Genomic DNA, 71,111 nt, shown 5'->3' on the forward strand with positions numbered 1-71,111 from the left:
GCTGTGAAATCTCGTCTCCTGGGCACACCACCCTACAGCAGTCAGGAAGGACACCACCCACGTTCTCAAAGTGGGCACCTGATGCTAACGGGCTTGAGTCACAGTAGTGGCACTGCCTGGTGAACAGTCCTGGAATTAGCTCACGCCAGACCTGCCTACTTGGCAGACAGCAGCACCCCTTTCCTGGGGGTGCCTCTCTGGGGCTGCCCTCATCCAGGTTCCTCACCTCCCAGGTGACCCCGCTGACCTGAACCCATCACTCACATCAGTGACCACTCCCACCCTTCCTCTAGCCTCTTCCCTCGGGGGCAAACAGCAACCAGAACTGGCCACGCTCCTCACCAGCAATGAAGTGGGGAGGGCAGGTGAAGTGTGGACCTGCTGCCTATTTCTATCCCCAGCTGCCTCTCTGCAACCCCTTTTGGGTCCCAGCCTGAGCACTAATCTGACCAGAGTCCTGCTGGCTCCCCTGGTGCTTCCCTGGCCATGGCACCTAGTGTCTTTTAAGCAGCAAGCCCATCTTCAGTGGAGAGAAACACACCCACCCACCTCCCACAGCCCTTTATATAAGGCCTAGCTCAGCCCTGATTGGCTGCCATCCGCCTCCTCCTGATTGGCCCCTGATTCCAGCCTTCTCAAAGTGCTGGTTTAACCCCTCCTTCTCCAGGGCTGGGCAACCGTCCCATCCCAGGGGGTTACAAGGTTATTCTCAGGGAGGGGGCGTCCGGCCTTACTTCTCTGCTGACTTCAGAACTGGGCAGCCGGAGAGCGATGGCTGTTGGCTGGGCTCTCTGCTCTGAAGGTCGCGTCCAGCAGCGGCACAGAAGTTAGGCTGGCAGTACCAGGACAGCCCATCCCTATGTCTGTGCTGCTGCTGGCGGCGGCTCTGCCTTCGGCACTGGGCTCCCAGGTGTGCAGGCAGTGCGTCTGAAAGCAGCAGTGCAGAAGTCAGGACAGTTTGTTCTCCATTGCCACCCGAACTTCTGTGCTGCTGCTGGCGGGGTGCTGACTTCAGAGCTGGGTACCCAGCCAGCAGCCATTGCTTGCAAACCTCCCCCTCAGTGAGAAGCTTATACTCCTCCCAGCTCACACACACACACACACACACACACACACACACACACTCCTTTCCGGGCCAGGGCCCCTACCAGTACAACTCTGTGACATTTCAGATTTGAAGAGCTGAAATCATCAAATTTATTATTTCAAAAACCCCATGACCACCAAATTGGCTGTGACTTTGGCAGGGCCCTATACAGAATCACGGCCCAGGAGGGAAGTGAGGCTGTAGATGCAGGACATGCTTAGAGGAGGGTTCTTGTATCTGGCTCTGACTCAGACCTAGGAGAGAAAGGAAAAGAACTAGAGTTTTGTAACTGCCTACAGGGGCACTGGAACCTGGGAGCTCTGGAGCTTACTGCAGGAGCCTCTATAGCTGGTCATAAAAAGCAACGGGCAGTTATGGAAACTCATTCATTTGCTGGATAAGTGCTCTTGAGGCCACTGCATGGATGGGGAGCTGCCCCCATTATCCTGCCCATAGATGGGAAAACAGAGGACACACTGTATACAACTCTCCCCATTGCTTAGAAGTGAGTATCAGTGAGTGGCACAGAATCAGTAGCCTCCAGATGTGGGGGAGCTTCCCTCCATTGGACTCCCACCTCCCTTTGAAACAGACAAGAGGTAAGCCGCTGTGTGGGCCCCATCTCCGCTGAGGACGGTGCTAGGAACGGCGGTTTGCTTCTGTTCCAGGGACGCCAGCTGCTAGGACGAGGAGGAAGGCAATGTCACAAAGAAGGGCGTGCAGTCACCCGTCTTTAGGAAAAGCAAAAAATAGACCATCCTTGCAGAAAGTAGGACAGGCCTACCCAGAATAGGACAGCTGGTCACTGCAGCGGGAGCAGCTACCGAGCGTCTCCCAGACGGCTTCTCTCTACACTCAGTGACGGCTTGGGCTGGGGTGGCAGTGATGGGAAATGGGTGGAGAAAAGGCTGTGGGATGTTTTCGTAGTGAAACGCTGTTGCGCTTTTCAGGTTTGTTCCAGTGCTGACACCTCAGCTTGCACCAGCTTTACACCTGCTGCTGGAAGGAGTGATTTTCTCTGCCCTGCCCGCAGCAGCTCCTTTCAGCACAATCCCCTTCACATGCTTTTCTGTGTGGCCCATCCCCTCCAGGCCAACATACTTCACCTAATAAAAACCCTGCAGTAAACGTTGGCTAATGGTTAGATGGGATTCCTGGGTACTAAACCTAGCTCTGCTACTGAATCACTGGGAAACCTTGGGCAAGTCACCTAACTGCCCTGTGCCTCGGTGTCCTCATCAGTAAAAATGCATCTGATGGCACTTCAGTGCTGGGTGGGGAGGAGTGGTGTGAGCCTGAGATGAACTTTTGCAGAGGGTTTTAAGCCCCTTCTATTACCGTGGCCCAGATCCTGAGCTGGTGAAAATCAGCCCAGCTTCCCTATAGTCCATGGACCTGCTCTGAGTGATGCCCCCTGAAGAGTTGCTTGCTAAGTGCAAAAGGTGACATCCTCCCCATGTGATCAGAAGAGGAATTCAGACTGCACTGCGGCGAGGCAGCCACAGGTTACACCTTCTTTCTTTTTCAGTACACCAGCAAACTAGCCACAGGGCTTGATTTATTACAACAAGCTCCCCCAGGCCAGCAGCTGGGATTTGAACCTAGGATTGCCCTTTGCTGGAGGAGAAGCGCTTACTACTCTACTAGCTAAATACTCCATAGCTCATGCTTTGCTTCTCTGTGAATTAGGCAGGCAGGAGTCTCTCCAGAACTGCCACACTTAGCAAGAATTCATCTGGCTCCTCTCACTTTGCCCCATGGCCCTCAGTGCTCAGCTTGCGGGTTCCCTTTTGAAAGGCAAGTATAAAGCAGATCTCCGGTATGACCTCGGGGTTGCAAAGGCACCTTTATTTCCAACACCGTTGCAAGGGCTCGTCTGTTATCTGAAGGCACAGCAGCACACTGCTATCGGCAGGGGGGGACTCATTTAATTTTTTCGCCTCCGTGAAGCGGTCTCTATGCATTAAAAAGCAGGCAGCTTGCGGAATGGTATTATCTGCTGTGGAATGTACGGTACGTCCCCAACCCTGCCGCTCACTCCAAGCCCTGGAAAGAAAAGACACCATCCATGCTGCATGGGGAGGGTTAGGCAGTTGATGCAACAGGACTCCAGAAGTACTACCTTTGGCGAGGACTGCATGAATCTTGCACTACAATGTTACACTAAACCTACTTAATTATGTGAATCCCTAATGGACATTATTACGGTCTGGCATCAGCTGACTTTGTACAGACTGTCGAATACGGCGCAGTGTGACAGCAAGCAGGGCGAGACTCTGTCAGGAGGGAAGCTTGTATTGCTCCGCTCAGCCAGCTGTTTTCAGTGGATAGCACTTAATCTGAATGTCCGCCTACCTTGCATCCCAAGGATGTAGTTTATAGGGTGGGTAAATGTTCTGGATGTCTCACTGACTAAGCATTATGCTTGTGCCTATCTGAGCATGGGTCAAGGGTAAGGGACAGCTCGCTGGGATTCAGCTTAGTGAAAAGGAGGAAGATGCCTACAGCGTGGGGGACGCAATGGCAGATTATGAACCAGAGCCAGGGTTCTCTGTAAGCTGAGCACTTGGCGGCTGTCCAGGAGAGATTCAGGTGCCACACAGCTGATTAGCAGAGCGCCACCAGCTGGCAGCCTGTGTTTCTATTGGTGGTGCACACCCAGGCATGCTGTGGTGCATAACAAAATTTATTCCACCCCAGATGGGAAAAATTAGAGGGAGCTCTGGTCAGAGCTTCAGCTCACGTAAATCGGCTGAGCTTCAGGGATGTCATGAAACCTGGCGAGGAGCAGAATTTCCATCCCACAGGCAAAGCCAACATCGAAAACAAAATGTCATTCCAAACTGGAACAAAAAGCCAAAACTTCAAACTGTCCCAGGAAATGAAAATTCCCAAAAGCTTTTGTTTTGGGATCTCCAAGATGTGTGTTTTGATAACAGTGACACACTGGTTTTTTAGTAGCATTTGGGTTTTGACTTCAATGTGACATTAAAATATTCACTATTGCATTGTACAGCTTAATATTAGCTAATGGAAACATTTTACTGTATTTCTAATTCAAAAGTCAAATCAGTCTTTATCAAAAAGAAATGCTGCCACTTTTTCCACAGAAAAATTTGGTTGACACCGACACATTCCTGCCAAACGTCTCGACTAAGCTCCATTTTTTGTGGGAAAGTGGTCCTGTTGAAAAGTTTCCAACCACTGCTAGTTGACAGCCAGTGATAATCTGCCTCTATACATAACACTCCTGATTTAAGGGCTCACGCCTGCATTTATTATGCTGGCTCTCAACTAGAGAGAAGTTTCCATCAGTGTCTCTTGGTGAGGAGAGCTTGGTTATTCCCAGCAGATAGAAAGGTTCCTGCACCCTCCCCATGCCTATGTTACTAAGGGGGAAACTACGCTGAGTGCACCTTAAGATAGCTTGTAAAGTGCAGCCAGCACAGAACGCCTGTCTATAAAGCATGTTTTCTGTAGACAGTATGGTAGCTGTGACAGTCTGGACTTCTATGTGCTGTACCTTTACCTTTCCTAGTGTTGTTGCAGCTTATCCCAAATGAGACACACACACTCTGCTCTCTCCTGGAGACCTGACCTTGATTCCATCTTGCTGGAGATCTCATCCTCACTTCTGGAATTCTCGTTAGGCTTTTCCCTGCACAAGGAGTAACTTGACTTTTTTGGTCTGGGTAGAGACCCAGTCCTGGTAACAGTGGGAAGCTTGCGGCAGCCAAAGCTCTGCAGTGCAATCCAGTTTGAAAAGGTGCAGAAAGTTTGGATGAAGGGTCCTCTTTAATGTTGCACAAATGATAGACCAGAGCAGTGAACAGGAGCCTGGAGCAGGAAGCCTGGTACAAAACATGCAGGTCTTACAACTTCAGGAACATTCACTTCCACGGAGCTCTGCAGAAAACTTTCATCTTCCATCTCTCTTCTCTGCAGTAAGTCTTCACAGGACACGTAACACATGGGCTGCTGGACTGATCCACAGAAAGCCGTCTCCCACAGCAGCATGGCTGTCAGCTCCTGCGTCTCTCGCTTCCTTCCCCTTAATGGAGTGTCAGCTCGGAGACTCCTTGGGACTGCTTGAATGGCACACCACAGAAATGGGCCGTTCAAAACAACACCTGGATCCCCTGACGTTTGCAGCAGTTCCACTGATTTCATGGAGAAGGACAGCAGGTTTTAGCTCAGCGATTTGCCAGAAGAAAAACTTCTTCGGGGGGCGGGGGGGCTGTCCCCTGACCTTGGTGGGAAGAGACGCAGCTTCTCAGACCACTCCCTGTGGGCAGGTGGTGTCTGTGTGCATCTGGTGCAAGGAGCCCCTGAACCTCAGAGGCTGTGTGTGGACTTGGGGGACCATATGTGGCTGAAGGGAAGGAGCTAAGGGAGGCAGAGAACTACATAGCTGAGACTTTCCGGGACGCAGTACAACGGTCCCGTCCCCTCTGGGCTGTTCAGGAGGATGCAAGTCTCAGGGGAGGAGACCACCCAACTGGAGCAAAGGGAAATGATCCCACAGGTGGGCCCCTCCTTCCAGACGATGTTGTGGTATCTGCTCGCACTGGGGTACCGCTCCGCTGGAGGGAACGCCCCTGCGAAAACAGGGACGGGCTTTCTCCACCACCTCCCCTGCTGCTTCTGCAGAGGCAGGGAGGCCTTTTCCTTCTCAGCGCCCATCAGACTGTGCTCTGCCTCCTCCTGCAGCATCACAGGGGCTTCTGGTTTCCCAGCGAGGTTCTCGGGCCCCCTCTGGTGCCCAGTCCCTGAAGGTGCACCGGTACAGCAGCCGGACAACCAGGCTCAGCTGCACTGGGAGGCCTGCGGAGCAAGCCCACCTGCTTTGTGCTACAAGGCAGAGGGACCCGGGCCCGATCCACCTCCCACTGCCACGATGACCATGGATCAAGACGGCACTGAAGGGGTGTCAAGCCCAAGGCACAGTTGTCATAGTATTTTTTCAGCTGCTGAGCTTTGTAAGCCCTTTCTGCTTTGGGGGGCCTGACCCCTGAGTTTTGGGGCTCCGGGCTTGGCAACGTTGCACAGCTGAGAAGCAGGGGTGAAAGGGCCTGGAACAGGGTAGGAATCCCCATGACAAAGCCACCATCTGCCCCGAAGGGAGACCAATGCAAGAGGACTGGGAATGTTTCTCGCTCCATTCCTCTCTTCTCTATGGCTTGCTCTCGTTTCTCTCCATCCTCCCCTCCTGGGGCTGGAGGATGGCTTAGGTCAGGCCCAGCAGGGACACGAGACAGGTTTGGACATGCAGAGGTCGGTTGTTCTGGGTTCCTCTGGCACCCTGAGCTCCACTCCCTGCCTGGGTTGGTCCCTGCTCTGGGCTGGCACTTGCTTCAGCCAGAGGGAAGGTGGGCATCCCTCCTGCTGGTTCACGGGGGTCCCCGGTGTGGTGGAGCACAGAGACGGGCAGGTGGGAAAGGAGCAAAGCTTCCCAGGGAGTCCAACACTGCTGGAGAAGGACAAAGGGGCTGGAGGAGGCTCTGCCCGTCTCATGGTGCCGGCCTAAGGCACATAATTTCTCATCCCCGAATGGCAGCAGCAGGGGGTGAGCAGCTGACAAAACCCCTCCCTGCTAGGCTAGGGCCCTGTCAGCCCAGTGCCCCGGTCCCCAGCCAGCCAAGGGCTGCCACCCCTTCCCACCAAAGAGAAGCCCAGCACAGACCCAGCTCTGCAGCACTTGCAGCCCAAAGCCTGGTGCTTGGGAAACATTCCCTCCTCGCAGCCCCCTGCAAACAGTGGGGCTCTGAGGACCAAGGGGTGTGTCTGTGCACCTGATTAGCACAAGCCTGGGCTCCACCAAGACCCCCTTCGCCCTCCGTGGGGTGAGGTTCTCCAGGCCCAGTGCTGGTTCTCTGCACAGGATGAATTCTTTCCTGCCTCCTTAGCCAATTTACTACGCGCCAATCGCCTCAGTGGCCAGTGCAGACGTGGAACCCCCGTGATAGCTCAGTGCCTGAGCCCCACAGCCGGGGGCCTGACTGGCAGTCGAGCGTGCATGCCAATCCCCTGGCCCAGCCTCGCTCGGTCTCGTCCGATGTGGGCACCGAAGTGTACCACCCTCTGGCTCCCCTGGGTGCCCGTGGAGGCAGGGGAGGGGCAAGAAGCTTGTTGATTTGAGCACTCGGGCAGCTGGCGCACACGGGGTGGCAGAGTGGGCCTGATCCTGGGAGCTGGCCCACGCAGGCATCTTGGGGGCGCGCAGGGGGTGTCAGCAGGCAGGCCAGGACTCTCTCCTGTCACATTTCATTGGCGCGAGCGGAGCAGAATAGAACCAGACAACGCTGCCGCACGTTCCTCCGAGCAGCCAGGCACTTAGCATTCTGGCCCTGCTCGCGCCTCCTTCCAGAGAGGGAGAAGAGGGGCCATGTTGGGCCAGCCCACGCAGACGCCAGGTGGGGATGTGCTGTCCTCTCGCCCTGCAGGCAGCGGTTACCCTGTGTCCCAGCGTGATCGCTGATGGACCAGACAGATTCTCAGCATCTACCTTCTGGGCAGGGGCCGTTGCTAGGAGACAGAACCCTGGGGAGTCTGGCGTGCCAGCAAGCGGATCCCACCGTGTCAGCGGGAAGGGATGAAACGGCTGCACAGGCCCGGGGGGAAGGATGCCAGCTCCTGAAAGGGCCAGCATGGGAAATGGCCCAGAGCTTGGGCACTGGGGGGGAGGCAGAGGGGATGCTGGGAAACGGAGAGCAATTAGGTTAATCTAAAGAGATTTGTTGAAGGGTTACTCTGAAACTCACTGTTGTTACACTCTTCTTGCTCAGTGGCCTGGGATAAGGAGCCTTCCTCATCCCAGCAGGCTGGGCGGTAGAGGAAACAAGGGTGTGTTGATTGGCAGCCACTTTCAGATGACACAGGGATGGCTCTTTGGGGCTGTCATGGACTGAGGACTGGGAGGGAATGCATCTTGCTGCTATATCCTTTGCTGGAGGCTAGTGACACCGCAGCTCTTTGGCTCAGTTTCCCCATCTGTAAAATGGGGCTATTGGGTCCTGCCAGGTCGGCGTAATTCATCCCCCTTTGCCAAGCGCTTTGAGATACTTGTCTGGCAGGAGCTTAGAAAGTCAGCACATTACTAGGTTTCTTTCATGCTGGCTCTCTCTCCTGGGAACTCAGCAAAAGCAGAGCCACGCCTTGAGTTTCCAGACTGATGGGGCCGGTTTGCGTTTTTTTGGGACAGAAAGGGGAATGATCCAGTAAGGTTGAAAAAGAGTTATGGAGCCTCTTTCTTCCTTTCCCTCAGCTTGCTGGAGCTGTAGCTCTGGAGGACAATTGTGGAAAGCTAATAAAGAACACAGCTACTCCAGGGTAGAATTCTAGTGGCTGGGCGAGTAGACGGCAAATTAGAGCTGAACCATCACTGAAGAATGGGGAAGCAGGGAGAGGAGGGAAGGGATGCAAGGATGAGGGGCCATTTGTTTCTTGCAAACCAAGCCAGCTCATGCTTTAGATCAGGCATGTCCAACCCGTGGCCTGTGGGCCGCATGCGGCCCTGGACAGCTAGTAATGCGGCCCCACAAGATTGTAAACTTTTAACATTATTATGTGATTTATATACATTAACTATATTATATATTTTATATGCAACCCAAGACAATTCCTCTTCACTCAGTGCGGCCCAAGCAAGCCAAAAGGTTGGACACCCATGCTTTAGATGCAGGGGTTCCTATGGAATAGATGAAGTCTCTCGGGTATTACACATCATGTCAGCCATGGTTATGTAACAACTCATTGCATGGGGCATCAGCAGGATTTTGAATCTTCAGCCCACTGGCTCAGACCCTCTGAGCTAAAGTACTACTTCCCTTACCTGGCAGTGGTGGTAGGTTGTTATCCTCTGTTAGTCACCCACTGGGGGCAGATAGGACGTCGATTCCAGCAGTATGGTACAGTCGAACTGGCATTCTGGGGCCCCTCATCTGCAAAAAGATGTCAACAAATTAGCGGGATGCTGAAGAGCTGGAGGCCCAAGGTGGATAAGCAGCGCACTCCAAGACAGAGCAGGAGGAATAATGCATTTTCCCAAACGGGAAAGCCAAAGATCACTTTCCTTTCTGGGTGGCCTGAACCAGCAAGTTATGATTTTTCTTGGTAAAATGAAAAAATTTATTTGGGGCGAAATGAAATAGCTTGTTGGCCCCAAGCCATTTTGATTTGGGTTTGAGTGGTTTCTACCCCATCTTTCTTCACGAACCGCAGCCACACGTGATAACAAAACGAACTTTTGGAAGAAAGCCGAAGCAGAGCATTGGATATCTGGGGAAGAGCCCTGTCCCTGTTGCCCCATTCAGCCCAAAGGCTTCATGGGCTTTCCTGTGGCTCTGGGCAATTTCAAATTGCAATTTTCAGTGAATAAAGTAGTACCCAGATAAAATTCACCCAGTTCTACACAGAAAGAAAGAGTAAAAAGCCAAAGGAGCTTGGCTTGGTAACGGACAAGGGCTTCAAAGGGGGGCAGGGGTGAAATTTGGCGCCTGTGCCCATGTTTGGACACCTCAATAAGCTGCTTGATTCTAGGGAGTGCTCAGCACCCCCTGCGATCCCTGTGAATTCAGTGGGCACTAGGGAATATGGGCCCTCCGTCCCCATGCTCTTCTCTGGGGACTTTCCACTCTCTTACCCCGCTTCACAGAGGCCAGGACCCTGCCCGGGATCCATTAACTAACCTCCAAACAGCTTCTGCCATCAACACTCCATCACGTCCCCACTGGAAATCTTCATCCCCAGTGCCAGCCAGGGGCTGAGGTAGGACCTGAACAGCACCTGGGGCTCGATTTGCCTGATTCCCATGCCTGGGGGCACCCCAGGATAAGCGTCCTGCTGGAATGGAAACAGTCCTAGAGTGGAGCAGAGAGCAGACAAAGAATAGCCAAACTGCGGCTTGCAAACCACACGAGGATCTTTTCCAGGTAAAGTGCAGAGCACCGCACCCCCCTTCTCCACCTACCAGACTGATGGTGAGTGAGAGAAATCGTGGCGGGTGAGGGGTACCAGGTGCCTAACTTGAAAAAGATCTCATCAGACTGAGTGCTTGGGCAACAAAGCGGCAAATGAAATTTAATGTGGGTAAGTGTAAGGTAGTGCACATTGGAAAAAATAACCCCAGCTATACTTACAGTACAATGGGGGCTAATTTAGCTATAACTAATCAGGAGAGAGATCTTGGAGTTATCGTGGATAGTTCCGTGAAAACATCCACGCAGTGTGCAGAGGCAGGCAAATAGGATTTAGGTATTATTAAAAAAGGGGTAGAAAATAAGCCAAGGAGTATCTTACTTCCCTCATATAAATCTATGGTAGGCCCACAGCTTGAATACTGTGTGCGGATGTGGTCTCCTCACCTAAAAAAGATATCCTGGCACTGGAAAAGGTTCAGCAAAGGGCAACTAGAATGATTAGGGGCTTGGAACAGGTCCCGTATGAGGAGAGGCTAAAAAGATTGGGACTTCTCAATTTAGAAGAGGGGAGACAGAGGGGACGTGATAGAGGTATATAAAATTATGACAGGTGTGGAGAGGGTGAATAAGGAGAAGTTAGTTACTTGTGCCCATAATACAAGAACTAGAGGACACCAGAGCCGTGTCTACACGTGCAGGCTACTTCGAAGTAGCGGCACTAACTTCGAAATAGCGCCTGTCACGGCTACACGTGTTGGGCGCTATTTCGATGTTAACATCGACGTTAAGCGGTGAGACGTCGAAGCCGCTAACCCCATGAGGGGATAGGAATAGTGCCCTACTTCGACGTTCAACATCAAAGTAGGGACCGTGTAGTCGTTGCGCGTCCCGCAACATCGAAAGTGCGGGGTCCTCCATGGCGGCCATCAGCTGAGGGGTTGAGAGACGCTCTCTCTCCAGCCCCTGCGGGGCTCTATGGTCACCGTGGGCAGCAGCCCGTAGCCCAGGGCTTCTGGCTGCTGCTGCTGCAGCTGGGGATCCATGCTGCAAGCACAGGGTCTGCAACCAGTTGTCGGCTCTGTGGATCTTGTGCTGTTTAGTGCAAGTGTGTCTGGGAGGGGCCCTTTAAGGGAGCGGCTTGCTGTCGAGTCCGCCCTGTGACCCTGTCTGCAGCTGTGCCTGGCACCCTTATTTCGATGTGTGCTACTGTGGCGTGTAGACGTTCCCTCGCAGCGCCTATTTCGATGTGGTGCTGCGCGACGTCGCTGTTGAACGTCGACGTTGCCAGCCCTGGAGGACGTGTAGACGTTTCGATGTCACTACATCGAAATAAGCTATTTCAATGTAGCGTTCACATGTAGACATAGCCCAGATGAAATTAATGGGTAGCAGGTTTAAAACTAATACAAGAAAGTTCTTCTTCTCTCAGCACATAGTTAATCTGTGGAACTCCTTGCCAAGGAGACTGTGAAGGCTGGGACTGTAACAGAATTTAAAGAAGAGCTAGAAAAATTCATGGAGGTCAGGTCCATAAAAGACTATTAGCCAAGGGTAGGAATGGTGTCCCTGGCCTCTGATTGTCAGAGGCTGGAGATGGATGGCAGGAGACAAATCGCTTGATCATTGTCTTTGGAGCACCCCCTCTGGGGCACCTGCCATTGGCCACTGTTCGCGGACAGACTCCTGGGCGGGATGGACCTTTGGTCTGACCCAGTCTGGCTGGTCTTATGTTCTTATGTGCCACAAAGCCCCAACTATCAAGACTGTCCCTATAAAATCAGGCTGCCCGGTCACCATGGATGCCAGGCTAGTCTACCCCTCTGCTCACTGCCAGCGCTAACCCCCCTCGGTTTCCATTACAACACGACCTTGGTTTGAACTCACACACGAATCCCCCACGTCCCATTTCCTTGACATAGATGTGAATGGACATATAGGGTCCTTAGACGCACAACCACTCTGCGCGGCCCCCCCCCCATTCTCACAGTGAGAGAAAGACTCTCGTGCCCTCTAACTGATTAATGTTGCAAGGTGACTGCAGGGAAGGACAGACACAGGGCTTCTTTTCAGGGTGAACAGGCTCCAGTTCCCTTCTCCATCCTCAACCTCCAGTTCTACCCCTCTCCGCTCCACCTTCTCAGTTTCCAGCTTGAACACCACTGCCGTGGCAGCTCTCCCCGCTGCCCTCCCTTCCCAGAGATGAGCTGCTCAGGGAGAAGATAAATAAAAGGGGCTTTAGATAAGATGGAGACTTAGCTGGAGTCTTGCTGGCACCAAGGACGGGGCTGATCTTCAGGAGGGATTTAAAGAGGGATTTGCATTTCAATATTCCCCACCATTACCGTACGTCAGGTCTGAAATAATTCCCTAACCCCGTACAGTCCCTCTGGCTCTGTGGTGCCCCCTGCCCTTGGCTTCCATACACCGGCTATACAGCACAGCTGGCTGCAGCTGGGCCTTCAGGGACAGCAGCGCAGAGCGACAGAGGGAAGCTGTGTGGGTTCCACTGGGATGGAGTCCTGCCGTCACGGGGCTGCCAGCGAGGTGCATGTGGAAGGAGCTGACTCCTCTCCGACCTGGGCAAAATGTCATTGCTGAATGAACGGAGCTTTTCAGTTCTCTTGTCCCCTGCCGGCTGGCTGTGAGCGCCAGGCCAGCTGTGAATGCCGGGCCCTTCCACAAAGGTGGGTCCTTTCCCTGGTTTCCTACCCAAAGTCCCAAAGTGGGCAGGTGCTTGCAATCAAGGCTATGCCATTCCCGCTGGAGCTCTGCGTTATGGGACCCATCTGGTCCTATTGCCTTTGACTGGAATTTTCAAAGACAGCAGTGGGGCTTGGGTACCTGCCTCCACAGGAAATAAATGCTCATCTCCTCCAGGTTCCTTTGAAAAGCCAACCCTTAGGTGCAGGCATTCATTTTTGTAGTCCAGATCAGTGTCTCTTAACGTTTTTTTTTTTTTTATAAAATACCCCATTTTCAAAACCATTTTATCAGTACCAGAGAGGGAGCCGTGTTAGTCTGTATTTTCAAAAACAACAAGAAGTCCTCTGGCACCTGATAGACTAACAGATATTTTGGAGCATAAGCTTTCGTGGGCAAAGATGCAACTGACGACAAAGAAGGACTTCTTGTTGTTTTTCCAATTTATAAGTATCCCCAGATTTCTCTTACATACCCCTAAGGGTACACGTACCACCAGTTGAGAAACATGGTCCTAAGGTAACCTGAGGTCTTGAAACAAGTGCCGTTCAACCTTTCCAGATGACTGTACCGTACCCGTTTCAGGAGACAGATTTCTTTTGCATATCAGCAAGTTACACCTCCCTTAGAAACTACTTGCCTACAAAAACATGCAAAAATATCACAGAAGGCTACTCCTGGAAACTTGCTGACTTCCTACTATCTTATCAAATAAATGAATTGGAATAGAAATATTGTACTTACATTTTAGTGTAAGGCACATGAAGCAGTAGAAACAAGTCATTGTCTGAATGAACATTTAGATTGTACTGACTTTACTACTATTTTTTAATGTAGCCTGTTGTAAAACAAGGCAAATATCTAAATGAGTTGATGTACTGCCTGCAAGACCTCGGTGTATCCCTAAGGGTACTTGTACCACTGGTTAAGAAACACTGGTCCAAATAACAGAGAGGAGCCGTGTTAATCTGTAGCTTCGAGAACAACACAAGAAATCTTGTGGCACTTCATAGACTAACAGATATTTCAGAGCATAAGCTTTCATCCTCAAGTGGGTCTTTGCCCACGAAAGCTTATGCTCCAGAATATCTGTTGGTCCAAATAACTTGGATCCAAGAGTTTCAAAAGAGCTGCCTGAGGTCCTCATTGAACCATTAATAATGATTTTCAATATATCCTGGAACTCTGAGGAAGCTAATATTCTGGCAATTTTTAAAAAAAGGTAAATATGATGACCTGGGTGATTATAGGCCCATCAACCTGACAATGATCTCAGGCAAAATAATGGATCAGCTGATACAGGGCTGAATTAATAAAATATTAAAGGAGAGTAATATAATCAATGCAACTCAACATGGGTTTATGGAAAATACATCTTGTTTAACTAACTTGACTTTTATGAGGTGACAAGGTCTGACTGATAATTGCAGTAGTGTCCTGGACAGAGCCGGAACCACGAGCGTTGAAGCCATGATTCTGAAAGCCCAGTTTTGCTGGACAGGGCCTGTCACATGAATGGAGAGTCAAGAATCCCTAAGCAACTCCTCTACGGTGAACTCTCCTGGGGCAAAATGAATCAAGGTAGGCCTCACAAGAGGTATAAAGACTGCGTGAAGGCCAACATTGCTCATGCTGGTTTAAAACCAGATCAGCTACAGCAGCGTGCAAAAGACGGAACAGGCTGGTGTGTTCTTGTACGACACGCGTATGACAGCTCTGAAGAGCAGTGATGCGTATGCCTCATTGATGCTCGTGAGAGGACAAAAGCAACAGCAGCAGCTGCACCAACAGAGCCAGGACAATTCCCTTGCCTTCACTGTGAACGCCCATGCCGTTCAAAGTTTGGACTCCTCAGCCACATGCGAGGCCACGACTGATGAGCCTGTGCAAGCTCAAGACGTCATCGTCAGACAAGACGGACTATCTACAACAGTAGTTGTAATAGACTTCTGTGAGGTGTTTGACTTGGTACCACACGGCACATTAATTAAAACATAGACAGGTATAAAATTAACAGGGCACACATTAAATGGGTTAAAAACTGGCTAACTGATAGATCTCAGAATGGATCCACAAACAGTGACTCATCATTCAGCGGTTGCCTGTCTGGTGTGGTCACCCAGGCTCGATTCTTCCCTGTCACATTTAGTGTTTTTCTTAATGACCTAGAAAAATATAAACCCATCACTGATGAAGTTTGCAAATGACACAAAATTGAGGAATAATGAAGAGGACTGGCCACTGACTCAGTGCAGTCTGGATGGGTCTATAAACTGAGCACGAGCAAACCGTATGTAGTTTAATAGGATTAAATGTCATCTAGGAACAATGAGCACCAGCCAAACCAACAGGGTGGGCAACTCTAGCCTGGGGAGGCGTAAGTCTGAAAAAATGTAGGTGCGTGGGCAATGAGCCGAAAGTGATCTCCCAGTGTGACAATGTGGCCACTGTGAAGGTGAGTGGACTAGGAGACTTCTTGAGGTCTCTTCTACTTCCAGATTTCTGTGATTCTCTGAAAAGGGCTAATGCAGTCCTTGGATCCATAAAGAGAGGAATCTTACATGGCAGTGGAGTGCTTGTTTTACCTCTGTATTTAGAACCGATACGATGACTGCTGAAATCCTGCGTTCAGTACTGGTGTGTAGAATTCAGGCAGGGTGACGTGTTGGAGAGAGTCCAGAGAAGAGCCCCAGGAAAGAGTAACGGATGAGCAAACCTGCCAGGATTTTTGTGGTGAGGGCAGCAGGGATCGCTGAGAGAAGCTGCATGCATCAGGTCAGACTAGACTGGTAGTTTTAAATCTGCAGCCCAATCAGCACACAGCTGTAGGGCACATTGCATTCCTAGGGCCATACAAGCAGGGAGTCGTATATGTGGCCCAGAATGGCCAACAGGTTGAGACTAACTGGACTAGATTATCATCTAGGTCCCTCTAGCTGTAAAATCCACAAATCTGGAGCAGCCGTCCAAAGGGAGTGGCAGGGCCAAAACTCTCACTTGTTCCAAGACTGAATGTGAGGACTTAATGGAGGGCTTGGTGTGAATGCCTGCTGGGCCATCTGCCGCTAATAGAAGCAAGAGAACACCAAGAAGTCCTGGTGCACCTTAGAGACTAACAGATATTTTGGAGCATAAGCTTTCGTGGGCAAAGACACGCTTGGTCAGATGCATGAGTAGCGGGGTGGTTGCAGAGGGGTATTTAAAGAGTGGGGTCCCAGTAAGAGGGAGGCCAGAGCTGACAAGGTCTATTCAGCAAGGTGGAAATGGCCCAGTATCAACAGTACTTATCAAAAGAGTTAAAAACAAGTTAGATCAGCCAGGGGGATGTGAGCCTTTGTCAGGGTCTCATGGGGAGATATTAGCACCCAGAGCAGAGAAACTGCCTTTGTAAGCTGTGAGCCCCTCCCAGTCTCTGTTTAATCCATGGTTAATGGAGTCGAATTTGCTCGCAGCTTACAAAGGCAGTTTCTCTGCTCTGGCTGCTAATATCTCCCCATTAGACTCTGACAAAGGCTCACATCCCCCTGGCTGATCTGACTTGCTTTTCTTCTTTTGATAAGTGCTGTTGATACTGGGCCATTTCCACCCTGCTGAATAGACCTTCTCAGCTCTGGCCTCCCTCTTACTGGGACCCCCCTCTTTAAATACCCACCTGAATGCCCCCCCACTCATGCATCTGATGAAGCGGGTCTTTGCCCACGAAAGCTGATGCTCCAAAATATCTGTTAGTCTCTAAGGTGCCTCAGGACTTCTTGGTGTTCTCAAAGCTACAGACTAACACGGCTCCCTCTCTGATAACAGAAGCAAGTACCTCCAGTGGCGGGAGATAAGGTGAGGAGGGCTTTGAGCAGCGGTGCCGACAGCTGCTGCAGGCCTGGGGGCGAGGTGAGGGGGCAGCTCCCTGAACCCAGAAGGGGTGGGGCCAGGAGAAGAAGGAGCTGGGCTGAGGGCAGTCAGACCTGCCCCCCAACCACCCCGCTCTCTCCCTCAGAGCTACACACAGAGCAGCTGCACAGTTCTCCACAGTGTTTCCAAAGGGCCCCGATCTCCCAGCCCCTGAGAAATGCCGGGGCTGGGGGCAACTGCCTCTTCCGCTCCTGCCCCCTATCGGCAGGCCTGGCTCTGAGCTACTCCAGAGACTTCTTTCTCAAGTGCCTGGCTGGCTGGTCCCACCCTCCTGCCATCACTCCGCTGGAGATCAGGGAGGGGTTTTCCCGGCAGGTTCAGCTTTCTCTGCTGTGATGGGCACGGATCACAGCTGGGTTTGAACTAGAGTAAATGCTGGATCCTCTGTAACTTGAGGTCTATAAATCGAGATTGGAGGACTTCAGTAACCTGGCCAGGGGTCCATCACAGAAGCGGGTGGGTGAGGTTCTCCAGCCTGTGATGCGCAGAAGGTCAGATCACCACGGTCCCTTCTGGCCGTAACGTCTGAGTCCAGAGTCTGAGAGCGCCTGTGATTTTTCACTTGGCCAGCAGCTCAGCTCGACAAGCTGGAGCAAGGAAGGTCGTGCGCCAGAGACTCGGTTTTCCCGTCGCCGCTCTGCCGTTGCGTGTCGAAGTCTGACACCATGTGGAATGCAGCAGGACTGTCAGGGCTGCACCCCCCGCTCATCTGCACTCCTCCGGGATCTGTGCTGAGGTCTGTGTTCTCATAATAGCAGCCTGGTGTTTCCTCTGCAAAGCCGTTCACACCGAGCACTCGTTCGCTCTTTGTCTGGTTTTGTGCCAATATCCTTCTTTGGCATTTGTGTTTTGCAGAAAGGAATCTCTTGCCGCCTACGTGCTGGTTTGAACTGGGCTTTGGGATCCCTCTTCTTTGTGAAAAATTGGACTTGCTTCATCTGCACCTCCTATCTTTTGTGCGTGTAAATTTTGGCCAGGGGCCTGCACTTAACGGATCACTTGTCTGTATAAATTCAGAGCAGTGGTTCCTAACATTTTCACTAGTCAGGACTCACCCCCAGTCTCCCCCCCCCAGTCATTCAGGGACCCCCACCAAAGGAAAAAGGAAACCACAATTTAGATTTTTGGACAGCAATTCATAAACTTATTGGAAGAGATTTAATTTAAAAATAATAATTGATTGTAATTTGCAATTTATTTAAAACCTTTTTTCTATGATCATTTTTATTTATCTTTTCCCACAGACCGCCCCCGCAATACCCTCACGGACCCCTGGGCGGGGGCCACAGACCCCAAGTTGGCAATCACTGACCCAGACTCCCCTTTGTAATCAGTGAAGCTGCTCTGTGTTCATGTGTGTGCAAATGAAATCACAGCCTGCCTTGTGGTCTCCTGCGCTGGATGCATTGCTTTCAAGGGTAATTTTCAGCCCCCTTTCCATTAGACATGAAAGCCCTTGACTCTCTTTAGAGTGTGAGTTTCCCCTGCTCTCTATCCGCACAGTGACTGACCTGGCCAGCGCTACAGTCAGCGTCTGGGATGCAGTGCAGCAGCTTTGTGATTAAATCACAGGCTCGGTCCTTGGTTCTGCTGAGGAAGTGAAGAGGAAAGAGATTCCGCTTCCTTCACCCTGCGCCACTGAGAGCTGGACAGCTCCCAGCACAAGCCTACGGTCTTCGGCAAGTTACACCATCCATAATGGTCCCATTGGTCCTGGCCCTAATTATTGTGAACAGCCAGTACACAGCTGACTGTGATGGACCCTGCTACCTCAGGATCCCTCAGCACCCGGGGGGTGGAGGGGCACTCATCTGGCCCTTTGGGAGCACTTTCTTGCTGCTGAGGCACTGAGAAGCAGGCTGACCGGGAATCAAGGATGTAGCAGCCAAGCTGGTGTATCCCCCGGCAGTGCCGCTGGTTTGAAAAACGCTGAATTTTGAATGAAACAAATACTGATTGCAAGTTCCCCTGCAAGGGGGCACTGCTGGTCTCACATACAGGGCTGCCCCAGGGATGCACAGCTCCATAAGACTGAGTCAGTCCTGGGAACTTCACTGCTTGATACCTTCCTCTCTGCTCACACTGCCTGGCAGAACAGCTCCTTGTAGGCTGTGCTGTGTCATAGGCTGTATGCTGCTTTGACTCACAACCAAGATCAAGATTATGGATTCTCTCCCTGGGGCTGTGAAGTTCTGGGTAGGCAGCAGAGTGACTCCCTTGTAGTTCTGACAGGTGGACATGGAGTTGGAGTAGCTATTGCATTGTTGTGCGGGCAGGAAAGGGGTAGGGGCTGGGGATCTCATGGGTGTACCCACACTTGCCCTGTAGTAATTGTGCTTTGGAAGTAAGTGCTGGTGGAACGGGAATGTGGGGGCTTAATGCTACCCAGCCCAGAGCCCTTTGGGTTTCCAGTGTGGGGAGGATGGGGACCCCAGTGGGGAGAGGTTGTTTGAGGATAACTGGGCTTGGCGTTAGTGAGTGGCCTTGGCAGCCTGCCATGTGACCACCAGGTCTGGGAAGTCAAAACCCCAGCTGTCAGCCTGCTGGCAGCAATTAAATGCAATATCGATCGAGGAATTGTTGTCTGCAGGTTTTAAAGATAAGATCGATGGGGACCAGAAGGTTTCGGCTCCATTTGCTAATTATCCCGGAGCAGGGGGAAGGAATAATTCTTGAGTCAGGAATAGGTGGCTGGAGTTCTGGGGTCACTGTCTGCTTCTTGTGTCCCCTCCCACACCATGATTATCCTCTGGCGGCCTAGTCAGCTCATCTGCCTTGCTGCATGGAGAGAGGGCCTTGGCATCCCCATGCCAGGCACGTTCCGGCCCTTTAAATCACCAGGGCTGATGATGGCTGAGAAGGGCTGGCAGGGGCGGCCGGTTGGTGCCAGGCTGTCTGGAGGCTGGGGCTCAGAAATACACTTTGCTGCTCCAGCTCCAGCAGGGTAAGCCAGTGTCTCTGGGAAGCTGGTGCGGGGGAGGAAGACATTTGTTTTTAACAGCAAATCATCCCCCCGTTGGGTCCCTTTTCCAGCTCTTGCATTAGTTACAGCTTCCCATCAGCTGAGACGTGTTTCTCCTCTCCAGCTGAAGCTAGCCCAGGGATTTCAAGTAGCCTAATGCACCAAAGGTCCCTTAGTTTATTGGCTTTAATTGCCTTTGACAGCTTTCTGCTGAGCTGCAGCAGTGCAGGTAGCAAGGCTGGTAGCCCTGTGCAAGGCCTTTCTGCTTAACAGTGGAGACGGATGGTAAATGCCCCCACAGGAGCACAACAGGCCTGAGTGCATCACCAGTGGGGCGGGAGAGAATTCTCCTCTTGCTGCTGCAAGATACGCTACTGGGGGACATGCATGTCTCTGGTGGAGCTGTTATTTCATCTCTTATCCCATAGGACACGCAGAAACCCGTCCTTTAGGAACAAGCACAACTTGTTGCATAGGGCAGCGGTTTTCAGCCAGTGCGCCGTGAGAACTGGACAAGTGTTTCGTGCGACCTCATCCCTTTCCCCTCTTTGGGCAGCTCTTTGCAGAGCCACCTCCGGGGGAAACTGACGATCCTGCACCAGCTGGGGCTCAAGCCAGGGGGGAGGGAGCAAGGACTTCAGGGTGGTTCTCTGGCCTGTGTTTACACAGGACGTCTAACCACAGCAGTTCCGTCTGGCCTGGAGACTTCAGCGTCTGTGACAGAGCACCAAGGGGGTTGCACTTCGCACGTGGGTGGACTGTCACGCTGGGGATTAAAAGGCAAGTGGCTTCATGCCGGCATTAAGGACACCGAGTGAAGCCGGCCCTGCTCATCTCCATCACATAATGCTACATCTGGAAACGGCTCCAGCTCAGCATGAGCCACCCTCTCCCCTGCCTTAAACCGCGTGGAACTAGGGGGCCGTCCACGTGGTGCTTTCACGGCTGCACTGTGACCCAGCCAGCCATAAACCTGGCTGAGATCAGCCTGCGAGTGCAGAGAGAAGTGCAAAGCTCTTTAGCTGGCCAGAACAGCCTGCCACCAGGAGGCAGAGCCGTCCTACCGGGGGACAGAAAGGGGTGAGACAGAGGAAAAGAGATCAAAGGCCTTCAAAGGCAGGAGGGCTGTTTTGTCAGCTCCCAGCCCCTTTCCCCCCAGTGGGACTCCGCTGCCGCCAGCGGGCTTGCTCCTGACTGGCACCGGCATCAAAGGAGATCACAGTCAGTCCCAGCCTTTATTCGGGTGCCAGCCACGTCCTTCTCATTGCTCTGATCACCTGGCCTGCGTGTCACACACCTCTCTGCCCAGCATCTGGTCCGGACCATACGCTCTCCCTCTGCGTCTCCCTAACTCGCAGGAGCGAGTCCAGCTGGAAGCTACTCCAAGATCATTTGCAGCGTTGTGTTACAGACTCTTTGGCAGTGTCTGTCAGCCCGCAGCTGGACGCCCCTTGTGTGCGGGACACATGGGCCTATGACAACGAAGGTTGCAGGTTCACGACACAAGACGGCATCTCTCTTTCTGACGTGCGTTTCTGGTTGTTGGTTTGGCACCTTTAGAGTGTTCTGACCCTGTGTTTGCGTCGAGCGATGTTTAACGCACTCTGCCATGTTCAGTGCGTTAATGGCACAGTGGAAAGGAACCCATCTGTACCAGATGCCGGTTAACTATGTGAGTGGCTTTGAGGTGCTCATTTGCATAGAAGTACCCAGAATGCTTTTCCTGGCCAAAGATAGCGCATTCCACAGAGATGCTGATGGCAGAGCTCTGGAAATAAGCTGAGAGAGAGTAGTGGCTACACCAAGTCAAGCAAGAAGGTCTTACGGGTGTGGGGGAAAAGACCCCTAATCCATGACCCCTCACAACACAGAGCCCCACTTGTAATCACCCTCACGCTTTGGTAAGCTGGCACAGAACATCCCTCACATAACACAAGACCACAGAGAGTACCCACTGACTAGTACAGAGAAGGAAGAGGCCCACCCCACTGTCCTTCCCACAGCACTACTCTTGAGGTTTGTAGGACTCCTTTGGAGAGGTCAGGGAGCGCTGGGTGTGGAGGCCGTAGAAGGGAAGTGTTTCTTTCTAGCCCTGTGGCGGTGGGGAAGAGAGATATTGGCTCTGCTCTGTGCTTTGGAAGCCCTTGTTCCAGAGGAGTGGTGGCAGCTGAAGAAAGCCCTACCTCTGGTGGACCCCCAGGGAGCAAATGTAGAGGCACTTCCTGCTGACTGTGGCATGCTCAGGACCTTCAGAGGTGGCTGGACACAGACTCCTCCCAGACTGTGGTGCCCAAAAGCAAACCTCTGGCACAGTGGCTGAGGGAGACCCCAGTGAGGGCAGGCCTGGTTCCCTATGGCATTGTCTTGGTGGGACAGGGAACAGTCACCCACTACCCAAAGAGACCTTAATAAAAGTTATTAACACGTATTCTCCATCATCAAGTCACCCTGCTTCCCTGCCCGGACACCCAGCAGGCTCTGTTCTCCTGGTGACAGAGGATCTGCATGTACGGAGCTCTCCAGGAATAAGGGCAGCATTTTAAGAGCAAATACCCAGCGGCTGAGAGAAGTGGCTGTCTCAGGTATTCCTAGAGACCTTGGCTAAAAATATACAAGGATGGTGTCGGTGTTAAATCGGCCACCAGAGGGCCCTCGCGCTGCCTGGCAGATTGCAAGGGATAAGGGGGAAATCATTTGCAAAGTGAAGTAGAGGCAGCAGACCAAAGTGGATTCCCTGGCGTTCGCTGTAGACTCCCTACACAGCAAATCACACACAGTCTGGGCTTAGGGGTGAAGTTTCCTAGTCCCAAGAATAAAGAGCTGTTCGCATAGCAGCACTGGCAGGGTTAATGGGCCTGAAGTATTGCTTGAGCCTTTGTTTTGCTTTTCACCTGGCATCAGGTTTTGCAGAAATTGGCCCTGCCCATGGTGACAAGCCCAGCTGCTCTGCCGCCTGGCCTGTAAACAGCCAGGAGAAACACGGAGGAGTAGCATTTTCATAACGGGCTTTTCCATCTTGCTGAGAAAGGACAAGCAGGATCCAATGGCTCCGAGTTGAAGCTCAATATATCCAGATTGGACACAATGAGAGCAATTAATCAGTGGACAAATGTGATGAGGGCTACGGTGGATTCTCTGCCACTGACCATTTTTCTGTCATGATTGGCTATTGCTCCAGAAGATAGGCCATGGCAATTATTGTGGGGTTGGTCTCAGGCCTGTATCAGCCAGGAGGTGAAGCTAACGACGCTGTGACTCCCTACAGGCATCAGCACCAATGTTAAGTCACCTTACTCAGCAAGTAACAGAGCCTCAATGAAAAGGAAAGACTCTTGCCCAAGTGCTAAAACAGACCACTAAGGGCCTCAGCCCCAGGAATAGGTCAGCAAGAAATGCAAAGATCTCTCCATCCCATTATAGTCTTTCCATTAGCTCGACAGGGAAGCCATGATATTTTCTAGACTATACCAAGCATGTATTATGTCCCAAGCCTGATCACTCCAACATCATGTACAGCAAAGTCCTATTCTGAGTGGTGCTAGTTTATGAAGGAAAGTTTATGCTGTTTCTGTCTGTGCCAGATCCGTGGAGGACGTCTGTCTGTTGCCGCCCGGTAGCACATAAGGGCTGGTTTCTTATCTCAAGCTGTAAAGGATTTTGATTTTTAGTTTTGGAGGCTCCTGGTTCAAGTTTCACTGGCTGTCACAACTGCAGAATTATCTTCTTCTTCTCTAGCAAACTTGTGGGAAGGAAGCAAACCTATGACTGATGTGTGATGGTCATGACAGCGCCACAGTGCAAGGAGAGGACCCCTGTGTGGGCCGCACGCACAATATTTTACTGGGAATTTTCCTTTGTAAATTTCACTTTCTGTTGCACCCATGAAACAATGTTGGTGCCATGTAGTTGCTGTCTGAAGACCTGCAGATTGGAGGGAAGGTGGTGGATGTGATATACTTGGACTTTAGCAAAGCTTTTGATATAGTCTCTCTCAGTGTTCTTGCCAACAAGTGAAAGAAGTATGGGTTGGATAAACGGACTGCAAGGTGAATAGAGAGCCGGTCGGATCGTTGAGCTCAACAGGTTGTGATCAAAGACTGGATGTCTGGTTGGCAGCTGGTATCAAGCAGAGTACCCCCAGGGTTAGCTCTGCGGCTGGTTTTGTTCAGCATCTTCATTATTGACTTGGATGAGGGGCTAGACTGCACCCTCAGCAAGTCTGTGGATGACATTAAGCTCGGAGGAGAGGTAGAGACACTGGAGGGTAGGGATAGGGTCCAGAAAGACCTAGCCAAATTGGGCCAAAAGCAAACCGATGAGGTTTAAAAAGTACAAGTGCAGAGTCCTGTGCTTAGGACATAAAAATCCCAAACACTACAACAGGTTGGTGACCAACTGGCTAAGTGGCAGTTCTGCAGAAAAGATCCTGGGCATTACAGTGGATGAGAAGCTGGACATGAGTCAAGTGTGCCCTTGTAGCTGAGCCAGGACTTCAAAACCTCTGGGGATGGAGATTCCTCCCCCTCTCAAGGTAACGCATTCCAGTGGTTCACCTCCCTCCGTGTGAAATAGTTTTCCCTTATATCCAACCTAGGCCTCCCCCACCGCAACTTGAGACCATTGCTCCTTGTTCTGTCATCTGACACCACTGAACACAGCCTGTCCACATCCTCTTTGTAATCCCTCTTCAAGTAGTTGAAGGCTGCTATCAAACGCCCCCTCACTCTTCTCTTTTGTAGACTAAATAAGCGCAAATCCATCAGCCTCTCGTCATAAGTCATGTGCTCCAGCCCCTTAATCACTTTTGTTGCCCTCTGCTGGACTCTCTCTAATGCGTCCACACCCCTTCTGTACTGGAGGACCCAGAATTGGACATAGTACTCCATACGTGACCTGACCGGTGTCAAACAGAGGGGCATAATCACTTCACCAGATCTGCTGGCAATGTTCCTACTAGTGCAGCCCCATATGCAATTAGCCTTCTTGGCTACAAAGGAACATTGTTGACTCATGTCCAACTTCTCGTTCGCTGTAATGTCCAGGGCACAATTTCTTGTTCGGTGCTCTGGGGCTCAACTCTCCTGCCAGGGCTGCTGAGCTGTGGTGCTGGCTTCTTTCAACGCCATAGTAGAACTTCAACAACCGGAGACTGAGAGGCTGTCAACAACCACCCGAGTCATTGCTCACTCTCCTGCTCGCTGAAGGGACAGACTCCCTATCATGCCAGACCAGGTGGCGTGGGTGGGAGAGCATCCCAGTGTCCTGAGGGGGAGGGCTCTGATTGCCAAATGAGGAAGGGTCCCCAAATGAAATTAACGGGCAGCAGGTTTAAAACTAACAAAAGGAAGTTGTCCCTCACTCACCACACGGTCAGCCTGGGGAACTCCTGGCCAGGGGAGGTTGCGAAGGCCAGGACTTTAACAGGGTTCAGTAAAGAACTAGCGACATTCATGGCAGACAGGTCCACCACTGGCTGTTATCAAGATGGGCAGGGAGGGTGTCCTGAGCCACTGTTTGCCAGAAGCTGGGAATGGGAGACAGGGAGGGGGTCACTTGATGACCCCCAGTTCTGTTCCCTCCCTCTGGGGCACCTGGCATTGGCCGCTGTTGGGAGACAGGACGCTGGGCTAGAGGCATCCTTGGTCTGACCCAGTCTGTGCATTCTTACGTTCTTATTCCCCAAGACACAGTGGCTTCCTACAGAGAGACCATTTCATGCCGCACCAAGTCCGCCACCGTCATTCCACTTGCCTCGCAGGCCATGTCCCGGCGCTCTGCCTTCTGCTCTGCAAAGAATGATTTAAAGGCTCTGAAAAGGGGCTTTCACATTTCCCTGGTGGCCGAACAGACGCCCCTTTTAATATCGTCCTTTGTGTTTCCCATTCAGGAAGGGCCGTGTATACAAATAATTAAATGGAAGCAGCAGCGTGATTAGGGCAGATGATTATTGTCAAATTTTGATTTATCTTGTCATGAAATTAGTATTCCCCTCCCCCCTCCAGGGCGCAGTCTAGCGCGGAGAATGGCCACCGCTTGTTTGATTAATAGCTGTCTTTAGAAGGTCACCTACATCTATCGCAGATTAACTCAGTGGGAAAAGTTCTTCCAGTAATTCAAGCTGTTGTTCTCACAAGCTGTCAGCTGGTAGCGAAGAGGGTAGTTCCGGCCGTTGCCGGCGCGCTGGTTTTTCTCCCCCCAGACACACACGGATGATGTATGATGCGCGGGGATGTGGATGACTGCGAAAATGCTCCACGGAAAGAAAATGAAAACGATTTAAAAAGAAACAAGGGGGGCAGCAAGAGCTGGACTGGGGCTTTCTGCCAGCGTGTGCACTCGGAGCACTGAAGCATCATGGTTGCCCCTGAGAAGAGGTGGGACCAGAGGCTGGGACCGCTCAGGAAGACCCAAACTGGAGCAGGCCCCTAGCGAGATCTGCTGTTAGGGGCATTTGCTCCCACCCCCGCCCCCCAACAACAGTGAAGTCAGCAATCCATTTCAGAGCAGCTTCCTCTGGGACAGGCTCGTCACAGTGAGGCAGGGTGGGCTGGGGGCTCTCCGACTCGCCCAGCAACGACCCTTTTGCATCCATTGCCGCCAGGTTGTACGTCTTCTCCACCACATGGCATGCAGCTCGGTGGCCATGCCGGGGTCCAACTTTCTAATTGCATGAAATGGAACACCCTTGACCCACCCTTCCCTGAGGCCCTACTCCCACACACCCTCTGTTTCCCCCTCCGCCGCCCCAACTTGCTCATTTTCACCAGGCTGCGGCAGGGAGCTGAGGTGCAGGATGGGGAGAGGGCTCTGGCGGGTGGGGGTGGGGTGAGAGGTTTGGCGTGCAGGGTGTGGGAGTTTCGGAGTGTGTGGCAGGGGGTGGGATCGGGGCTGAGATGGAGGATGGGGTGTAGGGGGAGCCACAGGCTCTGGGTGGAGGTGCCGGCTGCAGGCCAGAAATGAGGGTTCTGGGTGCAGGGGCTGGGGGCATGAGAATCGGGGGGTGATGAGGGCTTCAGGTAGGAGCATGGCCTGGGGACAGGGCTGAGGGTTTGGTGTGAGGCAGAGGGCTCTGAGCTGGAGTAGGAGTGCAGCAGTCAGGGTGGGAGGGGGTGCCAGGTGCAGGCTCTGGGCAGTGCTTACCTGGGGCAGCGCTCGAAAGTGGCAATGTGCCCCTGCAGCAAACACAGCCAGGCAGCCCTGGGTGCTGTGCCCAGTCACGGGTGCCGGACTGGCAGCTCCCACTGGCCAGGACTCCTTGTGAATTGGCGCTGCAGAGGCCCCCGCCTGCCTCTGCCTAGGGGCCACAGGGACACGTCAACACTTTGGGAGGCTTCCTGGCGCCAGGACCTGCCAGCCCTGCACCAGCGGGACTTTTAACTGCCTGATCGGCAGGGCTGACTGCAGCTGCCAGGATCCATTTTCCCCCAGGCGTAAGCCCGGACGGATACCTTGCAGCCCTAGACTGAGCCTGCTCCCCATCCTTTAGCTGCAGGGTCACAAGGCCTGGGATTGCGACTCAGGGTTAGGAGCTGTGCAGACCAGCAGGTGGCACCCTTTATATTAACTACGCACATGTGCTCCCAGCTCTCTGGCTCCTGATTACAGGTCGCGGCCACCTGAGGATGATTCCAAAACAAGATCAACCCCATGGCCACCGCCCGCCTGCAACACGCTCCCAGTGGAATCTCTATGCAAACGGCTTTGAACCTCTGGAGCATGGCCAAAGATTGTGCAGATGGGAACCGAGTCAAGAACCGAAAACCCCACCCTAACGTTCCAGGTTTGCATTCAAGATAAAACGGGGGCAGGTGCTTGGGAAGCAGAGACTCCTGCATGTTAAACTGGATGACAAAAGGCTAAGGAAGATTCTGCGCCGTGAGAAGACAATTGAGATATGCGATGGCTCAGCTGGTTTCTCAAAATGCAAATGAATTATTCGTGATGAAGCAAAGTCCAGAAATATTACGTGTGTGCCCCCCACGGAGGTTATTGCACACAAGCCTGTTGGTCAGCGACGCTTCTTTAGCAGTGTTGATCTGGAGTAGAGGTGTCAGTTGATTGTGCATGGCCAAGCAGGCTTCCGACTTGGGGTCGCACAGAAGAGGGTTAGGGGAGCTGTCATACTCCAATCTTCTGCCTGGCAGCTTGTGGACAGCAGCGGGGGCCACGGATCTTGAAGCCTAATTGGAGCATAAATCTTGCCCCTGTGCTCTGATTGGGAGGGTTCCCAAGCTTCTGATTGGGCCACAGACCCTATTTAAGCCAGAGGCGGACATGTGGAGATATGGACTACTAGGCTTTGCCGTGTCATAACTGTTCCTGTCTTCTGGTCCGGGCTGCCTGATGCTACCTGACTGTCCGTCACTGACTCTTGATCCCTGCTCTCCTGTTTCCAATCTCTAGCTCTCCCAGCCCCGCTTGCTTCCTCATAACTGGCTCCAGGCCCCTCAGCTTGGGCCTGAAGCTGGCCCCTGTAGGCCTAGATCTCCATGCCATGGCGCCGACGTTAAGGTAGGCTCAGCCTTCTTGTTGCCAAATCCATGACAAGTTCCCTGATGGTGCAATCAATGGATTTAGCATGGTTTGGGTTAACAGATGATAAGGCCAGATGGGACCATTAGATCACCTTTCCTGGCCTCCTGCATAACACAGGCCAGAGAAGTTTGTCCGCTGACTCCCATTTCGAGCCCAGTAACTTGGCTTTGGATAAAGCGTATCTTCCGGAAGAGCAGCTGGACGTCTTGTGAAAATATCGGCAGCTGGAGGACGCTTCCTGTGGCTGCTTGTCAAACAACGTATGCCTTTTCTGAGTGTGAGCTCCTGGGCAGGAACCCTGACCCCATGAAAGACCATGGGAGTTTTGGCATTGACATCAGTGCTGTTCTGTTTGATCACCACGGGTGTCTAGGAAGCTTAGTTTCCTCGAAGATGCACATTAAAGTGGTGGGGTTTTCAAAAGCACCCGGCATTAGCCCACCTTCGCTCACAATGCTGCCAATTGTTGGGATTTCAGCACAAGTATGACAATGTGTGGAGTTTTTCTTCAAGCCCCAGCACGTGGAGTCCTGGTGGTTACACGAGAATCTCAGCTTTCGTTTGCAAGACAAAGTAAGCTTCTCGTCCTCCTGGTTGGAAACAGAGCTGGAAAATGTGAACCCTGATGGCACAGAGAACCCAACACTTGTAAAATGTTGTGATGTGGGGCTGGGGGGGTGTCTGACTTACAAATGTGTTTAACTGTGGGTGAGTCCAGCTCTCCGGATGCGAAGGCACTAAGTGGGAGGGAGAGGAAGGGTGAGAGGCCAACAAAAATAATGTGATTTATTTAGCAAATCTATGTTACAGCTCTGTCCAAAGCAGTCCTGTGGCACTTTAGAGACTAACAAATGTATTAGGCCAGGAGCTTTCGTGAGTAAATCCCACTTCGTCAGACGAATAATGGAGAGGAAATGCAGAATCCAGGGTGTAGCCCCTGTCTCTGCTGCTATGTAAACCCTGGATTCTGTTCTTCCTCCCCGTTGTTCATCTGACAAAGCGGGGCTTACCCCCAAAAGCTCACAACCTAACACACGTGTTAGTCTCTAAGGTGCCACAGGACTGCTCGTTATCTGGGAAGCTGCAGACTGACACGGCTCCCCCTCTGAGACAGCTGTGTCTAGTGTCCCTACCTCCGACTTCCACATCACGCCTCTCGCCAGTCTGTCTAAATGCTGACGCCTATGAGAGGAAGGGAAATTGACAGTGTGAGGTGGGGAGATGAGCAGTGGCAAGTAAGGTGACAGACACGGCTCCTGGAGAGGGGCTGGCAGGAGAGCAGACGCTGGTGGTGCATGGAAGGGGCTGTCTGCCCTGACACGGGGAGCAGTGTGAAAAAGGCGGAGAACAGGGAGTGTGGTTTGGGACCAGGCTGCGAATTTACCTCTGCAGGGTCTGGGCACTGTCATGTCTGGCTCTGCTGCTAGAGCATTTGCTGAGTTATGCATGATCATAATAATCAGTGATGGGATTGAGTGACTGTATAAGGCATCATTGCAGCAGTACAGAGTCACTCTTCCAAAGCACAGGCTCCCTGAGATTAGCCGGGGAGCTGAGATCACATTGCCCTGGGAGAAGTGACAGCTGCACCCCAAGGATCCTGAGAGCGACATCATAGAGCCAAAAAATTCCTGGAGCCATCAGCGATCCGGGGCTCACATGTCTTATATTTTTAACCCACATTCCCTGAGAAAATGACACTCTCCCGAATGTTTAAATTTAAACCAAACTCAAACCAAGGCACCAAGAAACCGTCAGGCCTCATTCCGTCCAACTGCACATATGACAGAAACCAGTGACAGGGTGAGGAATCCCCCACTGCATTAAAAATAAAAGGGAACCACCACATCTGGGCCACAGCTGGGAAATCAGCCTAGCACTAGGGAAGGTAATAGAGCGATGTGTGTGTGGGTGCCCACGCTGATGATTTACTCAGTCTTGCCAACCCCAAGGGCTTAACAACCAGGAGGCTGAAGCCAAAGCACCCTTGAGATGGCTGAAAATCTTGAGATATTTTACAAAAGAATAAATCACAAGTTTTATGGTCTGGCGTCATCTTGTGTAGCCCCATCTCCTCACCCACCCCTGCCAGGTGCACGACCCGAGAGTGAAACTCCAGCCTGAAACACATACAAAACCTGCACCTGTGCAAATGCAGCTTTCGGATCCCACTGCACCTGCCTCCAGCACCCTCCCTCCTACTGCCCAGAGAACTCTCCCGCCCCCAGCTCCCAGGGCAGGTCCCAGTGTGTGCTCCTGGCAGCCTCCCACTGCCCCACCCTTGTGGATAGGCCCCCATATCCCCAGCTGGCACTGCAACCCCCAACTTCCCTAGTCCTTCCAGGCTCCATCAGCTCCCCACCTCCCAGTGTCCCCTGTAAGTTGAGCGCCCGAGTGCTACGCAGGAGAGATTCAGGTGCTGCCCAGCTGATCAGCAGAGCAGCCTGTGTGTCTATTGATGGTGCACGTCGGCACACGCTCTGGAGCACAGAACAAAATGTATTCTGCCCAGGGGTGGGGAGAACCCTGCCACCTCCCTCTCCAGGTTCTGCCCCTTTCTCTAGCCTGCAGGAGTGGAGGCTGCCTGGGGATCCCATCAACTCCTCCCTTCCCTGGGGCCACCCAGGGAGTCTGGAAGGTGTCTGTCTGCCTTGCACCTGACTCCCCAAGATTCTGCCCTGCTCACAGCCCCCAGGGCTCCCCCCTCTGTTGCTGCCTACTTGTGCCTGCCACACAGTGGCCTCCAGATGAAGAGGAAACCGCAGCCAGCTTGGGCAAGGCTCCCATGCTACCTGTGTTTGGGGCACATGGGAAGCACCCCACCCAAGGGGACATGGCACTGTGGCCAGTCGCACCACTCAGAACTCAGGAGCTGCCCCCCAGCGCCACGGGACTGGCCCCCGACTGCTGGAGGTGGGGTTTGAAAGACCAGCTCGTATGCTGTGGTCTGGCTCCCAGCACCTGAGCCGTGCCCTGTGCGTGGGCTGGGGGAAGCGTGGGACTCATTTCACAGAGCACGATGATTCTAGTCCCGCTGCAGGGCCTCGCGGGCTGCTTAACGCTTCTGCTCGCCGCCGTTCGGAGTCGCTAATTGTGCCCCCCCGGCATCTCCCCGCCTCTGCGGCTCCTGGGGCTTTGCACCCCCTTCTCCTTCTCAGAGGAGCGAGGAGGGAGGAGCAGGATGGTGCAGACTGATCCACTGCACATGCAAGGGGAGCTCTTTCTGCTCCCTCTCCTACCCCTCTACCCACCCCCTGCCCCTGGCGGCAAGAATGGTGTCAGCTGCCTCCAGCAGCTTGGATTGGCTGCTCTTCGCCGGGAGGCGGGGCAGGCAGGAAAGCAGCCAATTGTGAATGGGCGGGGGGGGTTACTCCCTGGACCTGAACGTCCTAAAGATGGCGATTGTCATCTTGAGACTGGCTCCAGGAAGAGCTCAAGCAAGAGATGCACCAGAGCTGGTGACCCTCAAATCCTGATGCCTGGGGTGACGTTGGTCGTGTGAGCAACACAGCTCACTGCAAACTAGGGGCAAATGACACTGAAAACCTCTGATCACGGCCAGGCAGCTGCCTCCCAAATGAATCTGCAGAGGAGCATTGGCGCCCGCCAAGGAGAAGAGGATGGCTTATATCCAGCCGCTAGCCCCTGCAGAGACACTCCCTGCGTTTGTCCCATGCAGGGCTTTGAGCGTTTTAGGCCAGGGTCTCTGTTACTGTCATTCCTTTTTCATTTCTTTGACTCACTCTTCAGTCCAGCAGACAGGTCTGACGTGACCCGAAGCTGGGAGCTGAAGCTAAAGAAATTCTGCTTGGAAACAAGGTGCAACATTTTCACCGCGGGAGTAATTCCTCGCTGGGACAACTGACCACGGGGCTGCGGTGAATGTCACATCATTGCAACTTTGACAATCGAGAGAGGATTTTTTCTTTCCCCTAAAAGATCTTCTCTAGTTCAACCAGAAATTAATTCAGGGAAGACCTATCATCAGTCTGATGCAGCCGGTTGGACGAGATAGATTATCACAGTGGCTCTGTCTTGCTTTATAATCTATGGATTCCTGTCTGAGAGAGCTTCCCACCTAGGAGACAGACACAAAAAGATGAGGCAGGGTTGGACCCGGCTGCCGTATTTTTGAGGAAGCAAGGGGGCTTGGATCTGCTCTTAGGCAACATGGTGAGTGACAGCAGATTCATGGTCTCTTGATGGCAGGTTTCCTGCCCCAGCCCTGCAGCATCCACAAGGGAGCTCCATGTCCACCAGAAGGGCCAACTGGTGGAATATTCACATGGTCCTCAATCTGCCGGATCATTACTAGGCAGGGCAGCGTGTGAGTTTTATTGTCTTATCACTTTGGCAGAGAATGTCTCTGGGTAGTTTTAAGCATTCTCATCCATTGTTCTCGATTTTCATTTTCACAGGGGCTCATGGGGAGGAGGTCAGACAAGACCTACTTAACTACAGACGCTGAAAAGTGAAAGCTTTATAATGGCTACCCCAGACTTTGTCAGCATCATCGAGTCATCTAATGCAACTAGTCACAAATCAAGCCCTATAGGTCCTCCAGCAGCATTTTCCTTATGTCAGCTGTGCATGCAGATTATTATCAGTGGAAATCTGCATATTGCTTTGTGTATATGGTGAAATTGATATCGACCACTCAAAGCCGAATCTTACTGAGTCGACTCATCACCTGGCCCTGTGTTAATTAATGCCCAGTGCAGCATCCACCCTGCAGGCCACTCCCTGCAGCACAGGAAAGAGAAGTACTGCCAGAGGACCTGACTCAGGGGGCCAGAACTGTGTGGGATGGGGGGCAGCAGGCCAGAGGAAGGAGCCTGGGAACTGGCTGCCAAGAGCAGGCTAGGGGCATCTGGGGACTGGAGAGCTGGACTGAGGCCCTGCTGCTGGTCGGAGCCTGCAGAAAAGAACTACAGGGCTGCAGCCTGCCAGCAAAAGCCCAGCACAGAGGAATGGGGAGACGTTCTGCTTATTCATGGCGCCCTGGCAGTATTTCACTGCTAGGCCGGGGCGACTATCGGAAGAGAGATAAAGGAGGCGCAGCTGGGGGAGGGACATACCGCCCGCATGTGGGCTCCCCATGTGACTTGTTGCTGTCCCCAGCCAGGGCCCCCCTGGTCCCCCCATGGGACCTTACCTGGTGGGGGTGCTCTGTACTCTCCCAGGCAGCCTCCGGCCATGTTGCCTGCCTGGGACCTGCCGTCTGCCAGGTTGCTGCTGTGCAGACAGGCAACATGGCCGAAACTGGAAGAGGAAAGGTTCTGACCCTGCCACTGGCCCCTGGCCCTCCCTTAACATTTTAGGGAGGGGCGCGTAGCCATAGATCCCCCCCGCCAACTTGTCCCTGCTGCAGGTGTGACACAGTCAGACCTAAGGGCCATGAGAGGGGACTGAAGGCAGATCCGTCGGCCTCCGTGTGGCCAAGCCCTGCTCCCATGCCCTGCAAGGGCATAGTCACAGATGCCTGAGTCCAAGGGCAGCACAGGACCCCTGAAATCCTCTTCCGGGGAGGGAGGAGCAGGAGACTAGGTGGGTCAAGGGGAGAAGGCCTTCCCCAGGCAAGGGGCTGTCCTGGGAGAAATAAACACCCGATTTCCCTCTGGGGAGCGGGACCTTGGTTCCCAACATGGCTGGGCCCAGAGTGGGCTGGCGTGGGTGGCTGGTGTTCGGTGCCCAGCACAAGCAGAGGGGGCACGCAGGCGGAAGTTAGGAAAGACGTATTGGTTCATTTCACTCAGTCTCTCAGGCCAACAGTGGGACCTCCCCTGCCAATGGAGGGTTCCTGCCTAGGGAGCTTGTGGAATGTCCATCACTGGAGATAGGTAAGAGCAGGTTAGATAGACACCCATCAGGGATGGTCTAGATGATGCTCGGTGCTGCCATGAGGACACGGGACTGGACTCAATGACCTCTCGAGGTCCTTTCTAGTTCTAGTGTTCTTTGATTCTCTGAATAGATCAACGTGACGAATTCTCTCTTGGCAGTCACTCCTGTTTGTGATGGCTGACCAGCTCGATTCTGGAGCTGCAGGTTTTATCACAGAAGAGGCAGGTGCTGGAAGCTATTGGAGGGGCGCGGAGCAGTTTTTGACACTCTTTTCTCCGTCTCCATCTCTCCTCGTCTGCACTGCATGGGGACCACTCCAGTTGTGCCACCCTCTCGTGGATTACTGCTCTCCACTGGGGATGGTCCTGGGCCAGGCTTTCCCAAGTGTTGACACCAATGTGGCACCTTTTTGATGCATGTCTTCAGCACGTCCTTATATCGCTTCCGCTGGCCCCCAAGGTCCTCTGTCCTTCCTCCAACTTAGGAAACAGAATCTGCTTTAGGAGGTGCTGATCAGAGATGGGGCCCCTGTGACCTTGGGTAGCTCAGATGGTAGAGAATCTGGTGAGGCAAGGTTCCTCGGCTGCACGTCCTGGGGGCCCCTCAAGCTGCCCCTCATTTGTTCTCATGTTACAAATTAAACCTCCAGTGTTGGACTGATTTACCCCGACCCATCCAACACCCAAGGGCAAAGTGCTGAGCTCTGATTTGCCAAAATGAGCATTTTGCTGCACCAGCAAGAGCCTGGCTTTGGGCTGGCACTTTCATCCTCGAGGAGAGAGGCGAGACCAAGAGGAAGGAGGCAATTTATGGCTGTTTCAACCTTCTTTGCTTAACATGATCATTTTTCAGGAAGGAGCAAAATGTTCTGGTTTGCATAAGGGGGTGAGACACCAGCAGGGAGGGGGAAAAAAGCGAGTAGGGAAAATATCCAGATTTGGGATGCCACTTGGCTGTGGATGAATCACCCAAGAGAAGCAGAGAAAGCCCTGTTGCTTGGGACAGTGCGTTGAAATTGGGCCAGGTCACTTGAACGACACTGGACAAAAAGATCAGTCAGTGGGCAGATGGGATAAGTTACCGACAAAGGCTTGCCCATTGGTGGGCTATTATATGGGCCAAACTCTCTGTTGGTGTAACCTTCTCCGATTCTCCAACAATGAGGCTGGCCTAAGAGGACTATGACTCGCATTAGTCATTTCCAGAGCTTTGTGGAACTGCGGTGTTTAGTTTGCAATGTACTTGCAAAAAAAAAAAGTTTGCAAACCAAAAATGTCGTGCAGCGAACCAGGGAGAGAGCAAGTGACAGGAGAAAGGAGGACAATTAATATGCAGCTGGTGCGCAGGCTTGAGTGAAAGGAGTCGAAGACGGCCACCCGGAGCGGGCGCTGAGAAACACACGATAAAAGCTGAATGCAAAGCCGGCAAATCAAAACGGACGCAACAAGCTGAGGGCAGCAAAACAGGAGCCAGCTCGCAAACAAAGACCCGGGAGCCTAGGGTTGTGGGGGTGGGGCAGGGGGCTGGCACAGAGAAGGGAGGAAGCCAAAGCTAAGTGCAGACGAGTGCTGTCAAGGGAAACAAAGGCACGTCTTTTGGAAGTGGGGATCAGGAGTGACAGTGAGCGTGTTACTGCCACATGTGGGTTCCTCTTGTACACCCTGGGGTCACTGCTGTCTCCCTGTAGCCCGCCTGGACCCAGGCTCTGACAGATGAAGGCTGAATTCTTTCAGGGTCCATGCCCAATTCCTTTTCCCACTCCCACCCTCCAGCCTTCTCCCATGTGTTCCCTATGCCAGGCACGTCTCCCCAATGCCAAAGTGCCACACCCTCCCCCTCGCCTTGCTCCAGTCCCTCAAGCGAGTGCAGCGAACACAAATTGCTCCCTACAGACTGGAGGAGAGGTCAGAGAGTCGCCCAGCACAGATAGCTGATCCGCTCCCTGCCACTGACTTGCTGTGTGGCAGTGGTGAGTCGTATCAACTCCTCGCACCTCAGTTTATACATCTGTGAGGTTCTGACCAGCTTCACAAGGTTGATGTAAACTGGCCTGGCCCCCTTAGGTGGAAGGTCCCATAGAAATCACTCTCATTACGAGTAGGAACAAGGGCTGGTTGAGAATGTCTTCCCGGTCTGATGAATCATGGAATTCTTGGAATCATGGAACCCGAGGGCTGGAAGAGACCTCAGGAGGTCCTCGATTCCAGCTCCTGCTCAAAGCAGGACCAACCCTAACGTCGTTAGCATTTTCATGGCCAGGTAATACTTGAGCACATGTTGCTGATAGCGTCATGACCTGAAGGTTGCAAATCCGGCTCCACTGAGTGCCCAGGGCTCATTGTGCTTCAACCTTCCACAAGATAACTTACTGGCATGTGCTAGAATTGGGATTCTTTGAAACCCAGCCCAGAAAGAGGGCTCTAGCGTTGGGTCCCAGTCGATGGGGCCTGTTCCTCCTACTTAAGCCAGAAGGAAGAACAGGAAGTTGTTTGTACAACTGGGCTCCACCCTGCTTTGCACTGCTCATCTGGATTTACCTGGCTTCCCAATTCCTGGTGTCGGACTCTGCACTCCTGCTCACAGCATCTGATTTCCTAGCTCTGAACCCCAATTGGTGCAAAGATCCCACCTCCACTGTCCACTCCCTGCTTGACTCGGCCACTGACGTACACACCCTGACAGGTCGTTGGGTATTTAATTACTAGATTGGTACATCCAGAAGCAAAGCACGTATGCAAAAGCGGGTCGATGTAGTTACAGACTTAGAGGCTGTCTGTGAATCTCCTCTCTGTCCATGTTAGGGGATGGAGAAGAGGACACCCTCGGGAGATATCGTAAACTCTTTTCCCGTACGGATTCTGATAGATGCATCTGGGTATTCAGCAGGTCTGAAACCAACAAAGGAGGCTGCTACATGCAGTAATTTGGATTTAAATCTCCACGTGCCTTCATCCAGCTGTGACGTGGGATAACGGGTGTCCCCTAAATCACACTGGGCCTAACTCATTCAGCTTTGCTCAACTTTCAGAGATTCTTTGATGGAAATCTCCACAGACGTGCCATATTCCCATAAGGCGACAACTTTCTCAAAATGCTGGCGCCCTGCAGGGCGCAGTGGCTGGCTCTGAACGGATAGACTTCACTGCATCACTTTGCCTGATGAGATCAGTTGTACTAAACAAGGGATGGAGCATAGCTGGAGGGCAGAGAGCGGCTCAGCCCATACATGGGAAGGCCCAATTGAAGCTACATGCCTCGTGACCAGCGTTCCCTCTAACTTTTAGCTTCCCCTGGGAAGAATAAATTTTGTTATGTGCACCCAGGCATGTGTGGATGCGCACCACCCATAGCAGCACATGCCACCCACTGAGGGTGCTCTACGAATCAGCTGGAGGCACCTGAATATCTGCTGGGCATCTGCCCCGGCACTCAGCTTCCAGGGGATGCTGCTTGTGAACACCGGTGGGAAATGACAGGCGAGGATGAAATGCAGCACACAGCTGTGGGATTTCATCTGTCAGCCTTCTGCATATCAGGGGAGGCATGGGTGGAGACTGAAGTGACACGATACTAAGGGCTTGTAAGGAACACTGCCCTGCTGTAAAGCGTCAGCGTAGACGCTCACGACGGCAATGGGAGGGGTTCTTCCTCGAGAGGCGGTAGCTGAGTCCATGGAAGAATTCTTCCATCAACTACGTGCTGTCTACACCAGGCAGTAGGTTGCTTTAACTTTGTTGCTCAAGAGTGTGGATCTCTCGGGACCCTGAGTGAACCAGATGGTTCGATCTGACTTTAATGTCGACTTGACCTGAGTATGTGTCACATACACAAGGCAGTGAAATCCCCTGTGAAGTCCATCAGAGTTTTGCCACTGCTTTCAATGGGGCCGGATTTCACCCTGATGGATCGGACGAAGGTATAATTGATGACAACACAGACTATATTAGACTTGATTTTCCCTGACTTGTGGCCTGTCTATTGGGGGTTTACACTTTCTGGTTGCTCATCAGAGTCTTGCATGCTTGTCATCCAGGCCCAGAATATTAAATGTGGAGCCTATGGACCCATTCCTAACTGGGAGCTATCATGTTTGACACCGTGCGGTGTGTTTTGGTTTTGCTCGTGGGGTTATATCCTTTAAAAAAGGACATAAGTCAGTGTGGAATACATCCATGCTGCCTACAGCAGGGAAAATTCTTGCCTGTATTCTCTCAAACCAATTACTTCCCCTTGCTGAGGAAATATTGCCAGAATTTCAGAGTAGTTTTAGACCATCCTGTGGGACAGCCAACATGATCTTTATTGCCTGCCAAATCTAGGAGAAGTCTCAGGAGCAAAATCAGGTCAGGTACATGACATTCATCAGTTTGACAAAGGCCTTGCACTCTGTCAGTCAGGAAGCCCTGGGGAAGGTACTGGCCAGAGCTGGCTGCCTCCAAAACGTATTAAGGTCCAAATGCTTTTCCATGATCAGATGACTACCACTGGTCTCTTGTAGTGCTTGGAGGTGGACCCTTTCGTCTTCAAAACTGGGGTTAAGAGAGGATGCTTTACTGCCCCAGCTCTGTTTTCCATCTATTTAGCACTCATTTTGGTCCTCATTACAGAGTGCCTCCCCAGTGGAGTTAACGTTCAGTACAGAACAGTTGGGTGGCTTTTTAATTGTCTTCAAAAGTCTAAAGCCATCAGTACACTGATGGCTGGGTCCTTCTCACGCACAGAGAATGACCTTCAGTCCACTGTTGGTTTCCTCGCACAAGCTTACAGAAGCCTAGGACTCACTCAGTATAGAGATGACCAAAGTGCTCCATCAGCCCAGGTCCAACCTTGCATGTGACCCACCCCAAATCACCTCAGAGAGACAGACTTTGGAGACAGTTCAGTACTTCTGCTACTTTGAGAGCCAACTTTCTCAAAATGCAAAAATCTATTGTGAGATCCAGCAAAGGACCCAGTGAACAGGTGCTTTCTTTGGGAAATTACTCCAACAGGTTTTCACAAACTGTTGTCTATGGCAGGACACCAATATCCAGGTCTAAAAGACAATTGTTATTCCAACACTCCTTTAAGTATGAGAGACCTGAGTAACCTTCACCAGCACCTCCAAAGGTGGGAGCGGTACCTCCAATGATGCTTCCAGAAGATCCTTTGCATTAAGTGGGATGATTGTTGCATGAATGACAGAATTCTCACTGAAGCCAACATCACCAGCATTCAGAGGTGAAATGAGTAACCAAAAAGTTACTCAAGTAAAAGTACAGCTGCTGGGGGGAATGTATGTAAGTACGAGTCACTGGCGTCCCTCTGGAAAACTACCTGAGTAAAATTGCATGCACACACATCCACGTCACATCTTGATTGTGCTCAAGTACCCAGAGGTGAAAACAGGTGCACTTTTACTCAAGTAACTTTTTGGGTACTTTTCCCACCTCTGCCAGCATTGAACCAACAACCCTCAGGCACCAACTCAGTTGGGCTGGATGTTTTGTGCAGATGCCAGACTTTCACCTCCTAAAACAAGTCCTCTAGTCTCAACTCATTGATAGTCAGATACCCTGTGGCGGTCAGAGGTAACCCTACAAAGGCACACTGAAAGCGTATCTCAAGACACTCAATGTGGACATCACAAGCTGGGAGGAGCAAGACGCCAAGGGCACCACATCCTCCATCAGGCAGTGGCCTGCTTTGAGGTGAAAGAGCTGGAAAAAGAAGAAAGGAAAAGGAATTTTCTCCCAGCAGCAGCTGACCCACCAGGAAATGTCTGTGCCCACTGCAGCCAGATCTGTGGTTTTGGGATCAGACTCCTGAGTCCCCTGGGGACCCATATGTAAATCTGTGGTAGAGATCATCCTCGATCTGAGGGATCACCAAAACCAATATCCTTCAGGCTGCAGCTCTGCACCTAAGCAATGGGCCCTGGTACAGAGACTCAAGCAGTTAAATTGACTTCACTTGTGTATGCTCAGCTTCCAAAAGAACCTTACAGCCACTAGCAAAGAACACACTGTTTCTCCAGGATCTTACTGCCGGCATATTTATTTCACAATGCACACAATATCGTGCTTAAAGTTAAGCATGTATGGAAGTTCTTTGCTCAACTGTGGTCTTAAAGAGAACTTGGAAGACTATCTGTGCTAGTGCCATCTGGTGATGCTACTACTCTCCTTCCTCGGCTGTGTCTATACTCACCTGGAAGGTCAATGGCGGATGCGCAATTTTAGGTACGCCAGTTGCATACCTAAAATCGACTTTTCAGCCATCGATTTTTGTGCCTGTTGACGATGGCCCCAGAAGGCTCCATTTCATGCATGCACGAAACGGCACCTTGGAAGATCGAACCTGAGCACTCAGTCTTCTGTGGTCAGTGTAGATGTAGCCTTAGAAACTCACTGTTTACTATAAACAGGGTTGAAATTTACAAAATACCCAATATACATGTAATGCTTCTGCCTGACGGAGCCAGCAGCAGCCAACGCTAGGTTCAATTTCTAGCGGTTCCTCTCCAACCATCCAACACAGAACTGGCTCAAACCCCGACCCAGCAGCTGGGAAATTCACACGGTGCCCCTGGGCATCTCTGAGAGGCAATGCTTCCCCGCTCACAAGCACAGAGTCTGAGTGTAGAAAGAAACTTGTAATAAAGGGAGAGAAGTGACTTGGCATTAATCTGGGAAAACACCACAAACTGAGTTTAGAACCAAAAAACCTACGAGTAGAAGTCTGACCCCAAGTAGGCTGAGCAGTGCCCTTTTCCTCTCAGGTTCTTAATTCCACCAACCAAAATGTCCCCATCACGTGCCCAACCCTTCTCTGCACCCCGTTCACAGTTGCCGCCCTGGGTCAGAGCAAACCCAGAGTTCAGAGGTGTATCCTCAGAGTTCACCTCTTATCCTGAGAGGGGGAGGAAAAGAGACATCTTACTCTGCTGATCACTCACCCTTCACCTGCTGTCAGCTGCCACCCTGCTCGTTATGCCTCTCTGCCGGTCACTGATCACCTCCCTCTATCTGCTGTCCTGCTGGCCATCTGCTCATTGCTGCTGACTGCTTGCACTGGACTTGGCTTTGGGCAAAACCCAGTGATTTCAGCTCTTGACTCCAAGCACAAAAATGTTAGCATCTGCTTGAGTAACCTTAAAATAATAAAAAAGACTCCTCCAGAACTTACATTCTACTTATGGCCAACCCCCAGAGAACACGCAGCATGCTGACTTACTTCTACACTCCACCTCTTGGCTTTGCAGAGGTTGGGCAAGGCTTCCCTTGTCCATCCAAGTTTCTTTGAGCTGACAGTATCTCTCTCCTTTTGAAATGGGTTAAACACAGTCTGTCTTGTCTGTGTCCCCACAATCACTGCAAGTATCGGTGATCGTATTTCACAATTTCTGCATTTAGTGTTAACACAAATTTGTGACCCCACAACCACCAGGTTGATTACAATGGGGAAAACACCACTGCATCAGCTGAATATCCAGCAGATCTAAGCATGTGGCAGTGAACTGTATTTACATGCACACGCCCAGAATCTCACTCTTTAAACCGACAGCGTCTCCCTCATTTGAACCTGGTTAGCCACAGTCTTTCTTCTCTCATATTCCTACAATGATTAGAGACACTGGAATTCGAGTTAGCGCAATTTGTGACCCAACATTAGCCAAGTTGATTAGAATGAGCAAAACACCCCGCTCCATCAGCTGAATGTCTAACAAATTTAGCTAAGCAGGAGCAAACTGTATTTACATAGCTACACCCAGAAGTTCTCTCCCATCCCAGCTAACCGTAATGGAAGCATTCCTTGAGATCCTGCTTATATGTAGTTTAACCCTTCCCCACCAACACACACCAACGTCAATCAGTAATTAGCTCCAATCAAATATTCCAGAACATTTTTATTGAACTTCAAACTACAGAACACAGTCATTTTACAGCAACACAGTTTCTCCAGTGGCATTAGCTCTTGGCGTGGTTAATTTAATGATTGGCCATTTCTTTCAGCTTCTCTTTGCGTTCTGTCACAACACAACATTGGGTGTAATGAGAGGTGCAATCAAACTGTCTTGTGGTTTCAGAAAAGAACTCCTTGAATCATAATCAAAACGACCTGGATTGATTGTTTGGCATTTAAGGACTTCAGTTGCACTTTCCCCATTCTCCATTCGCTTACTGTGTCTCGCGGTGTGATGGGGGCAGGAAGGATGAATAGGTCTGACAGTTCCAGGCTGCCATGGATAGGATTTTCTGGTTGCAAGAGCTGGACTGATGGCTCTATTTATCCTTAAGCTTTTCCTGATCTGGAGCGGGACTCCTGATTTTTGGCCATTGCTTGAGAGTTGTGGGATCCAATGTCAAATGGGAAAAAAGGCTTATTAGTAGAGGAGCAGGGATTCCATCTCAACAGTGGGGGAGTTATGTAATCCCACATAGCCAGATACAGCTCTGCTTAGTTTTCACAGGCCGGCAATTTATACTTTATGCCGTATTCTCTATTTGCCCACTTTACTGGATAATGGGGTGCTAGCACTGCCAGAGGTTGCAGGGGAAAAACCATAGCTAGCAAAGCCACTTTAACTACTTTACATGAGAGTATTTTCATCCAAAAATACACTTGTTTTTCAAAAATGAAAATTATAATGAAAACTCTTACTCTTACCAATACTTTCCACTTTTCTGACAAAAACAGTATCGAACTCCTGCTTAAAAGAGGGGTGAATGAAACGTTTAAAAAAAGAATATTGTGGACAATTTGTAAAACGTGAAAAATGGGCCCCACTTGAACCTGGAGAAATTGGAGAGGGTCCAGATAAGAGCAACAGAAATGATTAGGGGTCTAAAAAACATGACCTATGAGGAACGATTGAAAGAACTGAGTTTGTTTAGTATGGAAAACAGAGGACTGAGAGGGGACATGGTAACAGCCTTCAAGAACCTAAAGAAGGGTTACAAGGAGGAGGGAGAAAAATTATTTCCTTCGGCCTCCGATGATAGGACAAGAAGAAATGGGCTTAAATTGCAGCAAAGTAGCTTTAGGTTGGACATTAGAGAAAACGTCCTCATTGTCAGGGTGGTTAATCACTGGAACAAATTGTCTGGGGAGATTGTGGAATCTCCATCATTGGAAATATTTAAGAGCAGGTTAGATAAACACCTGTCAGGGATGGTCTAGAGGAAGTTTGGTCTTGCCACAAGGGCAGGAGACTGGACTCAAGGTCTCTTCCAGTTCTAGTGTTCTATGATTGCAATAAATAGAAACAACTTTGACATTTAGATTTTGTTTTCCTTCGTGGAATTATTTTCCTATTTCCACCCAGCTACAACAGTAATTGGCAAACAGCTGGTGTTCTTGTGACTTCTGCTAGATCTTGGCTGAGACCAGCTGCTCAGGTATTGCATAGTAGCCCAGAGTAACTGTTGTTTGAAAGTCACTGGGGAAACTGGTGTTTTTCAGCTTCTCCAGCTCAAAATAATGACGGTAGCACCCAGCTTTCATTACCCAATGTGAAGAGACATGGTGCCACTTTTTGTCCTGAGCGAGACAGCATATCAGCAGAGATCCTGGGCTCCTTGGATGTTGACGTGCGATGCCATAAGCGAATTGGATGTGTTCTACTCTTTCCCTTAATTTGCACACTCAGATCTGGGACCCAAATATCAAATTCCCACCTGGCACTTGCACCCCCCCCCCCGCATCCCTAGGGAGTGATCTTTGACATTTTGCATTCCCAGGGCTTTCGGTACCACGTGGCTTTCAAAATTAGCTTGTTTGTAACTGTTGGTTCCTCCTGGAGTGTCCAGAGCTTCATCATTCGGGACACACTCAATCATCCTTCTTTTGCCCAACTAACAACAAAAGTTTCCTGCAATGTTGGTAACTGGGGACCTTGCTTATCTTCAACTCTTGGGTCTGTTAATTTCTTGTGTGCTGCAGCCAATCTGTGCATGACTCACATGACCCCTCCATATCATCACGCCTGGTCAGGAACAATCTGCTGATTTTATTCGTGACTGGTAGATCCTCTCCTGCTCCAAGTGTATTTCTGCAGCTGTTGCATTATTCGTATTAGCTGGAAATCTCCTTTGCATGATTTCCTCCTAAAGCGTGTGCTAAGATGCTACTAGAGCGTCTCTCCTGTACACATGCAAAGGAAGCCCACACGTGCCTCTCTTTCAGTGTGTCCTTGTTATTTCTGTGGATGGGAGAGAGATGGAAGCACAAGGCTTCCCTTCATTCAGTAATACAGCTCAGATGCACCCTACTTCTTTACCCCATCCTCAATGCTGGCTAGCTTGGGACCATCACCACCACCGTCATGGAAGCTGCAGTGATTCAGACCCCTACTAAAGACTGATGGAATGGGGTTTGTTTGGAAACCTGTCCAGGACAGCTTGAAATTCCCAGTTTGCTGAGCCCTCAAAATCGTCTGCTCCGAAAAACCTCTGTCCACAAAGTGGAGGCCTGTTGAAAATTGGCATGTACAGATCTACAACACAGTCACCCATTCTGGCACCAACTGAGTAATGAAAGACCTTCCTTCGTGCCTTGAGACCATGAAATCAAAGCCCGATTGGTCTAGCGGGGGAACGAATTCCAGAGGCTAAGTAGCTCTGTTGGGAACAGCCTGCCTCTGACCACCAGCTGTCTACGTGTAGGTCCCATGACACCGAGTTTGCCCCAGCTGTTGCAGAAGAGCTTAGGAGAGAAGAAAGGCCTGATTCTGACCTGATCCTTGATTCACCTCCGGGAGGGTGCGCTTAATTAGATGACTGATAGCTTTTGGTTGCAGCGGGAGAACAGCATTGTTTGTTTCCGTTCACTGGCGCTGGGCTTTCCGAATTGATTCTATTTCCCAGCAGCTTCTCAGTGCACCTCCTGTAGTTTTCCGGCGACTGACAATTCAAGGACTCCTCCACCTACCTGCCAACTGAGCATGCCTTGTTAGAGGCATTTGCTGCAGCTTGCCATGTTAATGAGGTCAAGGTTTCCACCGGGGATAACGGAAGCACCTGGCAGTGAGGGAGAGGAGGAGGTAACATTGCAGAGGCTGTATTTTATCTACGGTACCTCCTCGTCAAGCATCCTTGTGCAGTGCGGCACTTACCTCTGGTGCCACCGCTTTTTAAAGTCGGTCAGCAGGGCATTCTTTGTGTCACGGTCTGGTTCCACGCAGGCACACGGGTGTGTGAAAACGGCACCTTCTCAAGCCCTCACGTCAGCTCCCATGGGCATCACTGGCAGAACTGATTATGGCAGTGAGCAAAGTAAGACCCATCCCCTCCCCCACGTTTGCCTCCTGGGAGCCCTGCAGACCCAGCCTAGCTCCAGGGGAGGGAGTTGGTGCCCTTTCCTTGGGACCAGCCCATCCACACGGACTGAGCATGCACAGCTTCTGGCTGCAGCCCTGAGTACAAGGAGCTGTTTTTCTTCGCCTGTTATCCAGCTCCAGGGTCTGTTCCACTGGAGTGGCCACAAGCTGCTCTCCGTTACTCACATGCAAGGGCTGTGAAGGTGGAAGAGACCCACACAGCTGTCTCCAAAGCCATCATTATCACGCAGAACCTTCCTGACTGGTGATGCCTGAGAAGGAAAGAACCCAGCGCGACTCTCAGAACCCGGGCTGAGTTTTCAGGGCTGGCAGGTAGAGAAGACGTCTGCTTGCTGGTAGGCTGAGAACATTTGCTCTGGGATCAGCTCGGACGGGGGCAGGGAAAAGGGGGCAGTTGCCCCTGGGCCCTTTAGAAAAGCTGCCGCAGTGCTGTGTCTCTGCTATGCCCAGGGTTCTGAGTGACCGTTTGGGGGGCGCAGAGCTGACTGCCCTAAACCCCGCCCCTTCTGCCCTTGCCCCTCCCCTTTCCAGGATGTGAGCCGGGCCACCCTCCCACCTTGCCCCTGGGCCTTTGGTGGCTCTTGGCACCACTGGAGGTGGGAGTAGGATGTGGCTAGCCCCAGCTAGCTCCGTGGATCACAGCCCACCACAGAAATGCAGTCACCTCTGGAGCACACACATGGCAAATGTTTACTTGCACAGCTACTTTATCCAAGAATTTCAGACAGGAAGTAAAGACGACTACCACTTCCTTAGTCAGTTGCAGGATCTAAGTGGAAATTGCCCAAAGAAGGATGGAGGATGGGGAGAAGAGTCCTTAAATGTGCACACATAACCAGGACCTTGGTTTTTGTGTCAAGTCCAAATATCATGAGAGCATCTGCAGGCAAAGGAGCTGCTGAGATCCTTCCAGACCTGCGTAATGGTGTGGGAGGGCAAATGAGAAAATGGAGCCAGTCAGCTGGGACGAGTTTTACTTTACCATCTGCAGGCAAACGTTTCAGCTGTACCTGTAGAGAAAGGAAGGTGTTTTCCTAAACCCTGGGGCTGTAACCATGTGTGACTCACCCCCACGGTGCCTCCTGGTGGCCATTCAGGAATTAGCTCATTCCAGCCTCTAGAGAGCCCTTTTCCCACCTGTTGGTCTGTTCATGACTCCAGCCCCTTTTGTCAGGACCCATGTTCTTCCCATGCCACAGAGCCCTTCCCTCAGAGTACTGCCCTGGGCAGTGCCCCCACTCTCAGGGACCTCCAACCCCCTACCTCCACCTCGCCTCAGTGACCCACTGCCATTCATCACCTAGCCCCTTACCTTGGGAGCAAACCACAGTCAAAATGGCCGCTCATCATTGGCAAGGGGGTATGGACCTGCTGCCTTCTCCTTCCCTGCCTGCCTCCCTGCAGCCCCAGTACCCCTCAGGCCCTTGTCACTAGGCCTCTGACTGGGCTGACTCAGGCCAGACTCCCTGGGCTCACCCTGCCTTCCCCCAGCACGGCTCTGTCCGTGGTACCTCACTCTCGCAGGCTGCTAGAGACCTCTGGCTCCCGACCTGGAGCAAGAATGTGCCCACCTGGCTCAGGCCCGTCTTTTATACAGCCCCCCTGGGCTCTGATTGGCTGCCACAAGCCCTCTCCCAATTGGCTCCAAGGGCAGCCCTCGCCCAGGGCTGTTTTAACCCTTTTTATATCAATGTAGGAACCACCCCATGGCATGGGGTATGTACAAAAAGCTTGATGTGAAAGACACAAGTAGCAATTTGGAGACACAGCCAAGTGGCTTTGAAATATTTTCCCAAGTGCTTCCCCTTGGAAGTGGGTCTTTGCCCACGAAAGCTCATACTCCAATAAGCCTGTTAGTCTATAAGGTGCCAGAGGACTTCTCGTTGTTCTTCCCCTTGGTGTTACTTGACCCAAGCTGTCGTTTGACGGGTAAACAAGCACTGCATGCGTTTGCAGATGTAGAGAACAATGCACTTATCAGAGCATGGCTGCAATGAGCATTCTCTCGGTAAATCAATGGCTTAACAACGATAGGGAAAGGACTCGTCAGATGAACGGCGCCGACCATCAACGCGTAACACACGGGTTGTTCTTACACCAACTAATCCCAGCATTTAAAGGTGGCATTTCCAACTCCTCAGCCCTTTGAAACAGTATCCGGATTCCTTCAGGATGACTGTTTAGTAAGTGGCTTATCCTGCAAGCTCCCTCTGCAGTTAATAGCCCTACCCTTTGAGACAGCAGCAGCTGCCCAGAACTTTAATTCCTCCTTTGAGACAGAGCAGTTCGTGCGCCCCAGTTTTTACCATCCGGGTTGACAACGTGATTTAAGGTAGGATTAGGTTAGACTTGCGTTGGAAAATGATGAACGGCGCCTGCTTAATATGTGTACACATACACACTGTTACACACCCGCACTCGTTCACTCCTTCCAGCAGCTTAGAGAAAAATGATGCTGCTAGGCGGGGCTCCCGCCCCTGTCAATCGCAAGACAGGAAAAGCAGGAGCAGGTTACTTATGGTGCAGGGATTAGCTCTTCAGCTGGGGTGGTCTTCAGTGCATCAGATTCAGGGCTGCAGTGCCAGGGACCAGGTGATGTGGTCTCCACTCAGCACTGCATGCTGGCTGTTGGGCTTCCTCTGGGCAGGCAGCTGGTTAGGGAGGAACAGGCTTGGGGGGCTGGTTGGTTTCCTCTAGGGAAAGCAGACGCATCAGACTTTCATAGTTTTGCAGTGGCCTCCAGGAACACAATGTCTTCTGTGGTTGCCTGGACTTTTTAAGGTTGCAGTTCATGGCACCTCCCTGGAGATCTTCTGAGCGAGTCCGCGGATCTCAGGTCTCAGAACCTGACAACATGGTCCAGTCTTGGTCGGGGGAGGGCAAGCTTGACCTTTCATCAGCTGGGAAAGTCCACGTGTAACTGGGAATTCTTCTATGTTAACCTGTGGTAGAGCTGTCCCAGTTCCAGTGGGGTGCCCTTTGTCAGCCGCCCCTCACACTGCTGTAAGGGGAAGCACACCTCTGGATCCTCAGGAGTTTTAAACCTTTGGGGTCTGAATAGAAGCCAGCCACTGACCACGACTGGAGTCCCTGGGCACTGCCGCAGGGTGCCGACCCTCTGTCGCGCTCCTGTTCCTGAATGCTGGTAGCTTCCGTCCAGCTGCCAGGATCTTGAGCTTACTGCTGCTCCTTCCTACCCCCTGCTACTTATGCACACCCTCTTCCTGAGCCCCACGCCAGGGTGGGAGCCCTCTGGGTTAGTTTAAGCACATATTAGTGGTGAAATATATAACGGACACATGGGGTGGACTCTAGTTCACCATTTGCTCTTTGCCTTAACGCACAAAGCACAAGAGAGCACACAACAAACATGCTAACCACAATGTCCTGCACGAGCTCACCCTTCCCTTGGGGACCATCTGTGCTTGCATCTCTCACTTCTCGAACATGGAGAAAAATACCCCCCCAGCCGCCCGAGAAAAAGTGTCACCTGCTTCTTAAATGTGATTTTGATCCCTTCTTGGTCAGGTGACATCCTGCTCCCAGCTGGGTGATTTCTTGACAAAGGTGACCTTCCCCTTGCTAAGCTGGGTCTCCAGGCTGTTGAGCTGGACTGTTTGGACAGGAGAGTACTTAACATCAACAGCCTGTTTTGTTACCCCTTTGCCACCCATCGCCACTGGAGTTCCAGCCCAAAGTGGAGGGAAGCAGGCAATGAAGAAGTCAAACGACTTCACCTTCAACAAGGAGTATGGGGCTTGGTAAAGGTACAACTGAGAGCTCACAATCTCACATGGAACTCCTAAATTGGACAGGTGCAAACACCCTCAATTCATCATAAGGCTGCAAGCCACGTGTTCCAGAAATATACCAGTCACATGATACACAGGAGATGGCAGGTCGTCCTTCATGCCAATATCTGTTTTCCATTCCATTTCCTTGGCTTGAGCACTAGCTTCTGCAACGGAGCAAACGACATAAGCAGGAGCATAGCCACAAGGAAAGAACTTTCAGCGACGTGAAGCACTTTCCAGCACGCGCCGCTGACCCCTTCGTCCCGGGCGTCGGCAGCACTCGATGAGCAGGGATGAGTTACGGTTGGTAAGTACTCGTAGCATTGTGGCATCCACCTGAGGTCCGGGCTGCACTGTGCTAGGCCCTCTCTGTCACGCAAGTGATGCACTCCAGCTTAAGGCTGAGCTACCTCCTTCACATCCACACACTGAGCCCGCCAGCTCTCTTCACAAAACATCAGTCGTCACTGGGAGCAGAGTCGAACCCCTGGTCATGCTTCTCTGGGGTAGATTCGTTTCTGTGGCTGAAAGGAGCAGAACGAGTCGAGGGCTGTGGTGATTTACTCGGTTGCACCAGGAACACCACAGCCAAATTTGGCCCGAGGGTGTCACAACTCTCCTCTCTGCACTCTTGGGAGACTCATGCTGATTCCATGCAAAGGAATCGAGTGGAGGTGAAGATGGTTCATATTAGGAGGAGCTGAACTCTAGCCTCCGAGCAGGGAAAGATAAGAGAAGGACAAAGGGAGAAGAGATGGTTCAGGGCGCATGAAAGTGGCAAGAGGAGGGAAGGCCGAAGCGTTGGGGGGGAAACAGGGTGTGGAGCAGGGATGGGCGACATTTTTGATGGGGGATGGCATTGCAAGATTTTCATCAGTGGTCAAGGGCGGCACATTTCCATGGAGTGGGTGCAGGGTCTGGGATGGAGGTTGGGTGCAGAAGGGAGCTTGGGTTAGGGGACTGGGGTGCAGGGTAGGTTGTGGGGTCTGAGGGGGAGTTTGGATGAAGGAGGTGGTTGTGACCTGGGGCAGGGGATAGGGGTGCAGGGTTCGCAAGGGGGCATGGGTGCAGGAGAGGATCCTGACCTGGGGGAGGAACACAAGAGCAGGTGCAGGGTCTGAGAGGGAGTTGCACCCTGGGGCAGGGGGGTTCACATGCTGGTCCCAGCCCAGATACTGGCCAATGGGAGCAGAGAGATTTTGCTGGGGGTGGGGGGAAGCACACAAGCTCTCCCTCCTCCACAGCCATACAGGCTAGTCATGGGCTGGTTCTAAGGAGGGTTATTTTAGTGTGGAGACAACTTAGGCCGTGTCTACATGCAAACCTGCAGAACGGTTAAATACGGGACTGTCCCTTTAAAAACGGGACAAGGGGTCAGCTTAGCCCTGCTTGTAGGAGTAACTGCCCACAGCCCATGACATTTAGAAACCTAAGTGCCTAAATCCCTTTTGAAAATGAGAGAGAGGCTCCGAAAACACCTAAAGGTTGCAATGATGAGAACAGCACTGACTAAATACCTTTAACTATCTGGGCCTTGGTCTCTCTGCCTTGCTTGGACACCATAGCACTGCCTTTCCTCAGAGGGCGTCATGAGGACAAGACCATGTAGGCTGTGCAGTGCTCAGCTGCTGGGGGGAGGAGGGACGGGTTAGTCCCTAAACAGCCAGAGGTGTCTTCTGATCAGAAATAAACGAACTTGCCGAATAATCTTTCCTGCAAATCGCCGGTCGGATTTTTTAATGCTCCTGTGCACATTCCTTGTGGTGTTCCCGTTTCCTGGCACCAAGTGGTAGGAAAAACGAATCTTCCAAACATTGCAAGGGCTTCTGCGCAGTTACCACGCAGGGAATAGAAACACCACCATGTGACTTCTCTGCCCCATCATAGCTGTGGATCTCAGAGGGACATTTCAGCTCTCCCGATGATATGTACTACATAAATTCCAACACCCCGTGTCTTTGGGCACAGGACAATCTGCTCTCAGATATGGTCTGACTGGAAAACAACATCTCCACTCACCAGATCAGTTCTTCTCTGTGAATTATTTGTTCAGCTCTAATGACAATAAATAATGCTGCACGTTTGCTGTGATTTCCCAAAAGATAGATCATGGAATCACAGATTAGGGTTGGAAGAGACCTCAAGAGGTCATCAAGTCCAGCCCCCTGTTCAAAGCAGGGGGAATCCCAACTAAATCCTCCCAGCTGTGGCTTTGTCAAGACTGGCTTTAAAAAGCTCTTGGGCCGGAGAGTCCACCATCTACCCAGGTAACCCATTCCAGTGCTTCACCACCCTCCCGGGGAACTAATTTTTTCTAATATCCTACACTTCCCCCACTGCAGCTTGAGATCATTGCTTCTCTTTGGAACCCTACTGCAGGTAGCTGAAGGCTGCTATCAAATCCCTCTTCATTCTTCTCTTCCGCAGATTAAACAAGCCCAGTTCCCTCAGCCTCTCCTCATAAGTCATGTGCCCCAGGCCCTCAGTCACTCTAGTTGCCCTACGCTGGACTCTCTCCAATTTGTCCACATCTTTTCTATGGGGATGGGAGGGCTCAAAACTGGATGCAATATTCAGATGTGCCAAAGAGAGAGAATAATGACTTCTCTCAATCTGCTGGCAGGGCTTCTACTAATGCAGCCCAATATGCCGTTAGCCTTCTTGGCTACCAGAGCACACTGTTGACAAATATCCAGCTTCTCATCCACTGTAATCCCCAGGTCCTTTTTCACATAATTGCTGCATGCCCCGTTGGTCCCCAGCCTACAGCAGTGCATGCGATTCTTCTGTCCTACATGCAGGACTCTGCACTTGGCCTTGCTGAATATTATCAGATTTCTTTTGGCCCGATCTGCCAGCTTGACTAAGTCACTCTTGATCCTATCCCTACCCCCCAGCATCTCTCCACCTCTCCCCCCGCCATGTTAGAGTCATCCCCACATTTGCTGAGTGTGCAATCCATGCCATCATCCAGATCATTAATGAAGATGTTCAACAAAAATGGCCCCAGAGCTATCCCTGGGGCACTCCGCTTGGCACCAGCTGCCAACTAGACAGTGAGCCATTGATCACTACCCATTGAGATGGAGGGTCTAGCCAGCTTTCCATCCACGTCTATAGTCCCTTCATCCGATCCTGACTTCTTCAACACCCTGGCAAGAATACTGTGGGAGACCATATCAGAAGCTTTGCTGAAATCAAGATACATCATGTCCACCATTTCCTCCATAGCCACAGAGCCAGTTATCTCACCATGAAAATCAATCATATTGGTCAGGAAACACTTGCCTTGGGTGAAGCGATGCTGACTCTTCCTGATCACCTTCCTCTCCTCCGAGGGCTTCCAAAATGGGTTTCTTGAGGACCCGCTCCGTGATTTTTCCAGGGACTGAGGTGAAGCTGATCAGTCTTTAGTTCCCTGCTTCACCCCCTTCCCTTTGTGACGATGGGGCTCTATTTGCCTTTTCCCAGTTGTTCAGGGCCACCCGGATCACCACGAGTTTTCAAAGATAATGGCCAATGGCCGTGCAATCACATCAACCAATTCCCTCAGCACCCACGGACTTGTGCATGCCTAGCTTTTCTAAACAGGCATGTTCTTTCACCACTGAGGGCTGCTCACCTCTTCCTCATAACGTGCTGGCCAGTCTAGGACCTGACCTTGTCTGTGACCTTGTCCCCACATACCTTGAGCGTTGGTCTAGGAATCTGTGGCCCTTGTGAGCAGCATCATCTTTGTTTCCACTCTTTGTTTGCTAAAGGATCTCACCACCACTCAGCTGTGTAGCTCACTTGCAAGGTACACATTGGTTCACGTGACAAAGTGCGAAATCAGAACTCTGTTGCACAGAGTTGCCCGGAACGGACCATGAGATCATCTAGCATTTCTGCATACCATGCATCACCCTGTCTGCCCTGCGTGGAACACGACGACTTCAGTTACAAGGAGGCACTTGGGTCCCCTGGACACAGGCAGAGAGCAGGAGAGACTGTGGATCCAAAGTTCACCAGATTACTACTCATCAGATCTGACTCCTTCCTGCTGAACCTGCCTCCTTTGGGCTGTTTCAGGGCTGAATCCAAGTCCTGAAGGAGGCTATTTTTCAGTTCAGTCTTACAATACGGGAGAAACCGTGCGTCAGTCTCACGAGAACAGCCCACCTTGAGGGATATTTGCCCACTTCCTGAATGGTCGCAGAATCATAGAACACCAGGACTGGAAGGGACCTCGAGACACCATCGGTCCAGCCCCCTGCCCCCATGGCAGGACCAAGTACTGTCTAAACCATCCCTGATCGACATCTGTCTAACCTGTTCTTAAATATCTCCAGAGATGGAGATTCCACAACCACCCCAGGCAATTTACTCCAGTGTTTGACCACCCTGACAGTTAGGAACTTTTTACTAATGTCCAACCTAAACCTCCCTTGCTGCAGTTTAAGCCCATTGCTTCTTGTTCTAACCTCAGAGGCCAAGGAGAAGAAGTTTTCTCCTTCCTCCTTATGACTCCCTTTTAGATACCTGAAAACCGCTGTCATGTCCCCCCTTCAATCTTCTCTTTTCCAAAGTAAACAAGCCCAATTCTTTCAGCCATTCTTCATAGGTCATGTTCTCTAGACCTTTGATCATTCTTGTTGCTCTTTTCTGGACCCTCTCCAATTTCTCCACATCTTGAAATGCGGTGCCCAGAACTGGACACAATACTCTAACTGAGGCCTAACCAGCGCAGAGTAGAGCGGAACAATGACTCCTTGTGTCTTGTTCACAACACGCCTGTTAATGCAGCCCAGCATCATGAGATTAGAAGACTCAGAGAGACTTTGTCCACGTATATGAACAATGCACAAGATCTTGGTGCTGTCCAACTGGTAGCTTAGACCTGAAGCAGAGTTAGACCTTAATGAAGAACCCCAAACCTCACTGAGATCCTGTTCAGCAACTGAGCATTACTTCCCTCTCTCTAACTGAGCTTTGTAATCCCAGACAGGAACACAACAGGATCTGTCCATCTTGTGACAACAAATTCAATCTCCTTTTTATTATACCTGGTGCCAGCTGATGCCTCTCACTGAAGAGTTATCACATTTAATTGGGGCCAGATGCTTAACCTTGGCGATCCTTACTCACCTCTCCTAGGCTGAGATACCTGCCAACTTTGGGTGTCAGGGAGAAATATTGGCAGCGCTGGCTTGAAAGATGTCTCACTTTGTCCTGGAGCAGTGTACAGAGACCATGTATCGGGGTCCTCTGGGCATGTCTCAAGTGGTCAATTTTCACTCCATGTGGTGGTCACTGCTTGATGTCCGAGCTTCTAGCCTTTTACTTCTGTGTTTTTATCTGCATGATATATTCATTTGGGAGAGACAGCGCCTGCAATTTTCATCTAGAACAGGACACCGGGTGGCATTTCACAAGTGCCTCAACCAGCTGCAGTATCCGAGGCCAAAGCGGTGGCTTTCACTGATAATCGGCTTGTGTTTGATCATGTTCCTTTTCATCTCTGCTGCAGTCTGAAGTGTGTCTTCCTGAGACCACAATAGGGAACTTCAAGTTCAGGCAAGATCAAGCTTGAGGAAATGAAATATTGAGGCTGTCTGCTGAATCACCAAGTCCCAAACCGAGGGATGAGCAGTTTTGCAGAGGGCCCTTCTGAAGACTGGAACAGACACCCAGCATGGAGCTTTACAGATGCAGACACTGGTGTAGGGGTGGGGGAGAGGATCTTGCCGCCATCTTACCCAGGATCATCAGGAGGGAGTCTCCTTTCCGCAGACTGTGCGCATGCTGTTCCAGAGCCACTGGATGGTTGTGAGGAAGAGGCGGTCTGGTCTGGGCTGTGTGGAGTAGAGGCGGGAAGAAGGGGGAGGGAGGTAGACAAGGATCTTCTGTAGGAAACATTTAAAGATTCTGACAGAGTCCATCCCACCTCAACATGCTGCTCAGTTGGGCTTTGCAGGGGTCTAGGGATGGAGTTAGGTGAGCCTGGGGTAACCGGCTTAGCAATTCAGAGTAGGATTAGATAAAGCTGGAGGCAGCACGGTTTAGCAAGTAGGTCCCTGGACTCGGAATCCAGAAACCCATTCCCAGCAGTGCCACTGAACTTCAATATGAATTTGGACAAGTCTCTTATCTCCGTCCCTCTTGTCTGTCACGACTGGGTAGGCTGTAAGAGCTTCTGTCACAAGCTGCCTCTTACTGTCTGATCATACAGCCGCTAGGACACCGGGGCGAACGTCTCATTTGCTACCCTCGTACAAATCATTTTTACGTAGCCTGTGCTGCAGTATGATGGCAGGACCTGGGATAGGTTCATTCGACTGGTGGGGAATTAATGCACTCAGACTGAGGGTTTGAAAAGTGACCTGGGAATTTAAGCTGCAAGGGACGTGTTTGGACCACCCAGGGTTAGCAGAACTTGAGTTTGCAGCCCTAGGGTGTGTTAACTTAGGGCTTGTACATCTACTGTCTTTGATAGCACTATCTTAGGAGCTGCTGAATCTGAGTCCCAAGCTCTGCACGGCATTAGGTGAGCCTGAGTCCTGCCACCGATATCCCAGACTTCCTAGCGCTTTCCCATAATGTGGCTGCTCTACCCCTTGGCTTGTGGTGCAGCATGGGGAAGCTTGACAGCCCAGAGGCCAAAGAAATCCAGTTCCTTGGGTCTGGGGAATGCTTTTGGTGGACTCGCCCAGCCTGAGCCCAATGTCGCTGAAGCTACACTGCAGAGCAATGAAGGTCCGTGGCAGAGCTACAAGCTTGAGCCCTCCATCCTGGCCTGACTCGGGCTTGGACTATTGATCCCTTTGGGGTCTGAGAATCTGAATCTGAGTCTGGGCTTAGCATGATCTGTGTGTAGACAGGAGGTGGGTTATACGCAACAAGGCAGATGTAGATGTGCAGCATCAGTAGGAACATGGTAGCCACGGTGGGCTCTCTGCTAATCAGCCGGAGAGCACCTGAATCTCTCCTGGACAGCCGCCCCAGGGCACAGCTTATAGCGAACACTGGCCAGGACCCACAACTGGCTCTTTAAGGACTTAGTAGTGGCTCCCGACACTATCATTGCAAAGTGAAAAACCCTCCTGATTATTTGCACTATTTCAGTGAACATCGAAAAGCCCAACAATGACCAACTCCTGTCTGAACAGCAAATGCTGTGTGACCTCGAAATGCGGGAGAACTCCCCTTTTGTATGTGCAGTGCATTGTGGGATACGTGTGTGTGCTGTTCTTCAAATAGGGGCTACAAAAAGGATGGTTTGAAGTTCTTTATTAAGGACCATCTCATAGTCACATGAACTGTGGCTCTGGGATTATATATTTTTTTAACAAATTTGAAAAAAAATGTCTCTTCCGATTCTGTTGGTTGCTGACCCCTAACCCAGGCTATTCTTATACATTTCTGAAGCGGGCTAGACGCAGAACAGTGCACGAGAGGCTGGGCTGGTGGCAGCCCCATGGCAGGAGCTTGGTTGGTGACCTGGACTCCTGAAAGCAACAGTTCTCAATAGGGGGCCATGAGCAGATGTCAGGGAGTTTGCAGAGCTGGGCTGGTGTTAGATTCACTGGGATGAGGGCAGAAAGCCAAAGCCGGAGTCCCACTGCATGGGGCTGAAGCCCAGGCCGAAGTAATTTGGCTTACAGGTTCCACTGTGGCTGCCCTGCTGCTCCTGAATACCAACCCCGGCTTTTACATTTACGTTGCCTTGGCTGCCAGGAGATACCCCTGCAGAATAAAATCCCAGACGGATGGAAGGATGGAGAGATGTGCCACCAGGCTTTTGTGACTGAAGCAGAGCAGAAGTCTTTCTAAAATCTTGGCTTGAGCTCTACCCCAAGCTACCACGACGTGGGAACCACTGGGCACATTCTCGGGCCTCACAGAGGTGGCCGTGTTAGTCTGTATCTTCGAGAACAACAAGAAGTCCTGTGGCGCCTTAAAGACTAACAGATATTTTGGAGCATCAGCTTTGGTGGGCAAAGACCCGCATCTGGTGAAGTGGGTCTTTGCCCATGACAGCTCATGCTCCAAAATATGCGTTAGTCTGTACGGTGCCCCAGGACTTCTTGTTATTCTCAGGCCTGTGTCAGACCACAGGTCGGTCTAGAGGATGGCAGATGGTCCCTTGGGATAGTAAAATCTCCAGCTCTCCAAAGCAGCTTGTGGCCCATCTCTCCTCAGTGCTGGGTTCACAGTCACAACAATGATCACCGAAAGCAGCGTAAAAAGCTATTAACAGAAGAGACGAGGGAGGGGCTGTACCTAGCCCACATAACCCATGCTTGAAGTAACCACCCCTGGCATACAAAGGTTGAGGGAAAGCCACGGACAGCCGTGCATCCCTAAATGCATGTCGGCAACAAGCCCGTCTGCAAGGAGAAGGGCCTCGCCGCACAAATGCACAGGCCAGTCACCAATCTGTCTGCGAGCAAGCAGCACCCTGCTGCAGGCCTGTCAGAGACAGACAGCCGTGAGGCTTGGATGGCGTTGCAGACAGCGACAGGAGATGGGCTGTCTGGGAATACCAGCCCAGCTGAGCTTGGGGCAGGGGGAAGGAACGCTCCACAGATGAGCCAAAGGGGAGTGAGTTGAGGCATCAGCTGATGTTTTTCACCTCCTGGGACAGGATGGAAATGTTCTGGATCACTCCTGGTCGTTGGCAATGGCTTGGGTGTGTTCCAATGGGTTAAGGAATGCAATGGGCTACAGGTCGCACCTCCCTCACCCAGCACCCTCGGGGCCTGACTAGTCCTGAACGAGGGAGTTTTCCAGAGGAGAGGAGAGGAGGTCCCCTGCCTTCCAGCCCCCAGCCTGCTGCCCCTCCTGCTCCTGGCTCTGCTCCACCCTGCTGCCCCCCGCCACCTCCAGGCCTAGTGCCCCCATAACTCCTGCCCAACCAGCCCCGACCACCCCCGGACTGCTGGCTGCAGCCACAGGCTCCAGCCGTGGCTGGTCTGCAGGACACGGCCCCAGCCAGGCTGCCGGATGGCCATGCAGACACTGGCTCTCTCTCTCTGGCAGGGGTGTCACCTCTGGCCTGGGACACAAGCCCTGCTGGCCCCCTGCCCAGGGCCACCAGCCCCCTATTACCAGGAACCACCCAACTCTCTCCCTACTAGCCTCCCAACTTGGGGGCTGTCTGATCCAGAACCACATATGTCACCAGACTGGAGAATCCCAGTCCAGGGAGGTGCAACCTGTACAGGCAAAACCTGGCTACAGGCTGTGGAAGGAGCTGCTTCTGTCCTGAGAACTTCACTGAGCACTGGCCCCAAGAGCCAGAAGGTGGGAAGTTCTGCTAAGTCTCTCCTGCTCAGGTCACAGGTGGGGAGATTTAAGCCAGCAACACCTTGTACTGTTCAGAAGCCCCCAGGAGAACAGTGCTGTCTAGTGACCAGGGCACCATTCTCGGAGGCAGGAGAGCTGGTGTTTGTTCCTCACTCTGCCACTGACCAGCTCTGTGACTCTGGGCAAGCTGTTCCCTTTTCAGTGCCTCTCGCCTGCCGCGTGTCCTAGCGATGGAGATGGACGTTTTCAAGGGCTGGGCTCAGTGTTGGTGCAGTGCCCAGCTTGATGAAGCAGTGGTGTTGGCTGAGGCCTGTCAGTGACACTCGACTAGAAATAAACCACAGTAACAGTGGGCAGGCAGGTGGGAAGACAATGCAGAGTGCCAGAGAAAAGGTATAACCTTGTATGAAAAGGTGGTTTTGTGTGTCCGGTGCTGAGGGGCAGGGGCCGGTGTGGTTCGGCATGGCCAGCGCTCGGGGCAGGGGCCAGTGTGGTTCGGCGTGGCCAGCACTCAGGGGCAGGGGCCGGTGTGGTTCGGCATGGCCAGCGCTCGGGGCAGGGGCCGGTGTGGTTCGGCGTGGCCAGCACTCAGGGGCAGGGGCCGGTGTGGTTCGGCGTGGCCAGCGCTCAGGGGCAGGGGCCAGTGTGGTTCGGCGTGGCCAGCGCTCAGGGGCAGGGTCTAGTGTAAGCTGTTCAGCGTTGGAAGTGAGTCTGTCCAGCCTGTGGTTAGCGATGGAAGGCGGCTCTGAGTTAAAGAGCCTTCTCTGGGACATGCGGGAAATACCCCAGCCCAGCTCTCACCAGGGATTGTCCGGCCCAGAAGTGAAGGCAGGATTGTGACAGAGCTGCAGAAAAATGTCCGTGTGGACACCTGGGAGACCAGCCAGGTACTGGGACACTCCGATGGCAGCTGGAAACTGGCTCTCGTGCAGCGCCCAGCAAATGCCCCTCATTCCTCGTCCGTCCATCTCCAACAGAAACCCCCTGGGGAAAAGGCTTGGTGCTCCACACAACACTGCTGGCAGCCCAGGGAGGAATGACAGCACAAAGCCGTGTTTCAGAGACGTGCACAATGCAGGAGGGGCGATGAAGGGGAGCTACACACACTAGGAAACATGGAAACTGTAGGGAAACGGGGTCACGGCAGCCACAACCTATAGGAAATGGCTGGGGGAGCAAGCCAGTTAACAGACAGTGCTTGGGAACAAGAAAGCTGTTGCACTCATCATGGGACACCATTTTCTTTTCATGGCATCTGTCAGAGAGTAGCACCTCCCTGCATTGCCTGCTGGGCCTCCCTGCAGTGCTGACCAGAGAGCTAGGCTTGTTGGAGAGCTGTGTCTCACTGCAGTGCCCATCGGCGAGCATCCTTGCAGTGCCTGCTGGCAAGCAGTGCTTCTCTGCAGTGCACATCAGTGAGCAGCGCCTCTCTGCAGTGCCCATCGGCGAGCAGTGCCTCCCTGCAGTGCCCATCGGCGAGCATCCTTGCAGTGCTTGCTGGCAAGCAGTGCTTCTCTGCAGTGCACATCAGTGAGCAGTGCCTCTCTGCAGTGCCCATCGGCGAGCAGTGCCTCCCTGCAGTGCCCATCGGCGAGCATCCTTGCAGTGCTTGCTGGCAAGCAGTGCTTCTCTGCAGTGCACATCAGTGAGCAGTGCCTCTCTGCAGTGCCCATCGGCGAGCAGTGCCTCCCTGCAGTGCCCATCGGTGAGCATCCTTGCAGTGCTTGCTGGCAAGCAGTGCTTCTCTGCAGTGCCCATCAGTGAGCAGTGCCTCTCTGCAGTGCCCGTCGGCGAGCAGTGCCTCCCTGCAGTGCCCATTGGTGAGCAGTGCCTCCCTGCAGTGTCTGTGGGCGAGCAGTGTCTCCCTGCAGTGCCCGTCAGCAAGCAGTGTCTTCCTGCAGTGCCTGGTGGCAAGCAGTGTCTCCCTGCAGTGCCCATCAGTGACCAGTGCCTCACTGCAGTGCCCATCAGTGACCAGTGCCTCACTGCAGCATTCATCGGTGAGTGAGCAGTGTCTCTTCAGTGCCTGTGGATGGGTGAGCGGTGTCTCCCTGCAGTGTCCGTTTGACGGTCAGCACCTGGCTAGTCAGACGTGCTCCTGGCTGCAGATTTGCCCATTAGAGGCCAACAGGGCTGTCACTTTACATTAATTGATTGATAATTTATCTCACCTTTCTAGACAGAAAATGGTTCCTGTTCACATGGCTGTTTGTTTCGTGTCACATAGTCAATTCCCCAGTCCAATAGCTGGTTGTACACTTATTTTATGAACCATACCTTCGGGTCTAATTAATGCAATTAATCGAACTTTTGCGTAGGCAGGCATGTCTTCATTTCTCCACTGTCTGCCTGCTTGGGCAGCTGGATGCGTTGCCTGCATCGTATGTGTCATCTGAAGCCAGTGTAATGCTCTGGAAAACACCGAGGAGGGCGGGGACATCGGCCCTTCGGTGACCGAGCCCCAGTGCGCAGCTCTCACACCCGGACACGGAGGGGCTGATTTTGCATCCCCTATGTGCTCCGTGTCAGGATTGACACTGCTGCAGTGGTGGGATGGTGCTGGCTCGGTGAGGACAGGATCGGGGCCCCCAAGCTGCATTTGCTGAGCAATGCAGTACAGCCCTGCAAGGCCACGTGAGCCCGCACTCAGCAGCAGCCAGGACAGGGCCCCCCGGTGCAGGGGGAATCACTAGCCGGCTCGCACACGCAGCAGGAACGGGACAGTCCCTGCTGGCCAAGGAGATGGGCTGTGACACCTCCTGCTGCTCAGGAGAAGGGTGGTGGGCTCTGAGTGGGGCTGGAGATCAGGGGCGTGGGATATACAAGGGAGCTCCGGGGTGGTACAGGGCTTGGGGGTTGGAGGTGAGGGCTAAGGGCTCTGGGAGAGGGAGGGACTGTGGGCTGGTGCAGGGACTGGGGCGTGAGGGGGAGTTTGCCGTTCAGGGTCCAGGCATCACTCATGGCAGCTCCCAGGAAGCAGCCTTCAGATCCCTGCACAGGGAGGCTCCTTCCAGGCACTGCCCTCACATCCCCAGGTGCCACCCCTGCAAGCTCCCATTGGTTGCAGTTCCCAGCCAATGGGAGCTATGGAGCCAGCACTCCATGTGCTGATCTGCCCCCCAGGGACGCTTCCACAGTTCTCATGGGCTGTGAACCACAACTGTTAGGAGCTGCAGGGACGGTGCCTGGGGGAGAGAGAACAGCACCCGGACAGAGCCTGCCTGCACCTGGGGCCACGGGGACCTGGTGGTGCAGAGCCACGATAGGGAGGGTGCCTGTCTTAGCCTGGTCCCCTACTGTGCCACCAGCTGGACCTTTAATGGCCCAGCCGGCATTGCCAACCAGAGCCGCCAGGCTCCCTTTACACCTGGGCGTTCTGGTCAAAGCCCAGACGCCCGGCAACCCTCACTGCCCAGTGCCTCTGCTGCTGCTGCTGTTGCCTGCTGCACAGGACATATGTTCCAGTGTTCAGTCCTTGCTGTTTAGTAAGGCAGCTTGGGAAACGCCTGCGGAGGCGCAGAGAGCATCAATTAAAAGCCGGGGGGCGGGGGGCTGGAGAAGCAGGAAGGATGTGAGATGTTGACAAGGCAAATCTGGAGACAGCAGCTGCGGGAGGCAAATGCAGGAGCATGGGAAGGGTCTCCGATGTCCCTGACATGCATGCGGGTGGGGGTGAGCAGTAAGCCAAACCTGGGAGGCGGCAGCGTGCACCCCTCCAATTCCCAAGGTTCCAGCAGCGCCAGCACCTCCTGCGAGTGAGGCCCAGAGGGACGAGTGGGACTTGCCACTTTTCGTTCTCTGCATGAGCTGGAAACAGTCATTGAAAACGGCTTCCAGGAGCGAACCTCCCCCCCACCCCAGCTCCCTGCAGCCTCCGCAGCTTACAGCCGCCCGTGTGCGGCAGGGAGTCGAGATCAGCAGCCGCCAAGTCCTCAGCGCTCGATTAAAGTACCATATGTTGGTCTGCTAAGAGCAATAACTTCATTTCTGCTGCAGTAAGTTCATAGCCACCTAGGAACACACAGTGGTTACAGCAGCAGCACAGAGCTTCACGGCAGCAGCCGGGGTACAGCCTGCTCCCTGCTCCTGCTCCTCAAAACAGGGCCCTGCCTTACCCGAAGGAGAACCTCTCTTTGCTGCTTCCAATCTGTGGCCGATTGCACACAGTGGAGCAGTTCCGAGTCTGTGCGGCATGTGAGTGAACTGTACTGTATCTCAAAGCGCTTGAAAACATACAGGAGCCAGGATCTTCCTGCTGAGACACACAACTCAGTTCAGCCCAGTTTGATTCTTGCTGGGACAGAGTTTTGATGGATACAGGACGTTTCTTTTAAACCCTTTTCAATTTTTAATCGATTTAAAGTTCCCCAGTGGCGGGGGGTGCTGGCAGGTCAGCCGACATTTAATGACGGTAAGCGCTGATACTCAGAAAGTCAAAGCTTTCCAATGGGTAAAACGCCTCCTGTCAGCATCACCTGGCCAGACATATGACATGGGTGTCGGTACTTCACACTCTGATGACTTCTCAGGGAGCATTGTTTTTCCTTCGGCCTTTGGTGAAGTGATTGACATCAATGGAAGCACGTTTCATCACTGTGCGAGCCTGTGGTGAAATTGACCTTTCCTGGTCTTTGCCGATAGAAAGCTAATCCTTCCAAACTTCCAGCCAGCCAATCAGCGGGAGCCGGGCTTAGCTCCAGCTATGAAGACACTGCTTTGCTGGTGCAGTGCAGCCAGCTCTGGGGTGGAATGGGGCAGCAGTGTTCCACAACTGCTGAGGAAGGGAGAGGGGGGATCTATTGGCGAAGGCAGGTGGGTGATAGACAGGCAGAAACCAATGCTCTGATGGAACTGAACGAGGGTATTGGGGTTCACCCCTTTTGCTTTGACGACGAGTTACAGGATTGTTTGGGGCTGCAAGCGGTGAAGATCTTGGTTTTCTGTTGCAAGTGAGAGTGGGGCCATGGAAGGGAGTGACATTCCCAAAGTGACTCATGATCTGGGAGACCTGATTTCCAAAGGCTGGGTGGCCAGCAGTTCCCAAAACACCAGGCCCCCTGGAGTCCAAGCCGGGACCCTAATCCCCTTTGAGAAGGTAAGTCATTGGAATGGGGGGGGTCAAGTCAATGAGTGACGACATTTATCCTGAGGTCAGTGGACCAAAACCTGTGTCCATATAGAGTTGGAAAAGGCCTAGATGGGAGAAGGGGTTTTGAATGAGGTAGTCAGGTGTGACCCGTGCCTAAGTCCTGGGAGGATATATTTCTGCATGTTAGCGTGGAGCTGACACGAACGATGCCGTGCTCGGACCACACCAGCCGTCTGCAGTCAATATGCAGTGGTCAGCAGAGGCAATAAATACAGCTGTGCAGCTGGCACAGTGCTTCTGCAGCCAAACGCAGCTGCTCGGCCGTCCGCACAAGAAGCGAGCTGTTGAGCGGCATTGGCTGAGCACACCTCTGCAGCATGAGCGTCACACTTGAGTGACAGCAACTACCCCAGGCAGAGGAAAGGTAATAAGCCATCCAAGATGCGGCACTGCAGGAGCTGGAAAAGCCAGGGGACAGCGATTGCAAAAGCAGCTGCGGGGTCTGAAAGGTGAACGGGCACATGCCCAGCAATTCCTTCTGTGCTGCTTGTTTTTACAGCCAGTGCATCATCGGGATCAGAGCCTGGATTCTGGTCATGGAACATGCTCAGGAAGGGCCTGCAAAGTGCCACCCAAAGAGCCTGGCCCACAGCGAGGGGTGGAAGAAGACCCTGATTAGTACTCAGCACCTCTTCCCCTGCCATTTGTGGGCTGAGAGTGCTGCTGCCAGGAGCCAGCCCCCTGGGGTGTCTCTCTAGAGTTCAACTTGCAGAGGTCGGTGTGGCCTAGTGTGTAGTGCTGTGGCTGAAGACCTGCGTTCCAGTCCTGGCTTTGGTACTAGTCCACCAGTGACCACAGGCTGTCTCTTTCTAGCCTCAGTTTCCCCAGGGGGATGATGATATTGACCGGCTTTCTAAAGTGCTTGGAGAGCCACAGATGAAAAGTGCTGACAGGGCGCTTTGGGCACTGCCGCAACAGACGTGATTGATAATCAGCCACTAAGAGAGAGAGGCGGGTAGCTCCAAGCTCATTTCTGAATACTTGGCCTCCGTCTTTTTAAAGTTCATTTGTAAGAGGTCAAAGTGGAAAATGCCATCATTATCATTTTTAAAATGAAGCCCTGGATGTTCCCCACCCGTGGAACAGTCTCTCTGCTCTATTCCACCAACACGTTGTACCAGGGAAGGCAGGCTGGCTCTGAAGGACCCATCACCCCCTACTGACTTACTGCCAACAGCCCTACATACACACAGCTGGGCTTCAGATGTGGTACTGAGTTTACTCCGCTGTAACTGAGATCAAACTCTGGCCTGTAGAAGGTTGTGTTTGATGGGTCCCATCTCAGGACATACAGTCTACAGGAAGATATAAAGTCTGAGAGCAGGGGAACCATCTTAACTGTCCCGAAGAAATAACCTCAAAAGCAGACACGGAGGTCACTTTGGGGCTCTGATTAGAGTTCCCGAAAGCAAGGAGTTTGATCTTATTGCCAGCTGAAACCAAGGGCTGGCTATGTACCCGGCTTGAACTAAGAGTCTCTGACCAGAGCGCGCTGCTATAAATCATTCGTGACTCAATGGGAGCAGTGGGAGCGGTTCTGCTCACCATGCAGAAACAGCTGTGCCTGGCATTCAGCCAGCCGTGCAAAGGGGGGACGCGGCTGCCCATTGCACTGGTGCAAGGTTGCAGTCCTGTCTCTTTTTCTGCTGTAAACAGGGGCGGGGGTTGTGTGCCCATAAATCTCTAATACTTTGTCCTGCCCGCATGCGAAAGGGGGCTAAAGTTCTTTCTGTGGGATGGGAAGAAGGGACGGGGGCTGTTTTTAATATTCTGGGGGCGGGGGAATCCCCCACATAGAAACGAGCATCAGAGGGGTTCACTGGGGATAACCCATTCACGCGGGGCTCACGGATTGAGAGGTCATTGGAGGGGAGGAGCATATGCGGAAGGGAGTGGCTGGTGGCCAGTGACGGACTAGGCCCATGTGAAGTGACTGGCATGTGTGTGACGGATGAAGGACTCTGGCAGCCCACCTGAACCAGAGACAGATGGGCTAGGAGCACCGGAACTCGGGCTCACCGGAAAGGGATGGCCCCTCGTGACATGGACGGTGACGTTAGAGGAGGACCGAGAGCCTCTCGTACGTGCACGTTGCACAAGCCCAGCAAAGCAGCTAGCAGCAGGCAGGCTCGCGCCCAGCACAGAGGAGCAGACAGGCTGGGCTGCCCTTCGTCCTCGCAGGCAGAAAGGAAGGGTGGGCTCAGGCGCCGCAGCGATCCCATGGAGCTGAGCTGCGAACACTTCCGCTTGCCCCCAAGGACCTTAATGTTGGCCGAGAGGCCTGGAGCCAGATTCTTCAGCAAACTGGATGCATCCGCAGGGTCCTGGCAGACTCCCCTGGACGCAGCCGGCTCCAAGGTCTGCCCTTTGCCTTCCCCGCTTGGCAGAGCCTGCTTTTGGAAACTGCCTGCAGATGCGAGCAGCCCTGGCTGTGTTCCACCGCAGCGCGTCCCCAGCGCCAGAAGGGCTCACAACGAGCCAGAGGGTCTAGAGATGGGCTGAGACCGACACCACAGACCATCACGCTGCTGCCTATTGCCTCATAGTTTCCCTGTGCTCCCCGTCAGTCTGTCTGCAGCCATCTGCTGACCTGTGTCTTATTCTGAGCGGAGTAGCCCTGGGAGAAAGGGCCTGCCCTTTTGGTCGGCGCTGTAAAGTGCCTGGCACAGCTGGCTCCTGGCCTGTGAGGAGGGCTGCCAGGCACTGAGGTGAAACACTAACGATAATAGAAACGGAGCTTTCCATGCTTCAGGAGTTCAGTGGCCTCTGAGCTGTTGAGCAGAGCCGGCGAGGGCTCCCTAGCAGCCACCTTGGTTACTGCAGAGGGTGCGAGGTCAGGAGAAAAGAGTGACGCTGCTGCACTGGAAAAATCCCACGTGGTCCCTCCCAGCAGTGCTCCTGGGAACAGCTGCTGGAAGCGGTTCCACTCCAGCAGATGGCTGAAAAAGTTTGGCTGAGAACTAAATGGACCCTGCCGGTCTGCGGGCCAGTCGCAGATGGAGGAGATTCTAGCACTGTCCCCAGCGTCCTGAGCAGAAGCAGTTCCTGCGTTCCCCCTCTGTGCTCCAAGCCTGGGCCGGGTTTTCATCTGAGCTGAGACAGAAGGAGGTGTGGAGGCGATTCCCCTGCTTCCTGTGCGGGGGCTTAGCATTTCCTGGACGATCACGTGGCCCTGGGTACCTCTCCAGGGCAGCTGTGATTCCCACAGCGGGCACACTGACATCCTGCAGCTCTCCTTGCGCTAGCCACTAAAAATCAGTCAGTGCAGCCGCTTGGTCTAGCGACCCAAACACAGACCCAAAGGGCAAGGGGAGCTGAAGGGACCATGCATGCTATCAGGAAGGCCTGGCTCTCTTTAGCGACTCGCTCTGGGACAGCTAGTGTGGGTCACGATGAAGGGGGGATTGGGGCGATTATATTCCCCTTCTTAGGTTGCACGTGCTTGTCACTGTTCTGCAGTAACCCACGCGCATGCCTCAGTTTCCCTAGGCACAGCGTCGATGCATAGTTGGAGGTGAGAGTTTCCGTGTGATGACTTCTCACACGTAGGCACCAGCCCTCCATGGCCTTTGTAACCTCGGCAACCACGTGACCCCCTTTTACCTCCGGAAACAGGACAGAGGAGGGGCCTGGCTGGTTTGAACTGGAGCTGGGCACTGGAGTGGGGCACTCTCAGCAGGCTGGAGAGCCAGAGCCCTGGCTCTGCCCTGCCACTGGGCCCCTCTCCCCAAGAGGGATGGTGCTGACGGCTTCTGGTTTCAGTGCCGACAAGTCTGTTCTACGCTGCGTCCCTGTCGGCTAATAAATCTTCTGCTCTTCCCAGTGAATGAGTCACATCTGGCCACGGATGTGGGGTGCAGGGCCTGGTGACCCCCACGCTCCCTGACATGGGTACCTCTCTTTGAGCTGGGAGTCCAAGCTCCCCTCTAGCCACACACTTAGAAGAGCTGTGGGACTTTGCTGCCTCGGGTGCAAATGTGGGTGAAAGGCTCAGTCCTAAACGGGGTGAAGGAAAGCCCCTGTGCAGAGGGAAAGCTACTCCTGGCAGACCTGGTCCCCCAGGCTGCTTACTCCCCCTAACTCCCTGCATGGGTACAGGTACCCTATGTGCTTCTCCCACAGCAGGAGATGCTCATGGAAAAAGAAACCTTTTCTACAGAACTTTTTTTAAAGGGGGGTACCGAGGACCGTGGCTGAGGGAAGTCAGCCATCGCAGCCCTTCTCTTTGCATTCAGCCATCTCTCCACCAGCTCCCAGGACACACCTTCTGGCTCTGGCAGCTCTCTTCTGTTGCAAAAAAAGCAAACGCCATGCCGGGCTGCATTAACAGGAGTGGTGTGAGCAAGACACGAGAAGTCATTCTTCTGCTCAACTCTGCACCATTGTGCTTGTTACCCCCGGCAAAAAAATTGGGTTTTTCGGGGCTCTCACCCACTTTGTGTTTGCCAGGAATACCAGAGTGAAAAAAGCCATTGTCGGGAGTCAGTTCCCTGTGCCGTAACCCCAAAAATGTCCAGCAAATCATAAGCAGAAAGAATGCGTTGAGATGTGTAATTGCAAGTAACCCCACAGAATCCCAGGGGTGGAAGGGACCTCAGGAGGTCATCTAGTCCAGCCCCCCGCTTCAAGCATGATCAAACCCCACTAAGTCATCCCAGCCAGGACCTTGTCCAGCTGGGACTTAAAAACCTCAAGGGATGGAGAATCTACCATCTCTCTAGGCAACGCATTCCAATGCTTCACCACCTGCGTGGGGAAGTAGTTTTTCCTAATACCTAACCTACACCTCCCCCTCTTCAACTTCAGACCATTGCTCCTTGTTCTGCCATCTGACCCACTGCAAAGCCACTTCTAAGGACTCCCCTGCATGCCAGTGTAGTACCCAGACCTCATCTGGGGTGAGTGAAGTCTCTGCTCTACAGCCTTGGCTGAGAATCAGCTGACCTATAGCTCATGTGGTAGAGTGCAGGGCTTTAGCCCCTATGCTCACAAGTTCTCTCTCTGGGGCGAGCATCCCAGGTCTGTTGGCGTTACACCAGGAACAGCAATGGGACAAGACAGTCACATGCCTATAATTCAGCCTAACTTTTACATACTGGATTGTTGATGTACCTGACGGTGTGTCTGTGCATGGTTCGCGAAAGAGGGCTCCCAGCCGGGCTGGCTGCAGAGTACGGCAGAACTTTGGGGGAGCAATTGTTTTAACCACGAGTCTTAAGTCTGGGCCAAGGGTGCATCGGGAGTCTACGTGTGGCCTGCAAGACATTTTGTTTACTGTTGCCCAAGTGCGGGGTTGCCAGGTTCTGCGGGTTTTCGTGCCGGTGGGGTTATTTTCCCCCAATTCGTACTGCTAAAGCGACACTCCCATAAAGGGCACGTGAAGCGAGGTATATGCTGATTGTACGCAACAGTGATGGTGAGAGCCCTGTGCACCCAGTCAAAGCGCTGCTCCAGTTCAGTCAGCGCAGCCTGAAAATTCTAGGCGTGCAAACGCAGTCACCAAACCCGCCCTATTCCAGGAGACCGTCCTCATTGTGATTATCTTGCAGCTGCTCAGAGGAAGGATGACCACTCACAGCCAACTCCCTACCATAGGTTACCTGTCACTGCTCTAGGCTCTAGAATGTGGTATGATTTTATTTTACATGTAACCCCTTGTTTGCAATGCTTCTGCCTGAAATACTATTTAGATGAGGCTCCTATAAGGTGGGTGCATAACTGGCTGGATAACCATACTCAGAGAGTAGTTCTTAATGGTTCTCAATCCTGCTGGAAAAGTATAACAAGTGGGGTTCCGCAGGGGTCTGTGTTTGGACCGGTTCTGTTCAATATCTTCATCAACGATTTAGATATTGGCATAGAAAGTACATTTATTATGTTTGCAGATGATACCAAGCTGGGAGGGGTTGCAACTGCTTTGGAGGACAGGGTCAGAATTCAAAATGATCTGGATAAATTGGAGAAATGGTCTGAGGTAAACAGGATGAAGTTTAATAAGGACAAATGCAAAGTGCTCCACTTGGGAAGGAACAATCAGTTGCACACATACAGAATGGGGAGACACTGTCTAGGAATGACTACAGCAGAAAGGGATCTAGGGATTATAGTGGACCAAAAGCTACATATGAGTCAACAGTGTGATGCTGTTGCAAAAAAGGCAAATATGATTCTGGGATGTATTAACAGGTGTGTTGTGAACAAGACACAAGAAGTCATTCTTCCGCTCTACTCTGCGCTGGTTAGGCCTCAGCTGGAGTATTGTGTCCAGTTGTGGGCACCGCATTTCAAGGAAGATGTGGAGAAATTAGAGGGGGTCCAGAAAAAAGCGACAAGAATGATCAAAGGTCTAGAGAATGTGACCTATGAAGAAAGGCTGAAAGAATTGGGCTTGTTTAGTTTTGAAAAGAGAAGATTGAGGGGGGACATAATAGCAGTTTTCGGGTATCTAATAGGGTGTCATAAGCAGGAGGGAGAAAACTTGTTCTTTTTGGCCTCTGAGGATAGAACAAGAGGCAATGGACTTAAACTGCAGCAAGGGAGGTTTAGGTTGGACATTAGGAAAAAGTTCCTAACTGTCAGGGTGGTCAAACAGTGGAATAAATTGCCTGGGGAGGTTGTGGAATCTCCATCTCTGGAGGTATTTAAGAACAGGTTAGCTAAGTGTCTGTCAGGGATGGTCTAGACAGTACTTGGTCCTGCCATGAGGGCAGGGGGCTGGACTCAATGGCCTCTCGAGGTCCCTTCCAGTCCTAGTATTGTGTGAATCTATAGGCTCTGTTACACAGCCTTGATTTCACTAAACGTACCCAAGTGCTGTGTGAAAGTGGCCTGCGTGGCCACAACTTGGGACATGAAAGAGGCAAAATTCATTGTCCAAGACAGTTCATATCTGGTTATTTGCCCGGCTCCGCTGGCCACCCCAGGAGGCAGACTGGCAGCAGTTTTTGTGCAGCGCCTTTGTGAACCTCACTGATGGCCCTGACTGAGCCTTGCCCAGAGGAAGGGATGGGCAGCCTGCTCCCCGAGCTCCCATGGAACATGGGGAGGCAGGTAATTGAGAGCTTGCAGGAGAAATTCTCCGGGAGCTCAGGAAAGAACAGGTGTGTTCGCAGCACAGGGGCGCGTGGCTTTGGGCTGCGAATGTCTCGGACGTTTGAATCCATGAGAGTCACAGTTCTGTCTGATACTCCAGGGACATGTGAGCGCTGAGCCCACCTTCTCCTCCGGAGATTTACACCACCATTTGCCTACACGTCTTTCAGCGACTCCCCCCTCCGAGTATCCCTCTGCTAGTGTCTGCCAAGAGGAGCTCTTGTCCTCTGGGTGGGTAGCCCAGCACTTGTCACACCCCGCCCCGTCCTGGGCATACCTCTCATCCAACCCTTGCGTCTCTGGGGCCTGCCTGTGCCCTTTCTACCAGGCCTTCACTTGGAAGGCTGGACCCTCCTAGCACGGACTTGGGCACAGCTGCCCTTCGAGCCCTACTGACTGAGCACGCGCCCGAGCTCTGGGGTTGGAAAACCACTCCGCTGGCATTTCACCGCAGCGGCTGTAACCGTGCTCACCAGCCCGCCTCTTGCTCCCTGGGTGGAGGCCTGATGCCAGGCC

The 71,111-nt window shown here is 52.3% G+C and overlaps 1 long non-coding RNA gene across 1 annotated transcript; it reads right to left on the reverse strand.

The window, feature by feature from the left end:
* Nucleotides 1-1,243: 1,243 nt before the first annotated feature.
* Nucleotides 1,244-52,819, reverse strand: LOC142021030 (uncharacterized). The gene is made up of 4 exons (XR_012647589.1): nucleotides 52,754-52,819; nucleotides 9,775-9,945; nucleotides 8,919-9,027; nucleotides 1,244-1,341 (listed from the first exon to the last, which is right to left on the reverse strand). It is a non-coding gene; the product is annotated as an uncharacterized LOC142021030 (long non-coding RNA).
* Between the last annotated feature and the right edge of the window lie 18,292 nt (nucleotides 52,820-71,111).

The sequence above is a fragment of the Carettochelys insculpta genome, chromosome 15 (assembly GCF_033958435.1).
Source record: "Carettochelys insculpta isolate YL-2023 chromosome 15, ASM3395843v1, whole genome shotgun sequence".
NCBI lineage: Eukaryota > Metazoa > Chordata > Testudines > Carettochelyidae > Carettochelys > Carettochelys insculpta.